General features: G+C 40.7%; 1 protein-coding gene and 1 long non-coding RNA gene across 6 annotated transcripts; one reads left to right on the top strand and one right to left on the bottom strand.

The window, feature by feature from the left end:
* Window positions 1-24,187: 24,187 nt before the first annotated feature.
* Window positions 24,188-58,945, bottom strand: IL7R (interleukin 7 receptor). 5 transcript variants are annotated; one of them, XM_081520879.1, is made up of 9 exons: window positions 58,790-58,945; window positions 53,850-53,988; window positions 40,357-40,514; window positions 33,273-33,430; window positions 31,046-31,214; window positions 30,863-30,867; window positions 29,260-29,351; window positions 28,265-28,340; window positions 24,188-27,851 (listed from the first exon to the last, which is right to left on the bottom strand). In XM_081520879.1, the coding sequence occupies exons 1-9, from the start codon at window positions 58,869-58,871 to the stop codon at window positions 27,348-27,350; spliced, it is 1,383 nt and encodes a 460-aa protein (XP_081377005.1). In that variant the 5' UTR covers window positions 58,872-58,945; the 3' UTR covers window positions 24,188-27,347. The 5 variants fall into 5 exon arrangements, with proteins under 5 accessions (XP_081377005.1, XP_081377006.1, XP_081377004.1 ...); XM_081520880.1 differs by lacking the exon at window positions 30,863-30,867 and having other exon boundaries at window positions 29,260-29,353; window positions 53,850-54,004; XM_081520878.1 differs by lacking the exon at window positions 30,863-30,867 and having other exon boundaries at window positions 29,260-29,353.
* A 2,724-nt stretch (window positions 58,946-61,669) lies between these two features.
* On the top strand, window positions 61,670-70,120 carry LOC145517749 (uncharacterized). Its single transcript, XR_014062305.1, has 3 exons — window positions 61,670-61,710; window positions 65,916-66,029; window positions 69,247-70,120. It is a non-coding gene; the product is annotated as an uncharacterized LOC145517749 (long non-coding RNA).
* The last annotated feature ends 1,969 nt before the right edge of the window (window positions 70,121-72,089 follow it).

Raw genomic sequence — 72,089 nt, 5'->3', positions numbered from 1 at the left:
TGAAGTTCCCACCAGCACGAAGAGACAGAACGAGGCATAGACGAGGACCATAGGCACATCCCAAAGCAAAGTTTCCATCCTGACACTTCGTGGCTCAAAGTCTCCTCCTCTCAGGTCTAAGCTCTGGCTTCATGTTGCTGATGTGTGAGCATCTCCCCAGGAGAGGCATCTAAGCAAAAGCAGCGCCTGCTGCTGGAGAGTAGATCTTGAAACTACAGCTCTCTCCGTGTATTGTCTCTTCCTGGGCCAGAGTTCAAAACACAGAGACTAGTCCTCTGGCTATGGTGCTGGAGATGATGACCTTGTGACTCAAAGACAGTCCTTTTTGTCACTCTGACCCTGGCTGCACTCCTCCCCTGGTTTGGGGACATACAGTGGGGTATTGGTCCCCTTTAAGATCTTATGTATTCAAGCGGCTCTGGATTTAGGATCAGAACACACTTGCCATTTTTCTTATCAGTTCACTTGTTTACTTGGTGAATTTGGAATTTGAAATTAGGATACACATTGATTTAAAAACTGTGAAAACAAAAGTTTCTGGATGAGAATTATAGCAATTGTTAAAGAGGACACGTTGCTTTGTTTGTTGTTGAGTTATCCTGATGACAGGCTGGAAAAAGGACCTTTTTCTTGAGGGTGAGAGCAACTCCATGTCATGGGAAGCTAGCTTTTTTGCAAATTAATTGCACAAGTCTGGTTTTCTACTGGACTTATTATCGATACTTATGTAGACAGTGGTGGTTGTCCAAAAGGCACCAAATATTATAAAGAAATATGTAGATATGATGTAGAAAACCAGAGGAAGTTATGAAGAAATGGACAGAAAAATATTCATGTTTTCTGAAGCCTGTGCCTTGCATATCGTGACTAAGGAAGGGGTCCCCGGTTACCTGGGCACACCGGTTTCGAGCCTGCTACTCTAGATAATTTGTGTCTTTGATTCTGGGAATGACTCATGCCTCTGCTTAACCGGGGCCATAGAATAAGCATGCGATTCTAGAAGAACTATGTTGCAGCTATCAGCTTTGTCTTCCCCAGTAGTACTTTGCTTCCTGTCTAACTGGGGTGCAGGGCACCACTATCAGATTTCTGATAATCCATGCCTCACAGTGCAGCTGGTCACATTCAGTTACCTGCCTTCTAACAGGTTCAGTTCTGGCCGGCAGTGAGGATTCTACCCACGCTCTCATCTACCCCGCCACCCTCCAGAAACCAGATCTAATAGCCTGTTGGTCAGGGTCATTCCTGTTCTCAGCCTTAACCTGTGATTTCTGGCCTAGTCAGAAATCACTCATTATTTAAAGCTATTCCCTCAGGTAGCAGTGGGAAGAGCAGAGAAGAGTCATTAAAAAATCATTTGCTAATATTTTTCTGTATCTATTTTCTTTTCAGTTAACTTATACTGTTAAAACGTTACTCCCTTTGCAATGGAAAGCAAAGATAAACTGACCACTTGGGTCAGAAGATAAAAGACAAAAAGTGTCTCCAAAAGAACCCTTCAGAGCACTTCACCTGGACCTGGACAGGTTGGGTCTAGACCCTAGATATGAAATTAGACAAGCAAGCCTAAGAGAAGAGGATGAAATTGGCAGCTTTTCATGAAACAGGAACAATGTATGAAAACATTCTGAGAATCAAGAGTGCTGAGAACAGGCCGCCAGTATCTGCACTGAATCTGGGCCTCTAATTCCTCCCAAGGCAAACAAACCCAGGCCAGGCTGGAGGAGACCCTGTCTCAGCCGCTGTCAAGAGCTACAGTGCATCCTGACTGAATTCCAGTTAGAGGGCAAATGACAAACCCACGTTGCATGAGTAGAATTATGGACTGAGGCAGATCTCCTCCACCCAGTCAATGGGGCTGATTTTCAAAGTCATGTCAACCTTGATAGGATTTCTTCCCAGGCCCAGATGGTGCTCTGGGGGACAATGTATGGTTCTTTGTGGTTTGGTGGCCAAGCACAGAGTCACATTTCATACTATAATAGCAGCTTTTAAGGCAGAGCTGGGCCCCCTCCAAGTAGGCTGCATGCATCATGGTTTTAGGGTGAAGAGATATCACATCAAAAAATATTTTTTGAGCCACTGCCATGTGCCATGTTCTTTTCTAGGCTGTGGGGATAAGCAATTTTGTTGTTGCTATTCAGTCACTAGGTTGTGTCTGACTCTTTGTGATCCCATGGACTGCAGCATGCCAGGCTTCCTTGTTCTTCACTGTCTCCCAGAGTTTGCTCAGAGTCATGTCCACTGAGTCAGTGATACCATCCAACCATCTCATCCTCTGCCACCCTCTTCTCCTTTTGCTTTCAGTCTTTCCCAGCATCAGGGTCTTTTCCAATGAGTCTGCTGTTTGCATCAGGTGGCCAAAGTATTGCAGCTTTTTTAAGGGGTGGAATAAGATCAGTTCTGGGTGTTCATTGGAAGGACTGATGCTAAAGCTGAAACTCCAATACTTTGGCCACCTGATGCGAAGAGCTGACTCATTGGAAAAGATCCTGATGCTGGGAAAGATTGCGGGCAGGAGGAGAAGGGGACGACAGAGGATGAGATGGTTGGATGTCATCATCGACTCAATGGACATGGGTTTGGGTAGACTCCAGCAGTTGGTGATGCACAGGGAGGCCTGGCATGCTGCGGTTCATGGGGTTGCAAAGAGTCAGACACGAGTGAGTGACTGGACTAGAACTGGAAGCAATGTGCCAGAATAAATGCAAATAAAACTACTGGCTCTCAGATCAGTCTAACTGCACACAGTCTTTAAGAAATCAGAGAGGAAGGAAAAGGTGGGCACTGAAATTCTCCTCTCTGTCTTGTCTAGCTTCTGAAGCAGGGCAGCTGGGACCCTTCACACAGTGGTATATGGGCGATTTCTTTGTAAATCTGATGGATGTAGACAATCAAGGAAAATACCCCTCTTTTCTTGGAAGCAGGTCACTGGCCTTTCACTTCTCTTAGTGGGTGTGGATTGCCTCATTGAACCAGGAGAGTACCAGCAGGTGATGGATGCTTCCACCCACATCAGGCTTCTTACAGATACAATTTTTTCAGCTGATGTTTAATCAAGTTGCGATTAAATTAACCAAATGTGTTCTTGGATGGTGTGTGGGTGTCTTTCTGCTCTTTCTTCATGTAATTCTACTAACATGCTCTAAGGACTATTCCTTGTTGGATTTATGGGTATCTCTTTGGGGCTTAGAATAAACTTCACAGCTTCCAGTTTTTCAGATTAGTCAGCAAACTTGCTTCCCTGGAAATTATAGCCTGTTCTCTTAAATGAAGAGCTTGGTTGAAAGACATAGCCAAGTTTTAAATTTTAGAAATGCTTATGACTGAAGGGAAAACAAACATGCCGAGGGGTTGATAGACTGTCATGTAATGTTATTTTCATGTAACTGATCCTTTGAAAGCTGTGTTTCTAAGCATAGTTTACTTCTCCAAGTTGCTTATATGAGAACGACATAAACCTTGATAGAGATAGCTAGTTATTTGTTATAATAAAAACACAATAGATGAATCTCCTAAAATTATGTGTTCCAAAGCGGATGATGGGTGAAATCTGTTGACAGACACATAAACACATGATTGCCGGGGGTTTTGAGAACAGAGCTGTGTGAGAAGGGACCTTTTTGTCATCTCAGTTGGTGCGGTGAGAGGTTGTGGTGAAACAGCTCTTCCTCTCTGAGAATAGCACCATCTTCTTGTTTCATTCTCACACCTGCTTCGCCAGAGCCAGTATTTTCCCTCATAAAACAGAGTGGAAGGTGCTCCTCAGGAGAGAGCCCCTCCCTGAAAAATATGAACAATCAACCAGCAGCTGAGGTTGGACCTCGCCTCCACCAGAAAAGTATACAGAACCAGGGAGAAGAGATCCCCAAACATAATGGCCTGTCTTCTTTTGTTCTGGATTCTTCTTATTCTTCATGCATGGAATTCATTCATTATTGCTCTAGAGTATCATAAAGGTCCTAGTAGCCATTGAACTCTGTCGATGAATTTTCTGTTTCACCCAAGGTCCCATGAGCACCATGGGTCTCCGGCTCTGTCTTGGTTCCTGACAGTGGACCGGAGGTAAGCAGCTCAGGCGCAGAAAGGGTCGCACCCAGCTTTATGTTATGCTGGCGAGGCAACCACCATTCATCTCCAGTTTCACTCTGCTCATAGTAAATTTACAAATGCCGAAGATTTGATGCTTTTGAACTGTGGTGTTGGAGAAGACTCTTGAGAGTCCCTTGGACTGCAAGGAGATCCAACCAGTCCATCCTAAAGGAAATCAGTCCTGAATATTCATTGGAAGGACTGATGCTAAAGCTGAAACTCCAATACTTTGGCCACCTGATGTGAAGAAGTGACTCATTGGAAAAGATCCTGATGCTGGGAAAAGTTGAAGGCAGGAGGAGAAGGGGATGACAGAGGATGAGATGGTTGGATGGCATCACCGACTCAATGGACATGAGTTTGGATAAACTCTGGGAGTTGGTGATGGACAGGGAGGCCTGGTGTGCTGCAGTCCATGAGTTCGCAAAGAGTCAGACACGACTGAACTGAACTGTGACTCAGAGCTCAAGCACTTGAAATTTGAATCAAAATCTGAGCCTGTAGTTTGTAATCTTGTTATCAAAGACTTGGGTACCTATTTCTTGATTATTATTGTTTTATTTAAAAAAAATTTTCAGCTATGCAGGGCGGCACGTGGGATCTTAGCTCCCTGACCAGGGATGGAACCCCTGCTCCCCGCAGTGGAAGAGCAGAGTCTTAACCCCTGGACCACCAGGGATATCCAGGGTACCTATTTCTTTGCTTGTCTTAACACTTGCACTCAGGGACTGGTATTGATTCTGGGAACATCTTGATCTTAAACGTGGGAGGTCTGAGTTGCTGATGTCCTAGAAACACTCAGGCCCCATGCAAAGATGAAGGCCATCAGTCCTCTGAGGGCAACTTAGAGCAGGACAACGACCTGCAGTTGAGGCAAAATGACAGATGCCAAGTGGCCTGCTCTGCCGGAGTGCTTCCACTTTGATGGGATAAAGTGCTTTATGAATGCAGGGTATTATCAAATGTCAGGCATTACATAAGGAAACCCAGATTGGTCCTTTAGTTTCCCAGGATACTGGGAAATAAAATACCATTCTACAAATTTCATACTTAGTCATACCTAAAATCTCATTTAGCGATATCACTCACTATCCATTTGCTTCAGGTTATCTCTGAAACTACAAAGTGAATATAGTAAATCACCGTTAATTTGGGCTCCAATAATTGAGCTCGTTTAGATAGCGTTTGAGTGACAGTTTACTTTTGTTTCATCTATACTAAAACAAGTGGGACAAGTCAGTAATCTAAAGAAGATGGTGAAGGCTGGGCCCACATATATTCATATGTTCTTTGCAGGTGCTTGGAGATATCTATTAATATTTGCATGCAAACGTAATTATTTATGCTAGTCATAAAAAGTTCCTACATATGAAACAACTCCAGGCCAACAGTAAGCTGACGATGCTTTCATTGCATAACTGGAAAACAAATTATTTTGTTTTTAGATATTTCGAGATAGTGAGGTGTTCCTATATGTGAATCCTCTCCTGATAGGATTTTTAAATAGAAAATGAATGGGATTATGCTCCAAAACGATGTTTTATAAAGCAGATTTCCCAAGATATTTATGATATAAAATTTTAAAATATTCTGTTTCAAAAACTGTGCATGCTTCTAGAGGTAGGCTAGGTAGGCACTGAATGCAAGAACTTGTCTTTCATAACAATAGTTAGGATTTCATTTCTAGGAACGAGAGATTGAGACTTTTTGAGCTGCAAAGTTAGACATGCCTAAATTTACAATACCAACCTTGTCATTTTGTTACATTATCTGACTGTGCTTTGCTGTTAACTTGATTCTGATCTAGTAGGATTTCTGCAGTTTTAAGGCTTGAAACATTAACTGTTTTTGTTGTTTAGTTGCTAAGTTGTGTCTGCCTCGTTTGTGACCCCATGGACTGTAGCTCACCATGTTCCTCTGTCCATGGGATTTCTCAGGCAAGAATACTGGAGTGGGTTGCTGTTTCCTCCTCTAGGGGATCTTCACGACCCAGGGATGGAACCCACCTCTCCTTCATTGACAGGTGGCTTCTCTACCAGTGAGCCACCAGGGAAGTCTGAAGCATTAACTCATCTTAAAATAAAAGAATTCATCTAGCTTTTCTATTTCCATTTTAAAGCATTTCCAAAATATGTTTCTTTTTACTAACGAACATGTTACATACCATGCTTCTTTAGGTTTACTTCCCTGATGATGCTTCTCAAGTATTTAAAAATTTGCCTGAGTGATGTTTCAGTTACAGTGATGAAATTTCTTTGAAAATGATGAGGCCCTGTTCAGACTGTACTCTCTTGTGCTTTTAAAAGAACAAAACTCAATAACCCATAAACGCCATTTTTTTGACAGCCAAGAATGAGAGTTTGAAAATGTGATGTTAATATTCCTTTTCCTGCAGGGTTGGATTACTGCCATCTAATGGGCCAAGCAAGTTCCCAGAATGCCCATCCTCTGAGCAATGCTTCCAAGACTATGGGGAATATTATTACTCTCTGGGCTGGTATTAAGGAACAGGGGAGGTTAAGGGTGGGGGAGAGAGATGGAACCTAGAGGTTGGTTACTACTCTGTGTATCTTTGCTCTTAACTCTATTGCCTGTTATAGGAAGCTCAGGGCCAAGCATGAAACAGTAACACATATCCTCGCCAAATTGAGAGGCTGGATGAGTTTGCCTTTACCAGCTCCCCTGTGGCTAGTCTCCTGCACCTGCTACTGAACCCTAGGCATCATATACTCCTGGGTACTCAAGGAGCCTGGGAAGTACCCCACTCTCTAGTTTTATCCCTGCCTAAGTGTTTGGTCTAGCCTCCCCCTCACTAAAAGGTTTTTCACCTATTCTTTTATGCTATAAATTTCTCTTCCTTAAAGTATTAATAACAACCACCAGTAAAGTAAATTCTGGAGTAGCACTGTCCCATAGAACTTTCTGTGATGATGGCAGCGCCCTATATGGTATTCTCTGAGATGTCAGCCACTAGTCACAGATGACTAGTGTGACTGAGAAACTGAATTTTTCATTATGTTTAATTTCAATTGATTTAAAACAGTATATTTGGCTACTGCATTGGACAGCACAGCTCTAGAGATTTTTATCTTAATGCAAGGAATGATGGTCATGGGGGAACTGCGGCTGGCCAGTGGGCAAGCAGGCCCTTGCAGATGCCCCATTTCAGAGTCAGAGGGGAAAGGCAAGCCAGGCTCCCCTGCCTGATATGCCTGTCCTTGGCTGATGGCCAGTTGCAAAGCAAACTCGATAGAAAAGACTTCAGGGAGATGTAAACTGCTCTACAATGACCCACATGTTTTGACACCATTTCCTTCTTTTCCCTTGCCCCTTATCCCTCTCAGGTTTCAAAAGAAGACTTTTTGAACTATTATGCTGGTGTTAGTGCTTCTATTGACACCGATGCCTATTTCATTTTAATGATGAGAGAATCCTGGAGATTATGAATTTTGTCTATTAATTCTTTTGCAAATCAGGGACTTCAGAGAATGGAATGAGTTTGAAAGAAGTCCAATGCTGTAGATTTTGATAAACTGAAGTTCCTGGGAGAACTGGAAATTTAAAAGCAATAGATCTTCAGTCATCTTATTCCTTTACCTGGAACATTTTCATTTCCTTAAATGCCTGAGGATATATTTTCTAATCAGAAATAAAGGAAAGAAAGAAGGAAGAAAGAAAACTGTGAAGTGAGACTGAGAGGTGTTTCTTAGTGAAATAATGCCCTTGTTATAGTTGTGCTTCTTCTAGATGTAAATGTAGTTGTTTGTCTACACCTTCACTTTATCTGCTGTCTTTGGAGTCTGTAGTAGGAGGTGATAATAGAAGAATTGGAGGAATATCCATATGTGTAAAATTTCCTGAGCTTACTCATTTTAATATTTCTCTTGGTGAATACTTTACAAATAAAATTTATTTTATTCTGAAATTCAAGGGCTCTTGGGAGGGGGGCTGTTTTCATACAAATTGCCACACTTGCATGAAGAGGGGACCTAAACACCTCTTGTGACCAAAGGAAGGTAAGTTGAACTGGCCCACCTGACTGAGGTGGGACTTCCTGTAGTGACTCACTTCCTGGATCAGCCGGTTAGGTTGAGAGAGATGCATAGGGAAAGAGAAGTGACATTTAGAAGCCAGGGAGGCTTTCTGGGCCTTTGCGGCAAACTGGGGAGAGGGGACTTGGAAACTGTTTTGGGAATTCACCCTTTTTTGGTTGTTATTGTTAAATATCTATTTATTTATTTGGCTGCGATGGGTTTTAGTTGCTGCATGTGGGATCATCGACCTTCGTTGCAACGTGTGAACTCTTCGTTGTGGTATAGTTCCCTGACCAAGGATTGAACCCGGGCCTCCTGCATTGGGAGTAGGGAGTCTTAGCCACTGGACCACCAAGGAAGTCCCTGGAACTCATCTTTTGAACTCATGCTTCTAAGCTACTCCCCAAGGCACGTGATGTCAGATTTTCTGACTCATTTTTCTGTCTCTAAGGACTGCTTCTCAGGGAACAAAAAAAGCTGGGCATGCCCATAGGTCCTTCCTCTTGGAAAAGAAGAAGTGAGGGTGGGAGAAGAGATAGAAGGCTAAAGCTGGGCTTCTCAAGCCTTAATGAGCCTACACATCACTGGGCTCTTGTTAATATGCAAGTTCAGATTTAGAAGTCTGAGGTGAGAACTGACCTTCAGGCTTTCTAACAAGCTTCCCTGTGATGTTGATGCCTCTGGTCTTTGGGTAAAACTGAGCAATGAGGGTAAAGTGATAGCAGCTTGGTTACTTCCAGTGCATTTGGCTTATTATTTGCCCACTTTGTTGGCCATGCTAATTTATGGTTTTTGACTGCTGGGCCATCCTCTTTCATGACTTTAAAGATGTGAAAATCTGAAGAAAGTGCCAAAGAGAGCATGTGCTTCCCAGTTACGTGTAGGAGAGAAGTAGCACTTGTGCAGTGGCATTTCAACTGGATAATTTCTCATAGTCCAAGACCTAGTCCTGCAGCCTTCCAGCCTCAAAGATCGGAGGGTGCCAGGCCACCAAGGGTAGGTTTATCTCTTAATAGAGACTTCCACTGAGCAAGCCCATAGCAACTGATGCTAAAACTGGAATCCAAATCCTTCATCGACTATGGAAAATGCAATTCTCATGTTTGCTTAGACCAGATCAGAAGACCTCATCTGGGATTGAGGATGAGAGAATAATAGCTTTTCTCTCAGTTCAAGGTTGCCTTTAGCAGTTTATTCTCAGATATGACAAAGCAGTGCAAGAGGATATTTATGTGGTATGTTAGGATAATAGTAGCTGCTATAATAAGTAAACCTACACATTTCCAAAAGCTCAGATGAACTTATTTATAAGATATAAATAGAGTCACAGATGTAGGAAAAAAAACAAAATCAAAACCCTTATGGTTACCAAGGGGGAAGAGAAGAGGGATAAATTAGAAGATTGGGTTTGATATACACACACTACTATATTTAAAACAGATAACTAATAAGGGCCTACTGTATTGCTGTAGGGAACTCTACTCAATACTCTTTAATGACATATACGGGAAAAAATCTAAAAAGGAGAGGATGTATGTATATGTATACCAGATTCACTTTTCTGTACAGCAGAAACTAACACAACATTGCAAAGCAACTATACTCCAATAAGAATTAACTAAAAATATAATAAAACAAAAAACAAAAGCTCAAACATAAAATAATAGTTATTTTTCATTCCTGAAGTAGTAATACGTATCTGCTGTTCACGGTTGGTGATGAGCTCCCCTCTGTGCAGGGATTTTGGGTTTCAGGACTCCTCCGTGTTGTGGTTCTGCTGCTCCCTGGGTTACATCATCTATGATACCCACACTGCTGAAGGGGAAGAGGTATGGAGAAGGCTGAAGAGCTTTCTGAAAAACTTTGGTCTGAAAGTGACACATGTCACTTCTGCTTGCACTCCATTTGATGATAAAGAGTCACACAATTACATCTAAATGCAAAGGAGGCTGAGAAGTGTAGTCCCAGGAAGTCCCACCAGTGAAAATTTATCTAATTTCAGAAAAGTACAAATTTTGGGGTACAACTAGATTTTTGAGCAACTTTTGAAATAGCAGCCTCATTGCCTTCCATTTCCTTAAGGAGACATGCTTCATGGTCTGGGAACCAACACGGAGTAAGATATCTCCCAGGGTGGAGGTAGAATGGAGGTCTCTCTATCCTCAGGCATAATGGCAATGAAGAAAACAACCTCTACAACCATATAAGGTCCAGTTCAGTTCAGTTGCTCAGTCATGTCTAACTCTTTGTGAACCCACAGACTGCAGCACACCAGGCTTCCCTGTCCATCACCAACTCCCAGAGTCTACTCAAACTCATATCCATTGAGTTGATGATGCCAGCCAACCATCTCATCCTCTGTCGTCCCCTTCTCCTCCCACTTTCAATCTTTTCCAGTATCAGGGTCTTTTCAAATGAGTCAGTTCTTCACATCAGGTAACCAAAGGATTGGAGCTTCAGCTTTAGCATCTGTCCTTCCAATGAATATTCAGGATTGATTTCCTTTAGGGTGGACTGGTTTGATCTCCTGGCAGTCCAAGGGACTCTCAAGAGTCTTCTCCAACACCACAGTTCAAAAGCATCAGTTCTTCAGCACTCAGCTTTCTTTATAGTCCAACTCTGACATCCATACATGACTACTGGAAAAACCATAGCTTTGACTAGACAAACCTTTGTTGGCAACGTAATGTGTCTACTTTTTAATACGCTGTCTAGGTTGGTCATAGCTTTTCTTCCAAGGAGCAAGTGTCTTTTAATTTCATGGCTGCAGTCACCATCTACAGTGATTTTGGAGCCCAAGAAAATGAAGTCTGTCTCTGTTTCCATTGTTTCCTCATCTATTTTCCATGAAGTGATGCGACCGGATGCCATGATCTTAGGTTTTTGAATGTTGAGTTTTAAGCTAGCTTTTTCAGTCTCCACTCTCACTTTCATCAAGAGGCTCTTTAGTTCCTCTTCACTTTCTGCCATGAGGATGGTACCCCCATATAAAGTAGTCATTTTCTAATCAGCAAGTCCTGTCATCTGGACCTCGTGGCCCCATTCCAGGCGTCACAACACCGAGGTGACTCATCCTTTATCTGTCCCTGTGATACAAGACCTAGGAATTCTCCATCTCATTTCCCCCTATTACATTCCCCCTTACATTATCTAAGTAAGGGATTTCTGTGGGTAGGTGCAGCTATGTCCCATCACACATACTGGAACCAAGTTATTCATGTTGGAAAATGAGAAAAGTTTTGCCCTAGAGACAGATCTCTAGTTGGAAACCTAATCATGAAGTTATTTAGTCACTGGAATCAGAGCATAGGGCATGAAGATTAAAATATTTAATGAAGTTAAACCAACAATTTATTGCATTTATTTTCTAGTGAGACCCTCCAGAGGCCAGTCTATGAAGGGGTTAACAAAGATGCCCTCTCTGACTTACCTTTTTTCCGACTTGCCATAGCTGACTAACAGCCCATAGGAGAGACATAAACTTCACTTTGGATATGTTAATGAAGCATGTCAATGCAATAACTCAGGGTCTGGCCTGCCTTGCCTGCTTGTGGGTGATGTTTTCTCTTTAGGCTGCTTTTATATACCTCTGTTCTAATTCATTGTGTATAAAATACCACAGTCATTTTATGTTGCTCTCAGGGCTATTCTATTTCTATTATTTGGAGTGTAACTTACTGTAGCCTCAGTGAACCGATAATAGAAATGAGGTACTTTATTGTTTCATCTTAGAGGGAAAAATTAAATCGGAAGATATTGATTTTATCTGGAGATATTTAATCAGAATAACCAAATGACGTGATTTGAATCATCATGGGGAGGAGGTGACAAAGGGTGAGCACCTAGATAGTTTCAGGAGAGGGGCTGGTCACCAGAAAGACTAACCACATAATTAGAGAGTGGAAACTTTGGGGCATCCCAACTTCTGAGGAGAGGAAGTATTCTGGAGATTGAATTTAGTCCGTGGACAAAGATTTGATCAAGCAGGCCCACCAAAGGAGTCACAATATAAACCTTTGAACACTGAGGCTCAGTAGCACTTCCTGGTAGGTGAACAAATTGATGTGCTGGGGAATGATACACTTTGGTTCCAAGAGAAGAGCAAAGAGTCTCTCCCTGAATTTCCCCTCAGACTTCACTCAGTGTATCTTCATTTGGCTGGTTCTCCTGATTTGTATATTTAATAATAAAACTAATTGTAAGTAAAATGCTTTCCTGAGTTCTGTGAGTCATTCTAGGGAATTATTGAATCTGAAGGTGCTGTGGGAACCTTCATTTCTAACCGAATGGCTTTGAATTCAAGACTGTAATGTAGAAACCCTGCCTGAGTTTCCAGGTGACCTGGGCTGCCCTTTAGAATTCAGACTCAAGATGCAATATCAACTCTTATCTGCTGGCAGCCTGCCAGCTTGCCCTACAGGTTTCAGAAGTGCTGATCCTCACAATCATGTAAACCAATATCTTAAAAGAAGTTCTCTCTCTCTTTTTATCTGTATCTGTCTCTCTCCACACAAACACACACACACACACACACACACACACACACACACATACACGTAATTGGTTCTGTTTCTCTGGAGAATCTTGACTAATACAGAAGTAGAAGTAGTCTGGGGATTCCTGAAATAAGAAAATATCTGAAAGAAGAACATTCTTGTTGGAGATTATGCCCTTTAATTTCTGGGACCTGCTTTAACGTCCTGGTGGCCCAGAGGGTAAAGAATCCTCCTGCAATGAGGGAGACCTGGGTTCAGTCTCTGGGTTGGGAAGATCCCCTGGAGAAGGATATGACAACCCATTCCAGTGTTCTTGCCTGGAGAATCCCCATGACAGAGGAGCCTGGTGGGCTACAGTCCATGGTGTCACAAAGAGAAGGACATGACTGAGTGACTAAGCACAGTATAGCTTTAACTCTGGGTAGTTGGTGCCAGAAGTGGATTATACTACATCCTGTGGGGATGCAATCTAAGTGATAAGCTAAGTCATTATTTGCTAAGCTGTCTCATATTTCAAGGTTCAAGTCAAAGGTTTAAAGGTTTTACAAAGCTTTCCTCAATTTTCTAGCAAGATTGACTTGCTCTTTCCTTTTCTATGCCTCTTTTGTAAAGGATATATGTATCTTTATATCATAGTCTACTAGTTGGATGTATAAGAAATATTATTTTCTCTAGTAGAGATTCATTCAGACTTGGTGCACTCCCCCATTCAAGCTGGCTGGAGTTCAGTCCAGTAGCTCAGTCTTGTCTGACTCTTTTTGAACCCATGGACTGCAGCATGCCAGGCCTCCCCGTCCATCAACAACTCTTGGAGTTTACTCAAACTCGTGTTCGTTGAGTTGGTGATGCCATCGAACCATCTCATCCTCTGTCGTCCCTTACTCCTCCCGCCTTCAATCTTTCCCAACATCAGGGTCTTTTCAAATGAGTCATTTCTTCACATCAGGTGACCAAAGTATTGGAGTTTCAGCTTCAGCATCAGTCCTTCCATTGAATAGTCAGGACTGATTTCCTTTAGGATGGACTGGTTGGATCTCCTGGCAGTCCAAAGGGACTCTCAAGAATCTTCTCCAACACCACAATTCAAAGGCATCAATTCTTCGGCGCTCAGCTTTCTTCATGGTCCAACTCTGACATCCATACATGACTACTGGAAAAACCATAGTTTTGACTAGACGGAAATTGTTGGCAAAGTAATGCTTTTTAATATGCTCTCTAGGTTAGTCATAACTTTTCTTCCAAAGAGGAAGCCTCTTTTAATTTCATGGCTGCAGTCACCATCTGCAGTGATTTTGGAGTCCAAGAATATAAAGTCTCTCACTGTTTCCATTGTTTCCCCATCTATTTGCCATGACATGATGGGGCCAGATGCCATGATCTTAGTTTTCCGAATGTTGAGTTTTAAGCCAACTTTTTCACTTTCCTCTTTCACTTTCATCAAAAGGCTCTTTAGTTCTTCTTTGCTTTCTGTCATAAGGGTGGTGTCATCTGTGTATCTGAGGTTATTGATATTTCTCCCAGCAATCTTGATTCCAGCTTATGCTTCATCCAGCCCAGCATTTCTCATGACGTACTCTGCATATAAGTTAAATAAGCAAGGTGACAATATACAGCTTTGACGTACTCCTTTTCCTATTTGGAACCAGTCTGTTGTTCCATGGCCAGTTCTAACTGTTGCTTCCTGACTTGCATACAAGTTTCTCAAGAGACAGGTCAGATGATCTGGTATTCCCATCTCTTTAAGAATTTTCCACAGTTTGTTGTTATCCACACGGTCAAAGGCTTTGGCATAGTCAATAAAGCAGAAGTAAATGTTTTTCTGGAACTCTCTTGCTTTTTTGATGATCCAATGGATGTTGGCAATTTGATCTCTGGTTCCTCTGCCTTTTCTAAATCCAGCTTGAACATCTGGAAATTCACGGTTCACATACTGTTGAAGCCTGGCTTGGAGAATTTTCAGCATCACTTTGCTAGCATTTGATATGAGTGCAATTTTGCGGTAGTGTGAACACTCTTGGGCATTGCCTTTCTTTGGGATTGGAATGAAAACTGAACTTTTCCAGTCCTGTGGCCACTGCTGAGTTTTCAAAATTTGCTGACATATTGAGTGCAGCACTTTTGCAGCATTATCTTTTAGAATTTGAAATAGCTCGACTGGAATTCCATCACCTCCACTAGCTTTGTTCATAGTGATGCTTCCTAAGGCCCACTTGACTTCACATTCCAGAATGTCTGGCTCTAGGTAAGTGATCACACCATCGTGATTATCTGGGTCATGACGATCTTTTTTGTACAGTTCTTCTCTGTATTCTTGCCACCTCTTTTTAATATCTTCTGCTTCTGTTAGGTCCATACCATTTCTGTCCTTTATTTTGCCCATCTTTGCATGAAATTTTCCCCAGGTATCTCTAATTTTCTTGAAGAGACCTCTAGTCTTTCTTGTTCTATTGTTTTCCTCTATTTCTTTGCATTGTTCACTTAGGAAGCCTTTCTTATCTCTCCTTGTTATGCTTTAGAACTCTGCATTCAAATGGATATATCTTTCCTTTTCTCCTTTGCCTTTCACTTCTCTTCTTTTCACAGCTATTTGTGACAACCATTTTGACTTTTTGCATTTCTTTTTCTTGGGGATGGTCTTGATCCCTGCCTCCTGCACAATGTCATGAACCTCTATCCATAGTTCTTCAGGCACTCTGTCTATCAGATCTAATCCCTTGAATCTATTTGTCACTTCCACTGTATAGTCATAAGGGATTTGATTTAGGTCATATCTGAATGGTCTAGTGGTTTTCCCTACTTTCTTCAATTTAAGTCTGAATTTGGCAATGAGAGTTTGTGATCTGAGCCACAGTCAGCTCCTTGTCTTGTTTTTGCTGACTGTATAGAGCTTCTCCAACTTTGGCTGCAAAGAATATATATAATCAATCTGATTTCGGTGTTGACCATCTGGTGATGTCCATGTGTAGAGTCTTCTCTTGTGTTGTTGGAAGAGGATGTTTGCTATGACCTATGCATTCTCTTTGCAAAATTCTGTTAGCCTTTGCCATGCTGCATTCTGTACTCCAAGCCCAAATTTGCCAGTTACTCCAGGTATTTCTTGACTTCTACTTTCGCATTCTAGTCCCCTATAATGAAAAGGATGTCTTTTTTGGGTATTAGTTCTAGAAGGTCTTGTAGGTCTTCATAGAACCGATCAGCTTCTTCAGCGTTACTAGTCGGGGCATAGACTTGGATTACTGTGATATTGAATGGTTTGCCTTGGAAATGAACAGAGATCATTCTGTTGTTTTTGAGATTGCATCCAAGTACTGCGTTTTGGACTCTTTTGTTGACTGTGATGGCTACTTCATTTCTTCTAAGGGATTCTTGCCCACAGTGGTATACATAATGGTCATCTGAGTTAAATTCACCCATTCCAGTCCATTAGTTCTCTGATTCATAAAATGTTGATGTTCACTCTTATCATCTCCTGTTTGACCACTTTCAATTTGCCTTGATTCATGGACCTCACTTTCCAGGTTCCTATGCACTGTTGCTCTTTATAGCATTGGATTTTACTTCCATTACCAGTCACATCCACAACTGGGTGTTGTTTTTGCTTTGGCTCCATCTCTTCATTCTTTCTGTAGTTATTTCTCCACTGATCTCCAGTAGCATATTGGGCACCTATCGACCTGGGGAGTTCATCTTTCAGTGTCCTATCCTTTTGCCTTTTCATACTGTTCACGGGGTTCTCAAGGCAAGAGTACTGAAGTGGTTTGACATTCCCTTCTCCAGTGGACCACATTTTGTCAGAACTCTCCACCATGACCTTTCTGTCTTGGGTGGCCCTACATGGCATGGCTCATAGTTTCATTGAGTTAGACAAGGCTGTGGTCCAGGTGATCAGACTGGTTAGTTTTCTGTGATTGTGGTTTTCAGTCTGACTGCCCTCTGATGGCGAAGGATAAGAGGCTTATGGAAGCTTCCTGATGGGAGAGACTGACTGAGGGGGAAACTGAGTCTTGTTATGATGGGCGGGGCCATACTCAGTAAATCTTTAATTTTCTGTTGATGGGTGGGGCTATGTTCCCTCCCTGTTATTTGACCTGAAGCCAAACTATGGAGGAGGTAATGAAGATAATGGATACCTTCTTCAAAAGGTCCCATGCATGTACTGCTACACTCAGTGCCCCTAACCCTGCAGCAGGCCATCACCAACCCATGCCTCTGCCAGAGACTCCTGGACACTCACAGGCAAGTCTGGGTCAGTCTCTTGTGGGGTCACTGTTCCTTTCTCCTGGGTCCTGGTGCACACAAGGTTCTGTTTGTGCCCTCCAAGAGTCTGTTTCCCCAGTCCTGTGTAAGTTCTGGTGGTTCCATGGTGGGGTTAATGGCGACCTCCTCCAAGAGGTCTTATGCCATACCCAGGTCTGATGCACCCAGAGCCCCTGCCCCTGTAGCAGTCCACTGCTGACTCATACCTCCACAGGAGACACTCTAACACAGTTCTGTCTCAAATACAGTTCTGGCTGGAGGTAACTCAAGTCTTTGGATTCTCACCTTAAGCTATTCTATGGTTCTTCAGTCTGGTATGTGGTGGGGGAGGGTGTAACTCAGATTACATGGGTTATTCCTGAGATGTTTGAAGTTTCTCTTTTCAGGGTCTCTTATACTGAGCGAATCTCAGCAGCTTGTCTATCATACTTGGGAAATGACAACTTTAAAAAAATTAGTATTTATTGGTATATAGTTGTTTTACATGGATAAGGAAATGGCAACCCACTCCAGTATCATTGCCTGGAGAATCCCATGGATAGAGGAGGCTGGAGGGCTACAGTCCATGGGGTCACAGAGTCAGACATGATTTAGCAACTGAACAACAAAAACAAGGGTGAATTTACAATTTTGTGCTAGTTTCTATGATACAGCAAAGTGAAACAGTTATACATATATCAGTACACATAGCTATTTCTTTTTAGATTCTTTTCCCATATAGGCCATTACAGAGTACTGTGTAGAGTTCCCTGTGCTATATAGTAGGTTCTTATTAGTTATCTGTTTTATATATAGTAATAGGTGTAAGTCAGTCCCAATCTCCCAATTTATCTTACTTCCTCTTTTCCTTCTTGGTAATCATAGCTTTGTTTTCTACAGCTGTGACTCTATATCTCTTTTATAAATAAATGCATTTGCACCATTTGTCATACTCCACATACAAGTTGTATCACATGATTTTTTTTTTGTCTTTCTCTGTCTGACTTCACTCAGTATGACAATCTCTAGGTCCATCCGTGTTGCTGCGAATGGCATTATGTGTGTGTTAGTTGCTCAGTTGTGTCTGATTCTTTGTGACCCCATGGACTGTAGCCCTCCAGGCTCCTCTGTCTATGGGATTCTCCAGGCAAGAATGGGTAGCTGTTCCGGGGGAACTTCCCAACCCAGGGATCGAACCCAGGTCTCCTGATTGCAGATTCTTCATAGTCTGAGCCACCAGAGAAGGCCCAAATGGCCTTATTTCATTCTTTTTATGACTGTGTAGTATTCCATTGCATATATATACCACATCTTTATCCATTCCTCTGCTGATGGACATTTAATTTGAGAGGTGACAAAGGGAGTAAGTGAGAAGTTCACTTTTGAGAAAGCTATGGGTATTTAAGGGAGAAATACAACAGGCATTTGGATAGTCATTCATTCATTCAGCCAATAAATACTTATTTAACAAATACTGCTCTAGGTGCTGGGAATTTAGCTTTGAGCAAAAGAAATAAAATATATTTACTTATGAAAGTTCAATACAGAAGACAAAATTCTGAAGTTCGAGGTATAGGTCTGGATGATAGGAAAATCTTGAAGGTGAAAGAGCCAATTAATGTAATAAAAAGGCAAATGTACAGGAGTGATTGGATGAATGAAGGAGCAAGTTTCTGGAGATGAAGGAAGGACTGAGGTAAAGGACATTAATAGTGATATTGTCTTCTACTGAGGGAGGGGCAGCTCGTTTTTGATGAGGGAAAGAGTTGGTAGAGGTTTGTGGGGATTTGGGAGTTTTGTAGATAGAGATAGTAGACAGAGAGGAAACCCAAGTTATGACTTGATTTTCTTAAAGTAATGGCATAATCATCTTCTGAGAATGAGAAGGGCCGAGATTCAGTGGAGGACTTGAAGTGAAGGTTTTTTTAGTGATGGAGTACATTGGCATGGCACCCCACTCCAGTATTCTTGCTTGGAAAATCCCATGGACGGAGGAGCCTGGTAGGCTACAGGCCATGGGGTCGCTAAGAGTTGGACACAACTGAGCGACTTCACTTTCACTTTTCCCTTTCATGCACTGGAGAAGGAAATGGCAACCCACTCCAGTGTTCTTGCCTAGAGAATCTCAGGGAAGGCGGAGCCTGGTGGGCTGCCGTCTATGGGGTCGCACAGAGTCGGACACGACTGAAGCGACTTAGCAGCAGCAGCAGCACATTGGCATAGGGTGCTGCCAAATAAATGAAGAAAAACACAAATTTGTAAGGACTCTGTTTGGCAGCATTGTGAGATTTTTTTCACTAGGACAGACCAGCAGAGTCATGCAGGCTCCTCTTCAACAAGTATTTTTCTATATGATATTTGAAATAACATATATATATATATACACACACACACACACACACATGTTGTGGAAGGGAAAACTTCACATAAGTTATTAAATATGATTATTTCTTAGGAGTGGGATTGGGGAGCAAGGTCTTGTACTTGTTACACAATATATGTCTATGTTTCTTAAATTGTAGGGAAGAAGCAAGTGTTATTTTAGTAATAAAGTATTAATAAATATTTAATGAAGTAACTCAGCATATGAAAATATTGTAATCAAAGACCTTAATGAAGTCTTTGTGCCTTTTACTGTATTTTTAAAATTTGATCCACTTGGGTTTCCAAATATGCAATCATTTCATCTGCCAATACTGATTATTTCATTTCCTACTGTGTAGTATTTACACTTCTTACTTTTTTTCCTTGTCTGCTTGCATTTCCCAGAATTTCTAGGACAATGTTAAATGTGATGACAATGGAATTTCCTTTGTGTTATCTCTAAATTCAATGGAGTACAACTTTTAATATTTCACTATTGAGCATGATCCTAGTTTATGTTCTATTCTTATTTTAGTAAAGCTTTATGTTTAAAAAAATCCTAAGTGCCACTCAAATCTACTTTGGCAGTTTCATACTACAATTCATAAAAGTTGATTGATATGTTAAAAAAGGGATTTTACAGTGTAGCATATTCATCAGTATTTTGCTGAAGCAGCTATTAAACCCCTATCTAATTAAACTATTTCATAGGATATAGAGTAATATTTTACTATTTTCAGTGGGTAACAGTGTTTTTAGCTTCATATCAAAATGTTTTCTGATTATTTTGCATTTTGTCTAATGACTAGTGCAGCAACTTTGCAGCAACTAATTTGTTATTAAAAAAAAGAAAAAGAAAAAGAAAAAGTCTCTGCAAGTTCTTTTCTCCTCCTTGATGAGAAATCTTTACTCAGAGTAGAAAGGCATTGGCCCTCATGATTTACGGTTTAGGAATCCACCAGATTAAAACTCAAGTGTGAAGCATTGAAACTTTATTTTTCAAACCTCTGTGGCTTTGCAAGTTGTTTGCGTCTCATTTCACCAGTGTCTTGAGCAGTGTTAACATGTCTCTTGGACCCACTAGGTTTTATGCATCACACTTTCTCTGTCTGAAAAACTGCCTCATTGCAAGCTGTATACAAATCCCACAAGTTATTAAAATTTAGAAGCTGAATTAGACTTCAAATATGGATCTAAAATATGCTAAATAAATGAGCAAACAAAATTAAATGTAGATATTCATCAAAGAAAGGAAGCTTTGGAAAATGCTTCCCCTCCTTACCCCACCCTCTTGTTTCTCCACTTCTGTGGTTATGGTGGTTAAGAGTGCAGCTGGGGGTAACTGTGGAAGAGAAAACTGACTCCTTGCACACGGCTGCCCAGATGGGCTATTCTCTCAGGGATGCTGTGCCTGCCTCTGCCTAACCTGGCTTTCTTCTGTCTCGAATGGTGATGAGGAATTACCTTGACTAATACAACATCATTCACTAACATTGATTCATTCAATATGTTTATGACTGAGTGTCTTCTAGATTTATGATTGAGTGCCTACTAGATTTTAGACATTGTGTTTAGCAGCACACATAAGCCCCACGTAAGTCAAGTCCTATCAGGGTGCTCAGAAGCACATAGGGGCATCAGACAAATTGTTGTTTAGTTGGTCAGTTGTGTCCAACTCTTCTGTGATCTCATGGACTGTAGCCTGCTAAGCTCCTCTGTCCATGGGATTTCCCAAGCAAGAATACTGGAGTGGATTGCCATTTTCTTCTCCAGGGAATCTTCCTGACCCAGGGATTGGACCTAAACCTCCTGCATCGGCAGAAGGATTCTTACTACTGAGCCACCAGGGAAGCCCATCAGACAAGATAGGCAAAAACAAATCAGTGTGGTGACTATAGGGGTAAATATAAAGTGCTATAAGTTTCCTTCATAAACTCTGACACATATATGATATTTATTGTGTCATATGTCTAAATAAAATCCTCCCAAATACCCTCTTCCCCCATCAGTTCAGTTCAGTTCAGTCACTCAGTTGTGTCCGACTCTTTGTGATTCCATGGACTGCAGCACGCCAGGCCTTCCTGTCCATCACCAACTCCTGGAGCTTGCTCAAACTCATGTCCATCGAGTTGGTGATGCCACCCAACCATCTTATCCTCTGTTGTCCCTCCTCCTGCCTTCAATCTTTCCCAGCATTAGGGTCTTTTCTAATGAGTCAGTTCTTTGCATCAGCTGACCAAAGGATTGGAGCTTCAGCTTCAGCATCAGTCCTTCCAATGAATATTCAGGACTGATTTCCAGTAGAATTGACTGGTTTGATCTCCTTGTAGTCTAAGAGACTCTCAAGAGTCTTCTGCAACACCACAATTCAAAAGCATCAATTCTTTGGTGTTCAGTTTTCTTTATAGTCCAACTCTCACATCCATACATGACTACTGGAAAAACCATATCTTTGACTAGATGGACCTTTGGCAAAGTAATGTCTCTGCTTTTTAATATGCTGTCTAGGTTGGTCATAGCTTTTCTTACAAGGAGGAAGCATCTTTTAATTTCATGGCTATAGTCACCATCTGCAGTGATTTTGGAGTCCAAGAAAATAAAGTCTCTCACTGTTTCTTTTGTTTCCCCATCTATTTGCCATGGCATGATGGGACCAGATGCCATGATCTTAGTTTTCTGAATGTTGAGTTTTAAGCCAACTTTTTCACTCTCCTCTTTCACTTTCATCAAAAGGCTCTTTAGTTCTTCTTTGCTTTCTGCCATAAGGATGGTGTCTTCTGTGTATCTGAGGTTATTGATATTTTTCCCAGCAATCTTGATTCCAGCTTGTGCTTCACCCAGCCTGGCATTTCTCATGATGTAATCTGCATATAAGTTAAATAAACAGGGTGACAATATACAGCCTTGACATACTCCTTTCCTGATTTGGAACCAGTCTGTTGTTCCACGTCCAATTCTAACTGTTGCTTCTTGACCTGCATACAGATTTCTCAGGAGGCAGGTAAGGTGGTCTGATATTCTTGTTTCATGAAGAATTTTCCCCCATACACTACATCAAAATCTCAGACTGGCATGCCAAATACTTATCCACTGGTCCCACCAATACTACCAAGTGAAGTCTCATCCATCATTCAGGAAAATCTCTGGACCAAGGATGCTAAGTTAAAGAGATGCTCAAAGACAGACTCCATTGAACCAAGTGCTGAATGAACTGGCATACTCCACTCTCTCTCTGAGATACTTTGACTCCTATATTGGAACTTGGGTGCTGGCAGGCTTTCTCCTGCTAAGTCACTTCAGTCGTGTCCGACTCTGTGCGACCCCATAGATGGCAGCCCACCAGGCTCCGCTGTCCCTGGGATTCTCCAGGCAAGAATACTGGAGTGGGTTGCCATTTCCTTCTCCAGTGCATGAAAGGGGAAAGTGAAAGTGATGTCGCTCAGTCATGTCCGACTCTTAGCGACCCCATGGACTGCAGCCTACCAGGCTCCTCCGTCCATGGCATTTTCCAGGCAAGAGTACGGGAGTGGGGTGCCATTGCCTTCTCCTAGGGCTCAACAAATAAGATATAAACTCACCCAAGTCAGTTGTGTGTTCCCAAACTCTTTTAGGCCTGTTGGACTTTATACTGTAATTACAGGATGCAAGCCGGGGAAATATAAGTATGCATGGAAAGACTGCTGTTGATCCCAGAGAACTACCTCAAATGGTTTGAAAAGACTCGCTGAAGTCATGTTGAAAGATTATTGCTAGCAAACAGGGTGGGAAAAGCGATGGTGAAAGACTAGAGTGGAGAGATACTTTAAAAGTCTATGCATCTACACTTAGGTATCTTGGAAAGTGTTTGAAAATCTTTTTCCATTTTAAAGAAAGCAAAACTAGAAGGAGTAGATGAGGTGCTACTGGCATATGTCACTTAAGAAAGATAATATGGAACTACAATCAATGACCCAGAAGAATAGCCTTGGCCTTGTAATAAAAAAGGGCTGACTGGGCATACACTCATATGTTTTAAATTTAAATAAGATGTTCAAGATAGCTATGTATTATTTTTCATGAAAGCGTCCTGTGTCTAACTTACAGAAGTAACCGCCAACACCCTGTTCTTCCCAACTGAGACAGATAAGAAGACTTTGTCTCCTGTATTTGTAACTCACCAGGTGGTTCAGGGGCTGCCTCAGCTCCATCACTGTTGAACAAGCTGTCTCCTCTGCTGGGAAATGCCCCCTTTCTGCTCCAGGCTCTGTTAGCTGATACTCTCCGCTACTTCTTCTTGGCTGTTGTTGTGGTTCAGTGGCTCACTCGTGTCTGATTCTTTGTGACCCCATGGACTACAGCACGTCAGGTGTCCCTGTCCTTCGCCATCTCCCAGAGTTTGCTCAGACTCATGTCCACTGAGTTCATGATGCCATCCAACCATCTCAACTTCTGTTGCCCCCTTCTCCTCTTGCCCTCAATCTTTCCTAGCATCAGGGTCTTTTCCGCTGAGTTGGCTCTTAGTATCAGGTGGTCAAAGTATTGGAGCTTCAGCTTCAGCATCAGTACTTCCAATGAATATTCAGGGTTGATTTCCTTTAGGATTGATTCCTTTTCCGCTTAGCCAGAGTTAGCTTCTATTGCTTAAAACTAAGGTTCATGATTCATATTTTGACTCATTGCTCTGGTACAACATTGTTAACTGTTGCTCTGTGTCTTTGTCCCTGTGTGATTATGAGCTGGAAATATCCTATCTTATCTCTGTAACCCCAGAGTTCAGCCTAGGACAAAGTAATGCAGAGCAGATCCTCAACAAATTGCTAATTCATTAATTTACAAATGAATGACTTAACTGATGAAAAAAGTTTCCTATGAAAACCCTAGGCCATAAAATGACAGCAAATGACCCTGATATGTCTCCAGTGGCTGAGGAAAAGTGTGGCCCATTCTAGTGAGACTTCTATTCCTGTTTCAAGAAGACAAGGGCAGTCACAGAGAGTTCTGTAGCATTTAATAAAATATATGATTGTAACACACATCGGATACATGTAATATACTTAGCAGCTCTGCAGAATGTTTGTAATGCATGTGGAAAGTACACAGTCAAATCAGAGACTTTCAGTGTAGTGAACAATGGATATTTTAAAGAATACCTTCAAAGGAAAACCACTGGACTGGCAGAAATGCCATCCGATCTGCATCATTCTAGCTGTCTGATCACATACGCTCACCATCTTCCTGGCCAATTCCAAGTCTTGTAGTCTCTCTCAAAACAGCCCATACCTGACTTTTCTGAAGCCAATTCCCCTGAAAATCAGAATGAAAGTAAAATGTCTGTCGAATAAGCCAAGGTCTTCTAGCTTCAGATATGGTTGTTTAATTAACCAATTTTGGTGCCTAATTATCAATTTTCATTTCATGCTATAAGAACTAACAGTTTACATCTCTGATTTATACACTGTCTCTGACCAGGAGTTTTTCTGTCTTAATGAAATCCCAAAGGGGGTTGGTCAGAACAAATTTGTCATCTTACATTATACATTGTCCCTGAGTACATAATCAAGCATTAGCAGCAGTAATGATTATAAGAGTATGATACATAGATTTTACACACCTCTGGTAACAGACATTCACACACTGAATTCAAATGATAATCTTAATCTGTGTCAAACAACATTAAAACAGGATTTTAAAGGTGGAGGGAACTTGATCTTCCTTGAGATCTATCCCCTTCTTTCTTTGAGAGATGATTTATTTACATGAGGGATACAAAGTTACTCCTTCCAGTCCTGACTTGGCATGTAAGGTTGAGTAGCTTACCTGTCCTGTCTATGTCTCAGTTTTCACATAAGGCAAAGATAATGATAAAAAGTAAATAGGACCTCTGTGACTGAGGTGCAAGAGGGCTAGCTTGTGAGGTTTCCTGTGATAACCTGTTCCTTGAGACTTGGTTCACATTTCTCCAGAAGGTAAAGACCTCATGTCCACCTGTTGGCAAATGTCTGTTGCTCACATGCCAGGCAGATTCCGCTTTTCCTCCACACAGATGGGTACCCCTTCTTGTGGCATTTTCCCTGACTGTTTTCCAACAGGGCACTTGAAACATGCCTCCATTACAGCATTTTGTGTTATTATAATCACTCATTTTTTAAGCTACCTTTTATTAGATATTTAAGGGCAGGGTTCCAATCTTGTTTGTCTTAGACCTCCCAGACTACCACTGTGGCTGAAACAGAGCAAGCTTTCCATAAATACACACCAAGAAAACTAAATGGATAATGCTTATGGAAGTGCTTTGAAAAATCACTAAAGCACTGAGCAAATCTAAGGGATTATGGGACTATAGTCATTACTACTGATTCAGAGAAAAGGCCTTGGAAGGTGCAACTCTGCACTGATCTGATTATCATTAGGCATCTAAGCCAAAAATAATGTCTATTAGTCCACTATTTAAAACTCCCTTCAGAGACATCACAAAATAAAACCAACACGAAAATTAAAAAAAATTAAAAATTGTCTCCTACCAAACAAACTAAAAACAGAACAAAGAAAAAATGCAAAATGTAAACAACAACAAGGACCAACTCCCAAACTACAACATTGATCTCAGACTAGTGTCCTTCTTGGTCTGTGTACACCCAGAGTCAGGGTTGTATTGGGGGTGATCTGGGGATCTGCGGAAAGGGATCAACTGCATTCCCCTGAGCTAAGAGTGCTCTGCTGTCTTGACTTGGCTTGAGACAGTCTCTAATTATTTATCTGGACCAAGAAATTCAAGAGGACACACATCATATATTCTCTAAACCTTCAAGAACATGGCCACAGTTGCCTCATGTGCAGCATGGGCTTGTAATTCCTTCTCCCTGAAGTTTTTGGCAGCATTCATACTGGTAGAAATTGGGGACAGCAGATGTATTTGGGCTGGGGAGTCTCTACAGACAGAGGAGAATTTGCCCTGGCTCATTGCTCGAATACACCAGTGTCCAGAGTCATTAAGAAGTTCTTCCATTATCAAGGGAAGCCATTGGGTGGGAGGAGCAAGAGGGTCCTAACAGTAAGTAACAATAGAAATTCTGGGCTTCTAGTTGGTTCTCCTTTAAGCACTTGTTAAGAAAAATGGAATAAAATGGGCTTTGTAGCTTTTTGTAGACATGGCCAGTTGTGGTGCTTCATACATCATGAGACCATTCCTCCCCACCATCTTCCTTGTAGCTCTTTTAGTTCCAGTGACCAGAGGTCCCCATTTTCCTGGGACATTTCAGTTTACAATTATTGTCCTGGAGTGATAACTTATAGTTTTCCTTTTCACTTGCAAAAGTGACCCAGTTTGGGTCACTTGCATTATACTAGGGGTCCCTGACCTCCATAATCTAATGCCTGATGATCTGAACTGGAGCTGATGTGATCATAACAGAAATAAAGTGCAAAATAAATGCAATGCACTTGAATCATCCTGAAACCATTCCCACCCCCACCACATCATCCTTGGAAAAATTATCTTCCGTGAATCTGGTTTCTGGTGCCAAAAATGTTGGGGACAGCTACATTATAGAGTGACCAGGGTCTAGGTGAAGTTTGACATTGGAGAGGAGGACAGTCCCTGACTGAGGAAGGCGTGTGGCTTGGAAGAGACTCCAGTGAGACTCCTGGGCAGCAAATCTTGATTCTACCTCTTGCTGAGTGGGGAACATGAACAGATTAATTTAAGCCACAGTTTCATCATCTGTGACACAGGGAATAATGCTAATTGAGCCCACCTCCCAGGATTACTGTGAGGATGCAGCGAGACAGGATGTGCAGAGCACGTAGCACAGCACTGTGTCCATAGTGAGTCCTGATCATGGTATCCAACACTCTGTTCTCCTTTCCCTCTTTCTTCCCTTGCTCCCTTTCTGTCCTTGCCAACCTTCTGTCATTTCCTCCATCTTTTCTTTCTCTTTCCCTTTTTTCCTTTCTGAAATAAATGAATCATGGCGTTGCCTGAAACAGAATGCCCCTGTCTCCTGCCTCCTGACACAGAAGTGCTGCTTCAGAATCCTGTGACCATGTAGAGGGGCCGCGTTCAATTTGTTTGTTTGTGCTGTAGGGGAGAGTGGGACTCAGTCATCTTCGTTCTTCATGATGTTTCTGGTCTTGGGTTTCTTACAACTCACTGGTTTTGGTAGAAGCTGGACATGGTGACATAGGCTTCTTCTTGACTTGATCCCAAGGAAGTGAGGATGGGCTGCCCCTGGGCAACAGGGTTCAATGTCAGGATTCCGGGTTGGAATGGAAACGGAGGGGGCAGGGAACTGTTTGTAGTTCCAGGTCTGAGCAGCAGGTCCTGGTACACTAGAGGTCTGCTCTTGCCACCTTCCCTGCCATTAGGAGACCTGGAGGAGGGGAGCCCAGGGGCATCGCACACACTGGCATTCCCAGCCAGGCATCTGAATGGTGACTCTCCTCTGAAAATTTTAGGGGTGATGCCTGCTTGCTCGGAGGGCCAGCTGGGGCCCTGCATCCCACCTCTGAGCCTCTGCTTCTCACTCTCCTCTAGCTGTGGAGGAAGAGGGTCTTGCAGGAAGCCTTCTGCTTCATCTCTAGCTTGAATGCCATCTACCTTATGAATCTGGCAGTCCAGGAAACTTTCAGGATTGAAACTCACATTCAAATTCTGCATCAAAAAAAAGAGAGAAGACATTAAGACTGCACCAGACAGATACATCACCAAACGATATGTTTAGGAAAAGAGCTAAAGAACTTTCTGACAAGGGTTTACAGGGAATGTCTGAGAATTACCCATGTTCTAGCTGACTCTCTGCTTCTGGAGGTGCTGTGACATTTCAGCATTTAAAGTGACCACTTGCCACTCCGTCCTTCCCTGGGGGAGCCCAGGAAATTCTGAGACTTGTATTGCATTTTACTTTCCTACCTCCAGAAACCTGCTGCTGGCATCATCTGAGGGACACTAGTTATGTGATGCACAAAAGACCAGCACTTGAGATTCAGCCTGTCTGCATCCTACAATGTCATTCTTGGCTATTGGGATGCCTTTGACAGAGTGACAGAAGTACCAGAAGCACTCACTTTTTTTGGTTTCTTGCACAGTTGTTCCAGAGTCTTCTTATGATCAGGGAGACTGGGCCATATGATAGGTTTAATTCTGAAATAAGAGGACATTGACGATGAAATGAAGGAGTAGGGAGCAGACACATAGATCTTCCTGCTCATTCTGAGCTAGCAGTCAGAAGAGCAGATTTTTTCCCTTGGCTCTGCCACACTAGGTGGATGACCTTGGACAAGTGACCTGCTTTCTCTGGGCCTCACTGTCCCACTGGTCCCTGGAGAGGCTAGACCAGAGACTGTGATCAGTGATCTACTCTGTGAATAAGACAACAATGATAGACCCCTGTGAAGGAGCTCTGGAGAAAAGGGACAATGAGGTTTGGCAATGGTGTAGCTATGAAAGTAAAATCTGATCTGTTCATCTACTTCCCAGAATAGGCATTGTCATTTTACTCTTCTCTTTACTGGCAGCAACTCCTCTGTGTTGATTTTGGTGGAAGAGAGACATATTTTCTAAGTTGCCTAGGGAAATTGCTTTAGGTTGGTACTTACTTTCCAAACTGGAGTATCTTGGGGATGTATGACACTCTGAGGACATCTTGCTAAAACATTAATAACCTGACAGGTCATGTCTAAATGATGAAACAAGCATGGCCTTCTCATGGGGAAGAAGGCAAAAGGGCCTTGAGTTTGTGTGCTGAAGCCTTCAAAAACGTCTGCATTTCCCAGGGTGCCTTCACTTGCACAAGCATTCTGGAGGGGTGGCTCTTACTCTCTTAGGACACCTTAGTGGAAAGGTTTGAGGGGAGGGCTTGCCTTGTGTTCAGTTTATATATTTTTACCTCTTGTGAAATTAACTATGGAAATTCACCAGTGCCTGAGGATGAGGATGGGCACTGTAATTCCTGAAATACCTTATTCCCCTTTGTACTTTTCTTATTCATAAATAGGATTAGAGCTCTGTTTCAAATCCCAAATAACCGTAACCACTCTCTTGATTAGTAAAAGAAATTCACCTTTTTTTCCATAACACACAGGCCAGAGTGACCATCAGAGCCACAGAGAAGAAGCTCAGAATGCTGATAGTTAGTAACACAGGATCAGTCTCCTCTGGAAGGCAAGGACAGAGCTTGGTTAATAGTCGTTAAGCATGTGATGGGGGAGACTTTCAGGATGCTTTGAGTTTACTGAATAACTTGAGCCCATTTAATATTTCTTGAAAGTTCCTTCTCAGTAAAGAGGATGATGTACTAACTTTTATGGGGGAGTTTTAGCTTCAATAAGTGGCACTGTTGCTGAAACTCAGCCTCTGTTTACTGGTACTGAATAGAAATACAGAGACAGTGTTTTGGGTGAATTAGAAAAGATAGATTTTATTGTTTTGCCAGGCAAAGGGGGTCACAGTGGGCTAATGCCCTCAAGACTATGTGACCTGCCTTGGATGGGGGAATGAGAAGTCTTATAATATTCAAAGAGCAGGGCGTGATCGGCTTGTGGACATTCTTCTGATTGGCTGGTGATGAGGTAATGAGGAGTCAGTATCACCAACCTTCTGGTTCCAATGAGTCTAGGATCTATGTTTTTCAGGTTGGCAGTTTTCATCTGGTGGAGGTCTGTATCCTGTTAAAACAACTTGGGAATGTGTGTCAGGTCTTTATCTGTATCTTTCAGGGAACTGTGAGTTGCTAATTCTGCTGTGTGGTGGATTTGTAACCTAAATTGTTACAAGTTCCCCAGTCCAGTGGCTTCCCAGGTGGCTCAGTGGTAAAGAAGCTGCCTGCCAATGCAGGAGACTTGGGTTTGATCCCTGGGTTGGGAAGATCCCCCAGAGGAGGAAATGGCTACCCACTCTAGTATTCTTGCCTGGAAAATCCTACGGACAGAGGAGCCTGGCATGCTACAGTCTGTAGGTTCACAAAGAATGGGACACAACTGAGCGTTCATGCACATCCCAGCCCAACAGCTATTTTATGCTTCTACATCTTTGCATGTGCCAATTGTTAACTCTTGAGTCAGTCTTTTACTTCAAAAGACAAGGACACAGGGGCTTGTACACAGTTTCAGCACTGACTTAGGTGACCAGGTCCAGAACAGCTGTTACTTGAAATTTAAAAGGGACTCAGCATTAAAGATAGCAGCACCCCCTGCCTGACTCCCACCACCACGAGAAAGAAGCTGCAAGCAAGGGATAATGGGGGGATACTCTTCCCTACAGTGGCCTCGGCAATTCCCAGGGTGATGAGAGGAGGCTGGTATGGCAGAGTGGTTCTGCTCATCCCCCAAATGGAAGGTATATGGGGGGTGCTTTGGGTTCCCAGTGGTCTGCCTGAGCTGTGATCTTTGGTTCTTGTGGCTGTTCTCAATTCTTAGACCCCTGGGATATCTTCATTCTTCTAGAAAAGGAGGCATGGGAAAGCCACATCAGCCTACCCATCTGCCATCTGCAAAGGTATTCCCTAGAAGGGCCTTAGAGATATGGGGCATTGGGATCCCAGTCTGAACTGGTAAAACTAGAAGCAGTGGTGGTGTTTTTGTTCAGAACAAGAGGCTCCCAGGAGCTCCTAGGGACAGTAGAGTCCTGACAGCCTTTATCAGCTGAGCAGCTACTAACAGTCCTACTCCCACTCTGTCTACATTCCTCACAAAGGGGCAAAGATGGGCAGGTCATTTTTCAAAGAAAGTGTAAGAATGCCCTCTGGGAGTCCTAACTTGCGGGTTCGTTTCATGTTTCTGGCTCTCACTGTCACTCACACACTTTGACAGATAAAGTACCAGGGGGAACAAGTTCTAGTCACTTCTCACCTGTGCCATTGGTCTCCGGAGTTCTGAAGTAGAAACTTGGACTCCATTCACTCCAGAAGCCTTCAAAATAGTTGGCGTAAGGGATGGACCGAACTTTAATCTCATACATGGCATTGGGTTGTAGTTTTCTCTGTAGGAGCGTCAGCTTGGTACTGGTTAAATTCACATGCTGAGGAGCAAAAAAGGCACTACATTTTTAAGGTGGAAAAAGAGGCACTGGCTATGTATGTCTCCCAAATCGTTTTGAGCTGAGTAGTCTTTTGTCATGTGGGCACTCTCTTGAGGCTGTCTCAAATTAGTTAGACAAAGGGGCTCTGATGTGGTGGGGTCAGCAGCAGAACTCGGGCAGAGTGAGTGCGTGAGCTCACAAACGATGCTGCAGGTGGCCAAGGAGGGCAGTGAGGCAATGGGTCTCTATCTTTATTGAGGTGAGTTGGGCTCTCCCACTCGGGTGTCAGTCACTCCCAGGCTCCCACCTTCCTTTCTACTCTCCAGTATCTTCTTTTTCTTTCTCTCCCTTTTCACATCCCAAGGAGAGATGAAAGGGAATGGTAAGATTAGTGAGCAAGGATCATTTTCCTCTGCAGAGATGTCATTTTTCATTGTGAACAAACAATACAGAGACACAGTCTTTCCAACACCGCCTATCATCCTTAAGAGTAAAAAGTGCTCTATCAGTCTGATGGGGACAAAGTAATACCCATTGTTATTTACATTTGTATTTATTGGATTGTTAGTTTTTTTATACTGATTTAAATTATGTATTTCCTATTCCATGAGACATTTCCAACTTCCTTACTAATTTTTCTATCATCCTTATTTGTCCTTTTCTTAATATTTTATAAGACATCTTTATATTTTAAGAATACTAACCATCTGTCAGTTGTATGTGTGGTAATTTAAGCCTAGTTTCTAATTTGCTTTACGATTTTGATTATTGTATGTGCTGATATTTATAAACATTTATTTTTATGTAGTTACATGTTTCCACATTGTGCTTTCTTTTACTGCTTTTATGCTTAGAATGTTCTTCTTCATCTTAAGATTATATAAACATTTATCTGTAAATTTTTTAGCCTGTTTGGAGTTTCACTTTTACATAATTCTTTAAATCGTCTTCTATTTTAATTTTTTTGTTATATGGGGCAAGTTAAGCATTAAACTTAATTTTTCCCAGTTAACTGATTGTCCTGGTACCATTTATTCAAAATTTTTCCTTTCTCCGCTTTCCCACTGATGCAATTTTCGGATAAACACCAGAAGAGGACAGGCTCAAGGACACCTACCAGTTTGTGTGTGTATGTGTTGGTGGAAATAGAATGAGGACTGGGGTGGGCATTACACTTATGTAAGTAGTTTATGGCAGCGAATTGCAAACACAAAAGACTGATCGTGGCCTGAGAAAAGAAAATAGTATGGATAAGTAGGATCTCTTTCCCCCTGAGAAAGCAACTGTTATCTGTCTTCTGTTAGTGTGGTACAAAAAGTATGAAAGTTAGGCCAGTGACTTCAGAGGAACCTGAAGCTCCGAGACCTTCTAATTCTCTTCCCTTTTCTCCTCAATACAGGTTTTACAGTCAGACCATTCCAACTGCAGCGACTCATGGAGTCTAAATAACCCTCCAGCTTATAAGGATGAAAATTAAGCTGTTACTTCAAGGATTTAAGAACTCAGACTTGAAAAATATTGAAGGAAATATTGCATCTCCTCTCCTATTTACTTCAGGCTGTTTCTACAACTCCACCAACCAGATCGTGGCTACAACTTGGTGACTTTTCTTTCTTTCTTTTTTTTTGCCTGGTTTGCCTGCGAGAGTTGTGCTAAATGTGATTCTTTTTCAGGCTTCCATATGGAGAGGATGAATTTGGTCTCAATCTATAATGGTTAATATATGTCATTAAGAAACATTATAAAGACAAAAGATAGGCCAAGGAAAAAAATGAGAGCTAGGACAAGAATGCGCTAGAGAAGATCCAGGTTTTGTGAAGCCTAAACCTTTTACACTTTGGGGAGATTTTTTAAATAAAAGGTTCATTTCAAGCATAAAATTTCTAGGGACCTTTCTCAGGTAAAAGTACTTCTGAGATTATAAGATACATAGCTTTAAGAAGTTTCTATTTTATAGTTTTAATAGACTTTGATCTATACATATAACTTACTTATTGAGATACTTTTATACACATCTGCATAAATTTTACAATGCATAAATGTAGTTGACCTACATACCATCCAATTATTTTCATTTTTTTCCTGATGGTAGGCTACTTCATGTATTAATACTTTCACATACTTCTTTTGCAAGTGTGATGTATTAAATGTCACCACAAAGTCATTTGCTCCCTCACGATAGATGACTCTGATGTCAAAAGGAGCCTCGGGTTTAACTGGAAAGGAAAAAGAAATGAGGTCATTCTATAGAGTAATCAAGGAAACAATTATAATTTTTAAAGTTCACCTACTCTGAATATCACATTCTTTTCTTGGGTCAGTAAGAAACATTTCTTATTCTTCCTGGTTCAAAGCATGACTCCCTTGCAGTTGGGTGTGGTCTTGTGAAGGATGTGGGTGGAAATGGTGTGTACCATCTCCCATCCTGATCCAGAAACCCCACATGCATGACTACCTGCTGGAGCCCCTTCCGCTACTTGGCATCATAGGTGGAAGAGAGTGGAGCCACAGGATGAAGGAATCCTGAATGTAGCTTGAAGGAGCACCTCCCACAGGTTAGAAACACCCATTTTGGCTCTTATATCAGCAAGAAACAAACTCAGGGTACTGGAGAAATCTGTTTTAGGGCTTATTGGTTACAGTTGCTGGTACTGATTTTACACAAAAACACATTCTCTTCCCCTTTTGTGTACTAGAGAATTTGTTACCAACTACCTCAAAGCACGAGTATCTGAACTTTGAGTATTCATTATTCCAATAAAACTGTGGGCCTTATACACCTAATCTCAGCTACATGGAAGCTGGGTATTTGCATCCCAGCCCTGGCTCATAACTTTCAGTGTGACTGCAGGCTGCCCACTCCTTCAGCCTTGTTTGCATTAGCTCTAAGCTCCTCTCTGGCTTCTTCCTCCTGCATACCTGCCTAAGATCACAGGCATTAGATACGAAATGTTGTTGGGGGAAGAAGTATTATTTCAGGTTGAACAAATTCCGAGAAAGGTACTTAAATCCTAGGAGTGCATGTGTGTCAGGCCACCTCCCACCCTTGACTTGGGGCTTCCCTCTCTTGACCTCTTTGCTCGTCTTTCACTAATGCCTGGGAAGTCAGTTGTCTAGGGATGGGACAGCTACCTGTTTGCATGGCTGATTTCAGACAGAGCTTGGGGATTGCATAGGTTAAAATCTAACTTAAACCTATTGTTCATGAGAGAGTGTGTGTTCATCACAATTTCACTCAGTAGATTTAGCTGGATTTCAGGCTATGTGAGCTGGGCTTTAAGACTGACTTACTGACCCGTTAAATGAGCTCACATGTTGAAGGTTAGCCCCCGTGTCATAATCACTTGCTTGTAGTTGCCTACAACTACAAGATTGTGGTTGCCTAAGTGTTTCCAGCCTTGATTCCCCTCAGTTCAGTTCAGTTGCCCAGTCGTGTCCAACTATTTGCGACCCCATGAACTGCAGCACGCCAGGCCTCCCTGTCCATCACCAACTCCTGGAGTCTACCCAAACCCATGTCCATCGAGTCAGTGATGCCATCCAGACATCTCATCCTCTGTCATCCCCTTCTCCTCCTGCCCCAAATCCTTCCCAGCATTAGGGTCTTTTCCAATGAGTCAACTCTTCGCATGAGGTGGCCAAAGTATTGGAGTTTCAGCTTCAACATCAGTCCTTCCAATGAACACCCAGGACTGATCTCCTTTAGGATGGACTGGTTGGATCTCCTTGCAGTCCAAGGGACTCTCAAGAGTCTTCTCCAACATCACAGTTCAAAAGCATCAATTCTTCAGTGCTCAGCCTTCTTCACCATTCAACTCTCACATCCATACATGACCACTGGAAAAACTATAGCCTTGACTAGACGGACCTTTGTTGGCAAAATAATGTCTCTGCTTTTCAATATGCTGTCTAGGTTGGTCATAACCTTCCTTCCAAGGAGTAAGTATCTTTTAATTTCATGGCTGCAATTACCGTCAGCAGTGATTTTGGAGCCCAGAAAAATAAAGTCTGACACTGTTTCCACTGCTTCCCCATCTACTAGCCATGAAGTGATGGGACCAGATGCTATGATCTTAGTTTTCTGAATGTTGAGCTTTAAGCCAACTTTTACACTCTCCTCTTTCAATTTCATCAAGAAGCTCTTTAGGTCTTCTTCACTTTCTGCCATAAGGGTGGTGTCATCTGCATATCTGAGGTTATTGATATTTCTCCGGGCAATCTCGATCCCAGCTTGTGTTTCTTCCAGCCCAGTGTTTCTCATGATGTACTCTGCATATAAGTTAAATAAGCAGGGTGACAATATACAGCCTTGACGTACTCCTTTTCCTATTTGGAACCAGTCTGTTGTTCCATGTCCAGTTCTAACTGTTGCTTCCTGACCTGCATACAGGTTTCTCAAGAGACAGGTCAGATGATCTGGTATTCCCATCTCTTTCAGAATTTTCCACAGTTTCTTGTAATCCACACAATCAAAGGCTTTGGCACAGTCAATAAAGCAGAAATAGATGTTTTTCTGGAACTCTCTTGCTTTTTCGATGATCCAGCGGATGTTGGCAATTTGATCTCTGGTTCCTCTGCCTTTTCTAAAACCACTTTGAACATCTGGAAGTTCACGGTGCACGTATTGCTGAAGCCTGTCTTGGAGAATTTTGAGCATTACTTTACTAGCGTGTGAGATGAGTGCAATTGGGCGTTAGTTCAAGCATTCTTTGGCATTGCCTTTCTTTGGGATTGGAATGAAAACTGACTTTTCCAGTCCTGTGGCCACTGCTGAGTTTTTCAGATTTGCTGGCATATTGAGTGCAGCACTTTCACAGCATCGTCTTTCAGGATTTGAAGTATCTCAACTGGGATTCCATCACCTCCTCTAGCTTTGTTTGTAGTGATGCTTTCTAAGGCCCACTTGACTTCACATTCCAGGATGTCTGGTTCTAGGTGAGTGATCACACCATCGTGATAATCTGGGTCATAAAGATCTTTTTTGTACAGTTCTTCTGTGTATTCTTGCCACCTCTTCTTAATATCTTCTGCTTCTGTTAGGTCCATACCATTTCTGTCTTTTATCGAGCCTATCTTTACATGAAATGTTCCCTTGGTATGTCTAATTTTCTTTAAGAGTTCTCTAGTCTTTCCCATTCTGTTGTTTTCCTCTATAAGGTACTGAAAAAGAGAAAGTGGTTTTTTCTTTACCCTTGGATATCTTGTGCAAGGGGAAGTTTACCCTTTTTTACCCTCAGAGGTACTATAAAAAGGCAAGATACCCCAAAGGGAAGCAGGAGGTAAGGTAGTTGGTGTAGAGAAACAGACCAACAGAGAAGACTGTCAACCCTCTGACACCAGCCAAGCCCGTTCCTTCTTGCCATTCAAGGCAGTGATTAAGAGCCACATTCTCAACAAAACCTCTGATACTGAATTCCTTGCCTCATTCCCATCTCCCAAGGCCTCTCAGTAATAGACAAATTGAGGGAAGAACAGACCAGTGTTGATTATACACATATTCAGTGTCTAGTTTACTTACACCATCTTGTGTCAATGATCACTCAAAGCCACTATACTGATGAGGAAACTGAGAGGTTAATTAGCTCCAATAAGAAGTTCCAGGCCCCAGTAAGATGAGTTGAAATAGAGTGTTAGTCATTCAGTCATGTCCGACTTTTTGCAACTCCATGGATTGTAGCCCGCCAAACAGCTTCTTTGTCCATGGAATTCTTCAGGCAAGAATACTGGAGTGGGTAGCCATTCCCTTCTCCAGGTGGTTTTCCTGACCCAGGAATCAAACCCAAGTCTTCTAGGGTGTAAATCTAAATCTCTTTGATTCTGAGTCTCACTCTCCTTCAATTTATTTATTTTTAAAAATTTTATTTATTTATTTATTTTTTACAGTAGTTCCTTATTGGTTATCTATTTAAAATAAAGCAGTGTGTACATGTCAATCCCAACATCCCAATCTATTCTTCCTCCTCACACTTCCTGCCTGGTAACCATAAATCTATTCTCTAAGTTAATTCTATGAGTCTCTTTCTGTTTTGTAAATAAGTTCATTTGTAGGGAGAACAGTATGGAGGTTCCTTCAAAAAACTAAAAATAGAGCTACCATATGAGCTAACAATCCCACTCCTGGGCATATATCCGGAGAAATGCATGGTTTGCAAAGGATACATACACCCCAGTGTTCATTGCAGCACTGTTTATAATAGCCAAGACATGGAAGCAATCTAAATGTCCATTGACAGATGAATGGATAAAGATGTGATACATGTACACAATGGAATATTACTCACCATTAAAAAGAATGAAATAATGCCATTTGAAGCAACACAGATGGACCTGGAGATGATCATACTAAGCGAAGTAAGTCAAACAGAGAAAGACAAATACGTGATAGCACTTATATGTGGAATCTAAAAAAAACTGATGCAAATGAACTTGTTCTCCTTTATTTAGCTTTTGTTTCTGTGCCTCAGTCTCTCCTATTGGCTTGCTCAGACTCTCCCACACAGGTCTGCTTCTAGCCTCAAGGATGCGTTTGAGCAAATTAGAAAAAGGTGTTCATTCCTCAAGCAACATTTAAAAAACTTTATTTATTCTTGACACAACCTGAACTATTATATCAATTTACCTTGACAAGAAAAGGGGAGAAATAGAAAACTGCCCCTCCAGACTTACTGGGGGCTCACACCTAGAGAAGGGAGTGTAAGTGACAGGGCGCATGGCTGCTGGGGAGCTGGGCTCTGGGGAGTAATCAGAAGCATCCAATTTCAGTTTAGTTAAATGACAGTTCTAGTAATGAGATGTCACATTAGGAAACAGAAGAAGATGCTACTGGGAGACATGTCTTTACCACCACTCATCCTTGCCCGGCTCTGCTTTCTTAAGCCCCAAGGTGCTCATACCACCCCTTCACAGACCCATGCTACCAATGGGGTGCACACCCCATCTCTCCCCTGGCCCCTCAGAGGAGGCAACCGATCAGCTTTGCTGTCTTCTGGGTGGTACAGAATGTGGACTTCTAAAAGCGCTGGGTATATGAACTCTGGGTGCTTCCCAGGGGACAGGGTGCCATCAGGAGCCTGGGAGTGTGCCCTGAGCGTTCACAGGCTCTAGCTCTAAGAGGCATGTGAGTCCTGTATGCGGGATGGATTTCTGTAGGAAGGCGCTCTCCTCTGGGGTTCCAGGACTCTGGCACAGGACAGAGTCTCTGACCTCTCTGCCTGCTCTCTGGGACTGAATATGGATTTGCAGTGTAAACGGTGAACTATTAGATATAGTGCCCTGTGTACAAACCGAACGTCCTTCCATAGAGGCCGAGCCACCAAACAAACAAAATGCAGCTTGCTTCTGTCCCATACTCAGAGACACCCAGTCGTGCCACCCACCCTAGGCACTCACACTGGTTGTGTCTACAGCCTCTTCTCTACTCTATCTCTGCTTTTTCACAGGATGCTTGTTCACACATGAAACTTCTGTGTTTACTCTTTACCGTCTTCCATCTTAGTGGTACAAAGCTGAGAACTAGGCTCCAAGTTTCTCTTTGTCGTCTCTAACGAGTATTACTCTCTTACCTTCAATTTTCTTTTAGAAGGGTGAAGGGAGGGGTTGCAAATAGGGAGAGACAGAGCCATAGTGTTTAAAACCAGCAAAAAAAAAAAAAAATGTACCCTTCAATCACTTTGAATAATTTCCCCCCTACACGTGTTGTTTCACTTGTCAATCTCCACAGGCACAATGAATACAAGAAGTTAGGATTCCATTGCGCCAACATATCAAAACTGGCTTAGACGTTTCCCCTCCACCAGGGTATCTCTGAGGTTTTGAAGAAGAACCTTAGTCACCTCAGTGTCATAAATCTGTAAGTAATGGGAAAAAAAACTTTTTGTGTCTATATTCCCAGTCTATCAGATTGATTTATTTGTTTGGTAAGTGAATGGAGAATTGGTAATTAATACTGATGTAACTGGGCTTCCAGGTGTTTTGTGGTAAAGAATCTGCCTGCCAATGAAGTAGGCATGAGTATGATTCCTAGGTCAGGAAGATCCCCTGGAGAAGGAAATGGCACACTGTCCATGGGATTTCCCAGGCAAGAATACTAGAGTGGGTTGCCACTTCCTTCTCTGGGGAATCTTCCCTGACCCAGGAATTGAACCACTGTGTTCTGCTTGGCAGGCGGATTCTTTACCATGCACCACCTTGGAAGCTCCTTTAAAGACATGACTAACATTTTGATCAGTAAACTGAGTAAAACGGATTACTCTCTAACATCTGGCAGCCCTTATTCAATCAGATGAAGGCTTTAAAAGTGAAGACTGAGATTCCCTGAAGAAGAAGAAATTCTGTCCTAAGAATGTAACATAGAATCAATGCTTGAATTTCAAGACTGCCTGGTCTGCCCTCTGGAATTTCGACTCTTTCCTGTCCTCTGGAATATCCACTCTTGCCTGAATTTTTAGCCTTCTTGGTCACCCTATAGGCTTCAGACCTTCCAGCTTCTACAATCATGATGGTTGATTCCTTAAAATAAATTTCTTTTTTCATCTCTCCTCTCTCTCTCTCCCTATCCTATTGTTTCAGCTTCCTCTGGAGAATTCTAATATGAAAGGCATATTTATATGTATGGTTGAATCCTTTCACTGTTCACCTGAAATTATCACAACATTGTTAACCAGCAATAATCCAATGAAAGATAAAAAGTTTTTTTTTTTAAAAAAGGTATATTTACTTTAAAAAAAACTTGATAATTAAGCTAAACACACTCAGAATAGTGTGAAGGGGGAAGATTACAACAAATTCAGGAAAAGGTAAAGTGAGGTAGGAAAGGATGTGAGTAGGTGAAATACTGGAGGCCCAGCTCAGCTAGACACTTTAAACAGATGAACACTTCCTGCAGGCTGTAAGTGTCAGTCACCCTTTTTCATAGCTGAATTTGAAGACCCTCAGAGTTCTCTCACAGTAAGAGTTAATAACATCAGCTTCAAACTTTCATGTCTCTTAAAAAAATTATGCACATTAGAGAATTTGATCTTTTCTATTGTAAACAGTTTTCATGATTTGTCCACTTTTAACATCCCAAAACTTTAGACACAGATATCTCTCTGTCTTCAGATACCAGAAAAATGACAACATATCCCCATATATAACTTCTTACCTATCTTGACTATGCTCATTTTCCTGCAAGTCATGTTCTTTTTTCCAAGCTTCACGCATATTGTACTGTCTCCAATCAGTAAGAATTTCTTTGTCTTGATGAAATACCTCTCTTGCACTTTACTAAAATTCAGGCAATCTACATCCAAAAGCGCCCCACTGTAAAAACAAAAAAAGGAATTTGTCTTAATTCAAGTATTATTGTATAGAATGGAATACCGTCACATCTACATTTCAGTTGTGTGGCTTTAAATTTGTCCCTAGGGTAGATCCACATTTGAGAGTTCAGTTCCGTTTAGTTTAGTTCAGTCGCTCAGTCATGTCTGACTCTTTGTGACCCCATGAGCTGCAGCACGCCAAGCCTCCCTGTCCATCACCAACTCCCGGAGTTTACTCAAACTCATGTCCATTGAGTCGGTGATGCCATCCAACCACCTCATCCTTTGTCATCCCCTTCTCCTCTTGTCTTCAATCTTTCCCAGCATCCGGGTCTTTTCAAATGAGTCAGTTCTTCGCATCAGGTGGCCAAAGTATTGGAGTTTCAGCTTCAACATCAGTCCTTCCAGTGATTTCCTTTAGGATGGACTGGTTGGATCTCCTTGCAGTCCAAGGGACTCGCAAGAGTCTTCTCCAACACCACAGTTCAAAAGCATCAATTCTTCTGTGCTCAGCTTTCTTTATAGTCCAACTCTCACATCCATACATGACTACCAGAAAAACCATAGCCTTGACTAGACGGACCTTTGTTGGCAAAGTAATGTCTCTGCTTTTTAACATGCTGTTTGAGAGAGAGAGAATTAAAATAAAATAGCTTTTTGCTGCCATTCTAATGTGCTGATTTACTCAAGCTGTAGATGTAAGTGAACCTGAAATAGTCAAACGTGCATGAAAATAATGAAATATTCTTAACTTTTAGACTTATTAGAAGATAAATACTTTGTTTAGGTGGGAAGCTAATTTCTTTCTTTTTTTTCTTTTTTTTGGATGTTCTGCAGAAATATACTGAAAAAAATAACGCCTGTAAAGAAATATTGACAAAAAAATTTAAATTAATCTAAAGGATTATATACAAAAAACCATATACACTACAGGGATTTCCCTGATGGTCCAGTGGTTAAGAGTCTGTCTTCCAATGCTGGGGATGCAGATTCAGTCCCTGTTTGAGGGACTATTAACAGGCTCCCACATGCCCTGGGGCAGCTGAACCCGCATGCCAAAACTACTGAGGCTGCATATCACAACTAAGACCCAGTGCAGTCATAAAATAAAATGTGTGTGTGTATAAATCGCTCAGTCATGTCCGACACTTTGTGACCCCATAGACTGTAGCCCGCCAGGCTCCTCTGTCCATGGGATTCTCCAGGCAAGAATACTGGAGTGGGTTGCCATTTCCTCCTCCAGGGAATCTTCCTGACCCAGGGATTGAACCCAGGTCTCCCACATCGCAGGCAGAATATTTACTGTCTGATCCACCAGGGAACCCCCACCCCCACCCCACCTACCCCGCACATAAGTAAATATTATAAAATACACTTAATAGGTAATTTTGGAATTTCCATAGGTAATTTTGGCTGAGTTCCACTTTTAATTGATCAACAGATTGTTAAATCAACCCTTCTCCCCACGGTCCTTAGATTAAATGCTCTAGGAACCGAATTCTGTTACTTCTGTGACCTTCTATTCCCTAAAAGATCAGACTTTCAGGAAATGCAAGAAAAGAGAATGTTGCCTACAATGCAGCTCCATCTAAAGCTTCAAATTGTACTCTTTCAAAAAATTCCTCCAGGGATGGAACCCACATCTCCTGTGTCTCCTACACTGCAGGCAAATTCTTTACTACTGAGCCATCAGGGAAGCCTACATGTATACCCTGCTGTATTAAAAATAGATAACCAACAAGGACTTATAGTATAGCACGTGGAACTCTGCTCAATGTTATGTGGCACCCTGGATGGGAGTGGAGTTTGGGGAAAATGAATATGTATGTATGTAAGACTGAGTCCCTTTGCTGTTCACCTGAAGCTATCACAACACTGTTTATTAATCAGCTAGATCTCAATGCAAAAAGTTTTTTTAAAGTATGTTTCAGTTCCAGAATAGCTCATATCACATTAACCTTCAACAAAAAACTACAATAAACTTTGAACAAGATATTTTTGAAAATACTATTTAAAAGCATTGGAGAATAATCAAAAGTAGGCAGAAACTAAAGGGAATTTAATTCTTTAGAAAAGGGTGGATTAGATCCTTGTTTCTATGTTGCTTGTTTTGTTTTATCTAAGGGCACTTTGTGGTGGGCATTTAGAATCTAATAGAAGGCCACAGTTTAACTGTCTTAAGTTAGAGGACAGAATTTCGTTTGGCCTGAATGGCTGAGTATTTTTAAGGGGGAAAAGCCTAGAAATGAGGAATCTTTAGAGATAGAAGACACCAGATCTACACGTAAACTCTGCTTAAATTATTATATGTCCCCTTAATTATGCTAATGTGGAGGAAGCTCCAAGGAAACTGAAAATAGCTAGATAGTTCCAGAAAGAACTAAACAGATATTTTTGGTGCTGCCTGAAAAGAAAAATTTGGAGATTAATCCAGCTAAGTTAACTGAGTAACAGAGTTAAAATTAATGCTTGCCAGAAGAAGTTATCAGAGCCCAATAAATAAATAAACCACCCTATTTTCAAAATCACCCTTTCTACATTCAAAAGCTACTGCAAAAGAGCAGAAAAAGAAAAACATGACACATAGTCAAGACAAAAAGCAGTCAATGGAAATTGACCCTAAGATGACTCAGATTTCGGAACCAGCAGAAAAGAACTTTTCAGCAGCTTTTGTAAATATGTTTAAGGGCTAAACAAAAAATGCTATTATAATTATTAAACAAATGTATAACTTTAGTGGAGAAGTAGAAACTAGAAAAGAGAACAAAATGAAAATACTATAACTGACAAGTACAAATTTAAAGTTTTAAAGGATGGCCTTAATAGCAGATAGAAGATGGCAGAAGCAAAGGTTGGTGAAGTTGAAGATACATCAACAGAAATTATTCAGTCTGAAACAACAGAAACAAAGTCTTGTTGACCTGTGGGACAATATCAAGGGGACAAATAAATATGCAATTAGAGTTTCAGAACAAAAAGAGAGAAAGAATTTGGCTGAAAAATACTTAAAGAAATAATACTCCCAAATTTCCCAAATGTCGGAAAGCATATCAACTTCTGGGCTTAAAAAACTCAGCCATAATATTGTTCTATTTATCTGTGTCTCTTTTGATGTCTCGCATACAGGGTTATCTTTACCGATTGAGTAAATACCACATATATATGTGTTAGTATACTGTATTGGTGTTTTTCTTTCTGGCTTACTTCACTCTGTATAATAGGCTCCAGTTTCATCCACCTCATTAGAACTGATTCGAATGTATTCTTTTTAATGGCTGAGTAATATTCCATTGTGTATATGTACCACAGCTTCCTTATCCATTTGTCTGCTGATGGGCATCTAGGTTGCTTCCGTGTCCTGGCTATCATAAACAGTAGTGAGGGCGGGATGATATGGGAGAATGGCATGGAAGCATGTAAATTATCATATGTGAAATGAATCGCCAGTCCAGGTTCAATGCATGATACAGGGTGCTCGGGGCTGGTGCACTGAGATGACCCGGAGGGATGGGATGGGGAGGGAGGTGGAAGGGGGGTTCTGGAAGGGGAAAACATGTACAACCATGGTGGATTCATGTCAATGTATGGCAAAACAAATACAATATTGTAAAGTTAAAAAATAGAAAATAAACTAATTTAAATAAATAAAAAAAAAAACTCAGCCAATTCAAGCAGAATAAGTCCAAAGGAAACCATACCTAGGTACATCATGGTCAAATGGCTGAAAAGTAAAGGCAAATAAATCGTGAAAGCATGCAGAGAAGTAGATCACTTCTCATCAGAAACTATGTGATCCAGAAGACATTGGAATAATATATTTAAGACTCTGGAAGGGGAAAAATTGTCTGCTTTGAATCCTTATAGTATAAAATATTCTTCAATAATGAAGGCAAAATAAGGATATTTCTAGCTATATAAAAATTTAGATAATTCATTTTAGGAAGTTCTTTAGACCAAAGGGAAATAATGCTAGGTGTAATTTCAGATCTACAGGAAGCAATTAGGTGTACCATAATAAATATAAAAAACACCACATATTTTCTTTCTGTAAATTCTTTAGAGATAAAGATTGTTCAGGACTTCCTTGGCAGTCCAGTGGTTAAGACTCTGTGCTCCCAATGCCAGAGAGACAGGTTCAATCCCCAGTCAGGGAACTAAGATCCTGCATGCCACACAGTGTGACCAAAAAAAAAGAAAAAGATTTTTTAAAACAAATAATGTAATATTATTGTGGAATTAACAATATATATAGATATAAAATATATGACGGTAGTACAGAGGCTAGAGTGTGCTAAGTACAATTGTATTGTTCCAAGTTCCTTATATTTTTCATGAAATAGTACATTAACTCTAAACTCTGATAGCAAGTGGTTGAATATTGCAACACTTAATCTAAAAAGAAATAGTGCCCAAATATAACAATAAGGGAGACATAGAATGTTTCAATAGTTTCATTTCTTTCAAAGAAGTTAAATTGATTACTAATAAATTTTCCTACAAAGAAAATTTTGTGTCCAGATAAAACTGGTGAATTCTATCATAAGTGCCAATCTTACACAAATTCTCTCAGAAAATTGAGGAGAAATGAACCTTTCCCAACTTGTTTTATGAAGTTGGCTCAAGTCTGGTACCAAAAGCTGGCAAAGATATTACAGAAAAGAAATTTATAAATTAATATTCCTCAATTAAATGTTAATATATTGATGCTAACACATAATGATAAAGTAGGATGCATTGCAGGAAATCAAGGTAGGGGCAACAATCAAAGATCAATCAATATGATTCACCACATGAACAAAATAAATAAACATAAATAATCTGATCATTTCAATTTGTGTAGAAAAAGCATATGACAAAATTCAACATCCATTTACAACTAAACTCTCAGTAGACACTTCTTCAACCTGATAAGGGGTATTTATGAAAAGTCTATGGTTAAGAATACGCTTGGTGGTGAACTAGTTAACAGTTTTCTCCTAAGATAAGGACAAAGCAGGAATATCTATTTTTCCTACTTTTATTCAACAGTATACTGGAGGTTCTAACCAGTGCATAAAGCAAGAGAAACAAATAAAAATCATCAGTTTGGAAAGAAAGAAAATGAAATTTTCTTTATTTTCAGACATGTTGGTTCACATGGAAAACTATAAAGATATTCCAACACAATTACAGGAACTAATATAGTGATTTCATTAAGGTCAGTTTACAAAAGTCAATCTTATTTGTATAGACTAGAAAAAATTGGAAAATAAATTAAAAAAATAACAGCTCCACTTATGATAGAAATAAAACATAAAATGCTTAGAAATAAAATTAATAAAAGATGTTTAAGGCCTTTCCAAAGGAAATTACAAAACATTCCTGAGAGCTATTAAAGGAAATCTAAACAGAGAGCTACATTCATGGATTAGCAAATTGAGTGCTGAAAAGATGAAAGTTTCCCCCAAATTGGTATATATAATTTTAATCAAAATCTCAGCAGGATTTTTAAAAAAATTGGCAAGCTTATTCTAAAATTTATGTGGAAACACAAAGAACTCAGAATAGCCAAATAACACTGAAAAAATGTAGAGCAAAGATGAAGGACTCAGAGACTTGATTTTGAACTTACTATAAGGTTATGACCATCAAGACAGCTTAGCACTGTCACAAGGATAGAAATATTGATCAATAGAAAATATAATGTTCTGAAATAGACTCATACATACAAGGTTAATTGATTTTAAATACATGCCCCCAATAAATTCAGTGGAAACAAATCTCTTCAGCAAATAGTCCTGGAACAATTGAGCAAATATGTGGAAAATATGAACCTCAATTTCACAAAAATTAATTGGGTATGAAGTATAGTTCTAAATATAAAGACTAAAATTATGAACTGTTTAGAAGAAAACATGAGAAAATATCTTCCTAACTTTGAGGGTAGACACAAACATAGTCATAACACAAAAACACTAAATATAAAAAAGAAACATAAAATAAATTGGGCTGCATCAAATGAAAATCTTTTGCTTATTAAAATATGCCATTATTAAAATGTAATGGCAATAGCAGATTCATTGATAGCAATTCATTAATAAAGTGAAATAGCAGAAAATAGTTGCAGTACATATATCTAACATCATAATTGTATGTAGAGCATATGAAGAATTCACACCCAAGGGACAAATAATTCAATGAAAAAAGACAAAAGTCTAACAGATATTTGCCAAAAGAAGACATACAAATGGCCAACAGTACATGAAAAGGTGGTCAACATTATTTGTCATTTGCAAAATGTAAATAAAATCATGAGATACTATTTCAAAGTCAAATATTGGGAATGATGTGCAGTTCTCATACATTGAGAGCAGGAGAGTAGAATAATATAACCACTTTGGAAAACTTGTTGGGCAGTTTCTTATAAAGGTAAATACACACCTACCCAGTGATGCAGTAATTCCACTCTGAGGTTTTTACTTCAAAGAAGTGAAAATTTATATTAAACTGATTTGTGAAAGAATGTTAATGATAACTTTAAAAAAAGAACAATCTCAAACTTGAGAAAACTCAAATGTCCATCAAAAAACAAAAAGATTAAAAATTTGTGATAAATTTGTTGGAGTATAGCTGATTAACGATCTTGTGTTGGTTCCAGGTGTCCAACAAAGTGATTTGGTTATACATACACATGTATCTAGGGCTTTCCAGTGGCTCAGCAGTAAAGAATCCACCTGTCAGTGTAAGAGACATGAGTTCAGTCCCTGGGTCAGGATGATCCTCTGGAGGAAGTCATTGCAACTCACTCTAGTATTCTTGCCTGGGAAATCCCGTGGACAGAAGAGTCTGGGAGTCAGACAGGACTTAGCAACTAAACAACAACAACAAAAACTATAACAACATACATGTATATATTCTTTTTCAAATTCTTTCCCACTTAGGTTGTTACATAATATTGAACAGAGTTCCCTGTGCTATTCAGTAGGTCCTTGTTGGCTATCCATTTAAAATATAGCAGTGTGTACGTGTCAATTCCAAACTTCCTAACTATCCCTCTCCTCAACCCTTCCTCCCTGCTAACAATTTATAGAGAGATATTTGCTTAACTTGTATATTTAGGTAAAGAAATAAAATCTCACAATCTAACTTTGATCAATAATTTGTAAAGATGGATGAGGACAAGAGTAAAAGCTCCCCCCCTCCCCCAAAATCTATGGTATATTTGAGCAGTGGAATTAATACTCAGCAATTGGAAAGATGAGCTATGAGATAAGCATAAACATGGATAAATCTCAAAAACATTTTGTTGTGTGAAAGAAGTCAGACAGAAAAGTGGAAGCAGTGTAGTATTTCATTTATAAGAACAATCAGAAACCAGCAAAACCAAAGGGTGATAGAATTCAAAACTGTGATTTGTCACAGGAGATGAGAGGTTGAAAGGGAACATGATGCACCCTTCTAGGGTGAAAAGATTTTTCTGCCAAAAGGCAATGGCACCCCACTCCAGTACTCTTGCCTGGAAAATCCCATGGACAGAGGAGCCTGGTAGGCTGCAGTCCATGGGGTCGCTAAGACTCGGACACGACTGAGCGACTTCACTTTCACTTTTCACTTTCATGCACTGGAGAAGGAAATGGCAACCCACTCCAGTATTCTTGCCTGGAGAATCCCAGGGACGGCGGAGCCTGGTGGGCTGCCGTCTATTGGGTTGCACAGAGTCGGACACGACTGAAGCCACTTAGCAGCAGCAGCAGCATCTCAAGTGAGGTGATAGCAACATTTCATGTATGTTTCTCAAAACTCATTTAGTATTTGTACATTTTACCATAGGTAAACTTTACCCCCCAATTAACTGTAATCAAAAAAGAAAGTAAAATGAAATTGACAAACTACATTAAAATTAAAGAAGTAGAGTACCTATTCTCACTGTAAAAATAAACAATGCAGAGTAAAAGGAAAATTATTCATTTCTCTTCTTTCCTTCAACCCCCAGTTTGATTCACATCTCTTGTGATAACCATGGTTACCAGTTTGTTTTCCCTACATGCCGTTTAAATCCAGCCACAGAGTCCTAAAAAGAAGTAAACTGGGTCAAACTGGAAGTGAGGATTGTGGAAGAAAAAGGTTGGCTTCTGTGAAGAGAATTCTTCTCATTAATCAGATTTTTTTAGAAAAAAAATATGTAGAGTATATTCTCTAAAGGTCATTTGCTACCCACAATGTAGAATGTGTGTTGGTTTTCTGCGGTGAAATTGGATGTGTGTACACTTTTCTCTGCATGTGCACATATAAGCCCTTCCAGGATCATTCCTGAGCTCTCTAGCAGATGTGTGTGGAATGTTCCGTTGTAGATCCTTAGCATGTAGGAATGTTCCAGTACTGTTGGACATTTGAGAAGACTCTAAAATGATATTCTCAATTCATTCTTGCTTTTCAAGAAATGTGAGTAATGAGCAACAACAATAAAGCATCATCATATGGCTGTCTTACAAGGCTGGGCACCCTTTAAGGGCTCTGAGCTCTAGGACCTGCTCTGTGTGGAGGGGAAGCCATGATAGGAGACTAAGAGACAACTGTGGTCTAGAACAGACAGCCTTGTTTCACGCCACTGACCCTGGCTTCAGGTGATCAGAGGAACCGCTGTGGCTCCCATGAGTGGCTCAACTCGAGTCAATCCAATTCATTAATTAAATTAAAACGACTTACTTGGTGCTAAGTGTGTATTGCTAGGATTAGGAATGTTCTGAATTAAAAGACGCTTACTTCTTGGAAGGAAGGTTATGACCAATCTAGATAGCATATTGAAAAGCAGAGACATTACTTTGTCCACAAAGGTCCATCTAGTCAAAGCTATGGTTTTTCCAGTAGTCATGTATGGATGTGAGAGTTGAATGGTGAAGAAGGCTGAGCGCCGAAGAACTGATGCTTTTGAACTGTGGTGTTGGAGAAGACTCTTGAGAGTCCCTTGGACTACAAGGAGATCCAACCAGTCCATCCTAAAGGAGATCAGTCCTGGGTGTTCATTGGAAGGACTGATGTTGAAGCTGAAACTCCAATACTTTGGTCACCTCATGCGAAGAGTTGACTCATTGGAAAAGACCTTAATGCTGGGAAGGATTGGGGGCGGGAGGAGAAGGGGACGACAGAGGATGAGATGGCTGGATGGCATCACCAACTCGATGGACATGGGTTTGGGTAGACTCCGGGAGTTGGTGATGGACAGGGAGGCCTGGCGTGCTGTGATTCATGGGGTCGCAAAGAGTTGGACACGACTAAGCGACTGAACTGAACTGAGCTGAGGACTACACTCTGCAACACAATGGCCACAGCCCCACGTGTGGATATTGAACCTTTGAAATATGGCTTGTCTAAATTGAGATGTGCTCCAAATATGAAATACCGGATTTTGGAGATGTATATATTCAAAGTAGCTCATGAATATTTTTTGTTCATGCTGTTCATATTTTTTGTTAATATAGGTTGAAATGATACCATTTTGGCAATATTACATTAAATAAGATGTTATTAAAATTAATTTTCACCTATTTTTTTAAACGTGGCTCCTAGACGATTTAAATTGCATATATCACCCCCACATTTGTGGGTCATATTATATTTCTGTTGGATAGAGCTGTTTTAGGGTATTTTGGTGGGGAGAAAAGATCACTACAGGTACCCAAATAGACCCATAGGCTAGCAAAATTGGCCCCGTGGAGGACATCAACCCTAAGCTACTTATACAAATTCCTTTTTTCTGAAAATAGAGACTGCTGGGGACCACAGGATTCTTTACATCAATGCCACTTTCCTCAATCTCCTACAAACTTGTGTAGTTTAATGTGATAAACATTTCTCTTGTTGGTGCAAACAGGTATTTACATGGAAATGCTAAAAACAAACCACAGAGGTTATTCCTCATTTGGTCCTAAAAGACAGAATGTTCTCAAAAGTTAGTATGGTTTGGAAAGGACTAGATTAACAACACTTGACAGATATTGCTAGTTAAGTTGGGAACATGAGGTAGCCTGGGTTGGATGCAGCCTGTGATGTTGGTGGTAACTGATGAAAAAAAAAATGACATATTTGAAGTGGTGTCTGTAGGTGGCACATGGGAGTGACTGTGGTGCCTCTATGAATGTGGAAATAAAGGAAATACGATTACCTTCTGAGAGCTGCCTGTGAAAATTATGCAAAGAGCTAAAAAGCAGGGGCCCAAATTTACATGCCTATGATGTCCACGTGGGTAATAAAAATGAGAACAGCGGGCTAACTTCAGGAAGTTGGATTTGCTCAGTTGTGTCCAACTCTTTGCTATCCCATGGACTGTAGCCTACCAGGATCCTCCATCCATGGAATTTTCCAGGCAAGAGTACTGGAGTGTGTTGCCATTTCCTTCTCCAGGGGATCTTCCTGACTCAGGGATCGAACCCAGGTCTCCCGCATTGCAGGCAGACGCTTTACCGTCTGAACTACCAGGGAAGCTAACTTCAGGACTGAGATTTAATTCCCCATCTATAGAAGCCATCAGAATTCTGTTCAGTTAATTTTTTCTGTCTGGGCCCAGTATTACCAAATCTGATTTTCAAAGAGATACCTAATTTTTTAAAGGCTAGCAACTAAATTAAAAAAGAAAAGTAACCACTTTGAGATCTGAATCAAGTAACTCTGGTTTTATCAATAAAATCAACAAACAGATTTCCTTTGTTTTGCTTCTATATTTACTGAAGCTTTACATTTTTAAATGAAAATCCCATGACACAAAATTAAATATCATTTACAGGCACCAACCATAAGCCAGACACTAATCCTTCTATCCCAGTGCGAGCGGTTGTTATGATCCGACTTTAAATGTGACTCTTGGGTCTCAGAGCTAGTGTGGCTATTGGGATAACAACTTCCCTGCCTGTTTCCAGAGCTTCAGCTTTGTCATTGCCAGTACCTGGGAGCCTGTCAGGGTGCTGGTGAACAAAAAATTTCTAGGTCGCCCAGTGAGAGTGGATTTATATTGATGTACGATCTACTGCCCTCTCTGTCCTACCTCCCCTCAAAGACTTGAGCGCAGGATGAACATTTAGGTCACTATAAGAGTTGCATTTATCCATGTGAAGTTGTCACTTGGCGTGCTGGTCATTCGCTGCTGTGATTTTGGCTAATGCAAGTCCATCCCTGAGAGATGGATCTGCATGTTGAACACTAAATTATCGGTTTCTAAGCCTGGGAGTCTGGCGGCCAGATCAGGCAGGTGGTAAGTGCTTGTTGGAAAACGACCCTGGTGAGCCCTCTGGGAAACATCTGGTTTCCATCAAAAATCCCACCTGTGTAAAGACTTCAGCAGAACTCAGTTTTCAGTGATTTCCAATTTCTTTCTCTATAAATTTATATTCACAGAAAAAAAGAAAAGCTTGCATAAAGCAATTTTGGGGGAAAGAAGTCCAAACTTAGCAGCAAATTCAACACTATTTAAGGGGCTTTAACTTGAGCTACAGCCCCCCAGGTGGCCCTAAGTGGTAAAGAAGCCCCCTGCCAATGCAGGAGACATAAGAAATGCAGGTTCCATCCCTGGCTCGTGAAGATCCCCTGGAGGAGGGCATGGCAACCCACACCAGTATTCTTGTCTGGAGAATCCCAGGAGGAGCCTGGTGGGCTATAGTCCATAGAGTCACAAAGAGTCAGACACGACTGAAATGACTTAATACACACTTAACTTGAGCTACACCACTGCTCAGAACCCAGGAGTTGCACGAATCTTCCCCTCAAGGTGTAGATAACTTTGTGAAAATGACTGCCCTCCAGTAGCATCTCAGCCTACTAAGGGCTTCATACTTACTTTTTCACATGGAAAACATGTGTTAAAACAATCCTTTCCAATGGAAATATCTGAGTCCAACCTAACAACCCAAACAAAGGCTACAGACAGGTTAAAATACGACAGGAGAAATCAAGAGACTCATGAAAGGAAGTGGGGAAGTTTGCTCAAGTGGCCAAGGAAGTGGTCAGATACTGTTATGAGTGAAAGTGGACAAAAGGTCAACCTCCCCTCCCCAAATAAAACCACTGCCGTTTACCACCCCGCTGGCTGGAGAGGCAAAGTAGATCTCTGTGTCAAAGGAGGTTGTGCCCACGAAAATGATGTGCATCTTTTGAATGAGTTGTTTGGCAGCTTTAGTGGAGTCTACTTGTTGCACAGACTTTGGACATTGTAGGTTCCTCTTCTCTAGATGTATATTATTCCTGGAAAGCATGTGATAGAAGTGAACTGACAGAGGCAGACTGAGAGCACACTATGGCATTCAAGTCCAAGATCATATTTATCCAAAGACCTTAGCAGGAAACATTGTATGCACAGAGGCAGGGAATTAACATAAGACACGGGATTCAGGGCTTGTCAAGACCATATATTGTGGGAGATTGGCTGTCTATGGAATATAAGAAGCCCTCTTTTACTACTGGTAGATTTTGACTCATTTTCCTTACTATGCAACTAACTAAAATTAGGTCATCTGATATGAATTTGGAAATAGCCACAAGTCAGAATTTCATAATAAAGTATTTTTTTTTTTCAAGTCATCAGAGATAGTAACTCTTGGCAACAAGAGATGATTTGTGGAAGAGGGAGAAGATAAGTTCTCTGAGCTCTTTACTAAACTTTCAAATCCGCTAATAGACTTTCTCTTTCTTTTTATCTTTCTTAGTAGCTCCATGAAACCCAGAGTCAATTTCTTCCTGTGGATTTTTAGAAAACTGGTATCGGCAACTGGCTGGATGGCAGTTGGGTCTAGATTCACAGTTTTGACTTAATGCCTCTTTTTCATTACTTATTACATACTGGATGTGTCATCTAATTAAATAATTGAAGTACTAAATTATTTAACCATCACATCTCCCTGTGAGGTGGTATTTAACAGGTGAAGAAACAAAGGAATAGATAAGTTACACAACTTACTCTAGGTTAAAAAGCTAGTTAAGTGCTCATGTTAGGATCAGAAACCAGGCACCCACCCTGGAGTATGGCTTGAAGACACTAGATTGTTCCATGTTGGGCAAAGAGCCTTTAGGGGAGGAGTGAAGCAAGACAATCAGAATTTAAATTATGCCATGAAGTCAGGAGGGATGTGGGATCTCCCACATCCACACCATCATTTGGCTGTAGCAGCGAGGACCTGAAAGATGAGCTCCTGAGTATTTCTTTGCTTGAGTCTCTTGGTGAAGGACAAGGAGTTCAAGGAAGTTTTTGGAATTTATTCAATTTTAATATTTGATAATTAGCCCCCACACTCTCCTTTGCAGCTGTTGCTGTACAGTACACGAAAGAGAGACGGAGGATTTCTAAGCACCCATTGAAGGCACCATTCCTCACCATATTTCAAATTCCAGGTTGGTGCTGTTGATGTCCGAGTCATCAAACGTGCAGGTCAGCAAGTGCTGGAGTCCATCCACTTCCAGCTGACTGTAGCATGAGAATGAGTAGTCATCCAGTTCTGCGTCGTCAAAATCTCCTGGCAAGGAACAAACCTACAGATGTTAATGAAGCCAAAAGTGCCTCCTTGTGCAATCTGGACTGATGTTGCTGAAATGGCAGCCTTTCATGTCAGACATGAAAGAGTGGTGATTGTTTGTCTAAAGAAGGACAGCCCAAGGGCAAAGACAAGAAATAGGACTTCCAAAAAAAAAAAAAAAAACAAAAATAAAAGCAAACAAAATGACAGAACTCAAACAAAACTTAATGAGCACAGATTTTTTTTTCTAATAGAAAAAAGTCATCACAATTAGTAAATAGCCTCTAAAGATTTATAAATATCTCTGCTGTTGGGCAAGAGCATTGGAGATCTAGAATGAGACACTGAACATCCTTTCTTTTATATAAATGAGTATTTGTTTTGTTAGTTTATGGATTTAAATGAGACACTATTATTCATGTGCCATCTAATCTAGCCTTGTACTTTACTACTTATCTTCCTTTATTGCCTCCCTAAAATGTTTTTTGAATGAATGAAAGAATATGATAGCTATCTTGCAGCCAGAAGTTCACTTCTTAAAACAGTAGCTTTCCCTTACCTAAACAGATATCCCACCTAAAAGTCCCATGGATTTTTCCCATTGTGTGAATATTTAAGGCCACTTGTCTTAAGCTACTAACTGAGGCAAACAGGATCAGAAAAAATTACATCACAGGACTCAGACCTGGTGGAGCTTCCCATGAATCTTAAAGATACTACTTCTGTGCTTGTATATCCTCCTTTTAGAGATATTGTGTTTTATGAATATGAGCAAAATTCTAGAAGCATGTGGGAAACCAAAATTTTTATGCCATTGCTTTTGGAAAGTACTGTCTTTTAGAGATAATATTTCATTTCTTAAGATGGGTTGAGGCCCCTAAGATTAAATATATATTTTGTGTGTATATTTAATAGTATTTAATAAAGAAAAATATGTCATCAAAGATACTCCAACTGAGATCTGAGAAAATCCAGAGTAACCAAAGCCATTCTCGGAGAGATTGAGTGTGAGCTATGAGCGCTTCAAGGTCCATTGATAACGAAATTACTTTGGCCACTGATACTAGAAAATTGAAGGTCTAGGGATTGGGAAGATCCCCTGGAGAAGGACATGGCAACCCACTCCAGTATTCTTGCCTGGAGAATCCGCGTGGACAGAGGAGCCTGGAGGACTACAGTCCACGGGGCCACAAAAAGTCAGACACAATTGAGTGACTAAGCACAACACAACACAACAGAGGCTTTAAATAGGATACAGAATATATTGAAAATTAAACCCCAACTGAGTATCCTGAAGGCCGTGGGATTACAGACAGAACCCTCTTTACTTCAACAACCCAGTAGTTCTTTGGGAAAATTAGTAAAGCTAGTTGTGAGTGGACCAAAGAGCTGAGAGAAAGGTCAGCTCAGTCAAAGCAACAAATCTTGAAGAGCCACACCTAGGTAAGAGCTGCAGACACTGCTCTTTCTGACTATACCTAGAATCCATCAAGTTCACAATTCTGCCACCAGCAAAGACTCCTGATGTTGGGAAAGACTGAAGGCAGCAGGAGAAGGGGACGACAGAGGATGAGTTGGTTAGATGGTATCACCGACTTAAAGGACATGAGTTTGAACAAGCTCTGGGACTTGGTGATGGACAGGGGAGTCTGGCTGTGCTGTAGACCATGGGGTCACAAAGAGCCGGACATGACTGAGTGACTGAACTGAACTGTATTTCAGCTGGATATGACCCTCTTTTTAATGGCAGCTTTAAATAATGAGGGGCAGCCCACTATTTGGGGCTCCCGTATCAAAATATATTCACTCCTAATCTTACAGAGTGAGATCCAGTGCCCTAATTGCTGGCACCTTTCTTGATGGAATGGTTCTCGGTGGCTTTAGCCTGCCCTTATATGGCAGTACTCATGCACTCTAAATGTTTTTTCTTCCTTAGAATGCCCACCAATCTGGTAAAACAGAACCTACATTACTATTTGGATTCAGACATTTGTGGATCAACTTTGTCTCCAAAACTCTTTAACATACAACTTAAGCCAGAGAGAGCAGACTTTAGTAGATTCTGGGTATCAACAGAACAAAGCACCCCTGCTATCCTTAGCCATCAAATCTGGCAAAGCAAATTTGCTGTATATTCTTATACATTATATAAAGCTGTGACCACTTACAATAGCCAAGACATGGAAGCAACCTAAAGGTCCACTGACAGTTGAATTGATAAAGAACATGTAGTATATCTATATCTATATATATCTATAATGGAATATTACTCAGCCATGAAAAAGAATGAAATAATACCATTTGCAGCAACATGGATGGACCTAGAGACTACCATACTAAGATAAATAAGTTAGACAGAGAAAAATAAATATATGATATTGCTTATATGTAGAATCTAAAAAAAATGATACAAACGAAATTATTTACAAAATAAAAAGATTCACAGACATAGAAAACACAGTTACCTAATTTATCAAAGGGAACAGTGGAAGATAGAGGGGAGGCAGATATATTAGGAGTTTGGGATTAACGTATACATGCTACTATATATAACATAGGTAAATAATAAAACCCTACTGTAAAGCACAGGGAACTATACTCAGTATCTTATAATAATCTATAATGTAAGATAATGTGAAAAAGATATACATATGTGTGTGTGTGTCTCTATATATGCATAACTGAATCACTTTGCTGTATACTTGAAACTAACACAACATTGTAAATTAATGATACTTCCATGAAAGAGAAAAAAGTAATGGTCATACAGTTAAAATGGCTGAGTTTTGAGAAACAGCTCATTGGTTCATTAGCAGGTTCTGAGCTCATTGATTCTGAGCCAAAGCTGCTTTGTAAACAAAAAAATTCCCCTCAATAACCTGCAAAATTGTGTGGCATTTTACAAAGAGAATGTCATATCTGCTCTCAGCTTAGTTAAGAGTCATATACACAGTGGTTAAGACCTCCAGCACCAGAGCTAGACAGATGTGGATTTAAATCCTGGCTGTTCCACTGTGTAACTGTGATCCTTCATCAAGTCCTCTCTAAGCTTCAGGGTTCTGATATTTAAATTTGTGTTATTATGAGGAAATCACTGAATACAAAGATCTTGCTTAGAACACAGAAAGCACTCAATAAGGGCTATCTAAGACTATTATCACATTTTTTGAGAAATAAAGAAAAGGTAAAAAAAAAAAGAATTCTAATTCGAAGGATATACATGAAACCTTTGGGGGCTCCTTTGAAAAAGAATGTTTTGTCAAAGGCATTATTATGACTACAGCTTTGAAATTACATAGAGCTTATGAACAGTGAGTTTTTTAAAATGCTCACTATAAAAATTAGAATTTTTGAAATATGTATTATAGACAAGACAATGTGGTTTAGAAATTTCCCTACTGGAAGGGCTTAGTTGATTAAAAGTATAAATGGTTTGGGTTTTTAAAAAATATCTTCTTCTCTTGATCATTCTTATGCTAATCAGAGAACTAACTTATCTTTAACAAAGAACAGTTGATTATTTTGAATTCCTGACATCTCAAACTGTGAAGTATTTTGATGTAATCATGTGGATTGGTGGTTACACATCTCTTAAAAAATAACCTGAAATTTAAAAAGTTGAAGTGAAAACTCAGCTTTCAATTAGAATCCTTAATTTGTTATTAAAATAAAATGACCACTGGGGGAGGTGGGGAAGCAGAAGGGATATATTATATTCCAAAGGGTAGGATTTATGTGTTACCTGCCAAGGATCTATCTGTATAGACACAAGACAACATTTACCATGAAATAATTATCATCCCCCACAAAGTGGTTCATTCACAGTCACAGTATGAAAAATGTCAACCCTCTGACAATTGCATTAACTAAAATATGCTAGGGATTTCCATCTTTAGTGATTACATGACTTAAGCTATCTAAGCTGAGTCATTAGGCTGATGTGCTTGATATCTTCACTAGGCAAATACTTTTTAAGTCTTAAAGTGAAAGCATTTAATTTTCAGGAACAATTTGGTGGTCCAAGCTTCCAGGTGGCTCCTCTGGGCCACTTCACCTTTGCGTAATTTCAGCTGTAATTACAATAGATTTACAAAGTAGACAGCATCTGCCTCTAGGTACTAAGTGTTTGAGGATCCAAAAGAGAATTATTATATGATGATAAATTCATTGGCATGGATACAGTTAAATATATTTCAAAGAGAACTCATTCAGATCTTACCCCTATTCAGTTACTCACTAAGAATACCACATGATCACACCAAAACTAAAGTATTTTGAAGAAATTTTCAAATATTTGTTAAATGTCTACTATGTTCTAGATACTGGAGTAGGTGCTGAGAAAACAGCAAAGGTAAGTGCAGACAAAGCAGTTGTTTCTGAATATTATTTTATCTTGAAAGTGATGTTCTTGGAGCCTCCTAAAAAGCTAAAGCAAAACAAAATGAGCTTCTTTTCTTGACAAGGTAAAGTTACCTTGAAGGTTCTCCAACAAGCATAACCATTGTGTCTCTATGGGTGTTCTTTTTGTAAGATCAGAAGCATCAACAAATATTTAAGATTCACATTGGGAGAGTCAAATGCATCCCTTGACAATTCTAAGCCTTTACAGACCACTTGCAGTGTTGGCCCCAGGCCCCCTGTCCTGGTGGTTAGAATAGGCAAAATGGTTAACTACGTGGTAAGCCCTCAAACTCCCTTAAATTTAACCCAATGCCCCACTCCAGTCTATTAGGGATCTGAGCAACTGAAATAGGTGCTAGAGATCATCTGAAATCCTGAAGAAAAATCAGAAATGACTCACCATTCTCTGCATAGCCACTTTCTCCAGAAACAGCTTGAAGTAAATAGAAAAGCATACCCAAAGCAGTACTTAGAAGTGTCATTCTGAGAGAGAAATAGAGGAGACAGCAAGCGCGTGAGCCTATGCGTAGGAATGAATGAGAGAGAGAGAGTGAGCAACTTAAATCTATAGCTTTAGGACTTTATACTTGTTTAACCACAGGGGGGAAGTAGGGGGGAAGTCTAAACAGAAGAAAAGAAGGCAAGTGCCAGAAACAGGAAGTGTGAGTAAAAGGATTGCTGCTGTAAGCAGAAGCAGAGGAAAGGAAGGGACGGAGCCTTTCAGAGACTGCTACCTCTTTGGCATCCCTGGCTGCCCCCAAATGTACTGGCCTTATTTCAGATAGAGCTGGTGGATTCAAATCTAGGTTTGAACTATCTTAGATCCACTTTAAAAGAATCATGAGACAAAAATCTAAACAAAGTTTATTAATTGCTTGTCTGAGTAAGTGTTGCTGTAAAGGAAGATTGTGCACTTAATGAAGTCGTTTACTGCAAATATATTTTAAATTTTCTACCGCCCATCTCTGAACATACATGATAGAGTTCCACAAGCACAGTCACTTTTCTGTTGTGTTTTTTTGTGTATCCCTGGTGGTTACTTATGCCTCATCCATCGTAGTAGACACTTGAGAATTATTCATTTAATGTAGGAGTTGGCAAGCTATGGCCCAGGAGCCAAATTTGGCCCACTACTTGTTCTTGTAATGGGCTTCTCTGGTGGTTCAGATTGTAAAGAATCAGCCTGATATGCAGGAGACCTGGGTCCAATCCCTGAGTTGGAAAGATCCCCTGGAGAAGGGAATGGCAATATTCCAGTATTTTTGCCTGGAGAATTCCATGGACAGAGGAGCCTGGTAGGCTACAGTCCATGGGGTCACAAAGAGTTGGACACAACTGAGCGACTAACACATAAACTTTGGTCTTGAAAGTAAAGTTGTGTTGAAATATGGTTGCTTTGTGATTGTATCATCACAGTAAGGTCACTGAGACAGAAACTGTACATCACAGAAAGTGTAAAATCTTCACTATCTGGCTCTTTACAGAAAAAAATCTGCCAACTCTTTGTTTAATGGATTCAATAGTTTTCTCTGTGTATTTAAAATAGGATTCTATTTGTGAAAATCTGATTGCCACACAGCTTTTCAAGAACATAAGGTACACGCATGTCACACTGGTACCGACATCCATAGGACAGAATTCTGAGACAATGATAGAGGTCATCCAGACTCTCCTTAAACTATTTTGTCCATAAAAAATTGTCCTCAACACAGCCTCATGGTTAAAACAGTGATATTTGTCAAGTCTGGCTGAGTGCATGCTAAGTTGCTTCAGTATCCAACTCTTTGCTATGGACTGTAGCCTGCCAGGCTCCTCTGTCCATGGACTTCTCCACGCAAGAATACTAGAAAGGATTACCATGCCCTGCTCCAGGGGATCTTCCTGACCCAGGAATCGAACCCACAACTCCTATGTTGCGGGAAGATTCTTTACCGCTGAGTCACTGGGGAAGCCCAAGCCTGGATGACTTCTTAGTAATTGTTGGCTGCTCTTCCACATCATTTGTGTTCAAAGTCATAGGTAGATAGCAGTTCTGTCATCAGCGCACTTTTGCTTACGTTTTTTTGTGTGTGTGTGCTTACGTCTTGTCATGGATAATCTAATCTGGATTCTGGCCATGAAACACCACTGTCTTGATTCACCATTTTTTTTTTTTTTTTTAATCCACAAGACTGTGAATGTAGGGTGACAATTACAGAGATGCTGAGTGGACAGTGACTTATAAACTTCTGTTCAATTCACTGTTATAGGATAGCATCGGTCCTATGGACCTGTAAGAATGCTATGGGAAAGTGGAAAGGTGTTAGTCACTCAGTCGTATCGGACTCTTTGAGACCCCATGGACTGTAGCCTGCCAGGCTCCTCTGTCAATGGGACTTCCCAGGCAAGAATACTGGAGTGGCCATTTCCTCCTCCAGCGGCTCTTCTCAACCCAGAAATTGAACCCAGGCCTCTCGCATTGCAGGTAGATTCTTTACTTTCTGAGCCATCAGGGAAGCCCCAAGAATGGCTATAGTAACCAAGATGAATAACATCCCCTGCCCCAGTGTAAAACAGTCTTTGAAAGCCACATGAGTTAGCTTGTCTTATTGTTACAGGTGGGCTTCCCTGGTGGCTCATTTGGTAAAGAATCTGCCTGCAATGCAGAAGACCTGGGTTTGATCCCTGAGTTGGAAAGATCCCTGGAGAAGGGCATTGCAACCCACTCCAGTATTCTTGCCTGGAGAATCCCCATGGACAGAGGAGCCTGGAGGGCTATAGTCCATGGGGTCACAAAGAGTCGGACAAGACTGAGCAACTAAGCACATTGTTACAGGTACTGTGACAATCTCGTAAGAGGTGAAAAGAAGAGGTGGGGCATTTGTGCTAGTCCCTGGAAGCCCCTCTTCAGAGTTGAGGCAGATCCAGTGTCAGACATGGAGTGCCCTGTTTATAACGTCATACACTGGACTACAAATTCAAGGACTATTTCAAAGCAAAAAGCCAACAGAATGGGACACAATCTACCTCCTCCATCTGCTGAGGCCTTCTTTTGGCATTTTCCACACATCTTCCATGAAGAGTGATATAAATAAACGGTGACAATTTTGTGCATCAAATGATAATTTGTGTTCTCACTTCTGATTTTTCTTTGAATGCTCAGTTAGACAATCAAAAACCTGATTTACAAAAATTGGTGTGTTTTGCGTGTTGAGCTGAACATCCTTTCAAGAAAGCTGCAATTATAAATTTCCATGAACTAAGTGCTCAAAGATAAATCACAAATCATAGCCATCCACCAACACAGACCTCGTGAACTACTCACAGACTGTCACTCCACGGGTGAGTAATTGGGTCATGTCTCTTTAAATTCTCTTGTTTATCATTCAAGTGGACTATCATTTTGATTGTATCTCTTTCCTTTAGTTGTGAAGATGTAAAAGAACAAAGTCAAGACACAATATTTTGGTACAGCCTGTGCTAGTTGGCTCAGGGGATTTCCACGGGTATACTTGCTCTCTTCGGGTGGGGCAGGAGATGCTGAAGGACCTCAGAGAGAAACCTATATTAAATGTGGGGAGCTCAAAGAAATGAGAAGCTTCACTTGCCCCTCTAGAGATTCTGGGGGAACAATGGTGCCTTCTCTATTTTCTTTACCCAGATCTTGCTGCTCCTTTGGAAACTTAGAAAAGCTAAGTTTCTAAGAAACTTAGAAAACCCTTTGCTCTACCTACCGCCTAAACAGAGACGTTTACTGTATTTCTTGTCATTACTGGCTATGGGAGAAGTGGAGAGATGAGAACAACAAAAGCAGAAAGATGCTCAGGGCACTGGAGCCTCTGACCATGGAATCAGGATCTGAGCAAGCAGTCCTTTGATGGGGCAGCTTGATTGGAGCTGATATTTTCTCCTTCTCGTCTCTCATCATTTCTTCTCATCACTTCCTTTCTCTTCCTTCTTATGTTGTCTTCCTCTAGCTTCTTGAGTTCCCTATGATGTGGTGAATCATAACAAAGGTGTTTTATTTTTTTCTCAAATACAAGCAGAATAGAGTGATTCCGTAAGACTCGCAGGATCAGGTGATCCTGTCTCTCCTTTCTTCCTTTTTTTTGTGATCGTTCAGACCATTTGTGAAATTGACAGAGCACACGGATAAGGTTTTCTTATATTTTCACATTGTAGTAAGTTACATGCCCTTTGTGTATAACTGGTTAGAGTCCTAAAGTGCTCAGAGAACTGACCTTCTAACAAGATTAAAAATTTGTATTCCAGCTGGAGGGGTGTGCTCTCTCGGGTTGTTTGTTGTTTGTTCACTTGGTACACGTTCCTTTAGGAAATCCCATGTTCCCTCTTTTTCCCTGAGTAATAAGGACAAAGATGCTCCTGGGAAAATTCAGGCTGAGATCTTAACTTCTTGTTAATCTTCACTATCTCAACCCTTCTTTTAGGAACAGAAATTTTATTTCCATCCTTGACAGAAGTTATAGAGTTAGTGGGACAGACATCAGTGTATTGCCTCTTTCAATACCCTTGGGAAACAACTGTTTCAAGACCAAAAGTATTTCTCTGAGTCAGTTTTTGAATGAAGCCTATAAAATAGCCCTTTAAACACTTAGTAATTTGTCCCAAATGAGAAAAATGTAAAAGTCATTCATCTTGAGATTGAATATTAAAGGACAATAAAGGGCAATGACAGCAACAAGAGTAATAATAGCTAGTACGTTGCTATAGAGATATACTGGCTAAAATCTGTTGTTGAAAAAATACTCAAAAAGTCCCAAAAGACATTCTCTGAGATCTGTATTAACCTTCCCCTCTCACTGTCACTTACCTTCTTTGATTAATGATTAGATTTTATCCGTAAGGTGGAAAGCAACCATGGGCCCTGCCTTCTGCTCGAAGAGACATCCAGGCCAGCTCAGTGGAGGGACTGGGGAGCCCAGTCACTATGGGAAAACAGAAAGGAAAACACCCAAGTGTATCAAGTAGGCGAAGATGGCAGTGGGGAAGTCTCACTTTGCTCTCATCCTGAGCAAATCCTCTTTAGCATTTATCAGCATGTGCTGAGTCAGGCCCCAGGCTTCTCAGGGGGAGTCCCAGCGCCGTGAAGTTTCATTTCCAGGAGCACGATATTTTCCTTGTTGTGGCTCTTCTTTCATTTCCCTTTCCTCCTTACCCCATGTCTTCAGCCTCATGCCTTGCTGTCGCTTGTGTTCTTTCTGGTCAGAGATGACATGCCAGAGCTGTTGTGTCTTTACAGGATTTCAGTCTGTCTTTGGAAGCAACAAAAAGGAAATAGTGGAGTGCCAGTTGGTCACCCTTTGCTAAAGACGTTTCTGTCAGAAATAGTGTTTGATAGCAGGAGGTGCCCAAATTTCAATAAAAGTGTGAACAAGAGTGTTGAGCCTTCAGGAAAGTGGGATGCTGTCTGGCTATGGCTATAGGCTCCAGAGCTTCCATAGGCAGCTGCCAAGGTGTGGGTCTACTTGCAGCCTGTGGTCTCTCCCAGTCCCTTCCTGAGATGGTCCATGGCATGTTCCTACTCACAACTGTCAGGGACAGCACCTCCACTGTGTTTTGGAGAAAACTCTGGATTGACACCATCCTAGGCTGTGACTCGTGACCTTGCACAGATTTCTTTGCCTTGGGGTTAGCTCCCACCACCGCACGGAACACTTTTGGAAGGACTACTGTTCTGATGGTCATACCTGTCTCTAAACTCAGGCAACTGGGAGAATTAGTAAGAGCCCTCAATTCTACATCCCCATGCTTCACCTATTCTTTTAGATCCCAGCACCTCCAAGAACAGCTAGCAGAATAGGCAAAGTCCTCATGAAAAGTGACCCTGACTGATACTGTTCGTGGGATTGCCACAGAGAGGCAGCACAGTTCCCAGATGATTTGACTCTTGGCCAAGTTTTTAAGAGGTGTCCCTGGTGGCTTAGTGGTAAAGAATCTGCCTGCAATACAAGAGCTGCAGGAGACCTGGGTTTGATCCCTGGGTTGGGAAGATTTCTAGGAAGAAGGCATGGCAACTCACTCCAGTACTCTTGTATGGAGAATCCCATGGATAAAGGAGCCTGGCGGGCTATAGTCCATGGGGTCGCAAAGTGTCAGACACAACTGAGTGGCTAACACACTTTTATCTTTAGCTTCAAGAGAAAAGGGAAAATGTAGTCTGCAAAGGGGTAACTATGTCCTCGAGTAAAACTGGAGATTATATTAGTAAAATGAAGAGGAAGAGAATGACTGTTGGGGAGAATAAGTAGCCTGTGCAAGAGCTGTACACTTAGTGGTTTTGCAAAATTGTGCTCGAGGAAGAACACAGGTAGTAGTAGCTTCCCCACTTGTGGGACGTGGGGTAGGCATCCCGTCTTGGGACGAAAGGATTCTAAATGACCTATCAGACAAGTGGACTTAGATCTGGGCAAGGCAGAGCTTGCACTCGGTCCCTAGGGAAATAAAACTTTTAAGGCTTATATCAGCGCCATTTTCTCTAATTTCCAATTTCTGATCCCAAGAGACTTCAAAGAGAATCAGAAGTCTAAAGCCAGGGTTCCAAATCTGCGTACTCCATGAATCTCCTAAAACTTGAAGTGGTAAAAAGGTCTTTTCTTTTGTTAGAATCTCAAAGGTGTGAGTGATTCAAAACTTTAAATTCCCCCACACTGACTCAGAGGGGAACTCCATACTGAAGCAGTTGACCTGTCATCACAGGGACCCTGGACTATGAGAGACTGGGCAGCCATGTCTGAGACTCTTGATTTGGGTTTCTGTGTACTGAGATCCTGCAGGATCTTGGCTGGCTCTTTCCCCTCCATCTTGGGAGGTGAGGGGAGGTAGGGACAAGAGTGCAACTCACGCATTGAGTGCGTGTGCTGGTCCTACCTTCCCTCCTCAGGAGAAGATGGCAGAAGACAGCCCTTTCTTATTCCAGCCCCATGACTGGAGGGAGGTTGGCCTTGCTCCTGGGGAAGCTTCTCACCATTTTTTCCTTTGTAAATGCTGCCTGTGCCTTTTCCAAAGCAACTGTCTTCCTCTTTACAAGCAGCATAAACTGTTCCCCAACTCTGCTCAAGTCCTGTGCTTTCTTAGCCAAACTCTCTTCCCTGCAGGAAGAAGAGAGGGGATTCCTTTCTGCTAAACATAGAATAATAAAGGAGCAGGGGCAGGCAGGGAACTAGTTTATATCAATGCACATCTTATACTTGTTTTTTCACTCAAAGGACTCTTAGCTTTGCCAGTTCCTTATGGGAATCTGAATTTTGCCTACACTGATCATTTTAGAATGCCTCCCCCAAAAGAAAAGAATCTATTTTAAGTAACATGCCAGGTCATTGTGAGTAGTGTTTTGTGTCCACATTTGCAGCATGTCCTTCATAAGAACTTAGGAACCACCAGAGTTTGCGGGGGGGAAGGGGAGGAGGCTGAGCCAGTATGCTGTGGGTCTAGCTCCAGTCTGCTGGTGTTTTGGAACAATTAATCACTGTCCCTCCCTACCCCTGCCCATGGGTTTTACTTCCTTTTTTTCTCATCTCATCTTCCAGGCAACAGCCAGGCATTCTGAACACTTGACTTGAGGAATGAAGATGCCAGTTGAAAGCACTGATAAGACAAATCTCTTCCAGGCATTTGAATCTCAAAAATCTGGAGACTTGGAGGTAATTAAAGAGAAGAGTGGCATAAGTAGGTGACAAAAGAAAGGATTATTAATTCCCCTGCCCTCTAAAATACCATTCCATCCATCTCTCAGACTAGTAAAGGATTCTGTTGGAGAGAAATGAATGGAGAGAGGATGGGAAAAGAGGGCAGATTCCTGGGTCAAGGGGGAGAATCTAGAGATCAGACAGCAAGTGATGGAACCCAGGGCTTCAAAGTGTTCACCTTTGTCTAGGGCCTCCTTACCAGGAGTGCCAGACCTCCATCTCTACACTCTGGGGTCTCTGCACACCGCATAACTCAGAGCTCCACCATCTGTTGTTCTGTTGGGTCCAATGAAGAGTTTAACTTCAACACAGCAGGTGGTCTGATTTTTCTCCCCAAAAAGTTTCAGGTAATCGCAAAGTCCCAAGAAGAAGAAAAGTACAGCCTTGGAAATTGAAAAGAGATCGGAAATAGGGAAAAGAGAATCTCCCTCTAGAAAAGGGAACCCTCTTACACTGTTGGTGGGAATGTAAATGGATACAGCCACTAAGGAGAACAGTATGGAGGTTCCAATAAAAAACTAAAAATAGAGCAACCATATGATCCAGCAATTCTACTTCTGAGCATATAGCAGAGAAAACCATAATTCAAAAAAAATACTTGCACCCCAGTGTTCATTGCAGCACCATTTACAATAGATAGGACATGGAAGCAACCTAAATGTCCTTCAACAGAGGAATGGATAAACAAGATAATGTACATGTACAGTGGAGTATTAATCAGCCACAAAAAGGAATGAAATTGTGTCATTTGCAGAGACGTGGATGGACCTTGAGACTCTCATACAGAGTGAGGTAAGTTAGAAAGAGAAATATTAACACATTTATGTGAAATCTAGAAAAATAGTATAGATGAACTTACTTGCAAAGCGAAAACAGAGACACAGAAATAGAAAACAAACATATGGATACCAAGGAGGGAAGAGGGGTGGGATGAATTGGGAGACTGGGATTGACATATATACATTACTATGTATAAAATAGGTAACTAATGAGAACCTACTGTATAGCACAGGAAACTCTACTCAATGCTCTGTGGTGACCTAAATGGGAAAGAAGTAAAGAAAAGAGGGAGTATATGTATACATACAGCTGTTTCTCTTTGCTGTAAGCAGAAATGATCACAGCATGGTAATGTAACTATTCTACAATACAAGAAAAAAAGAAAGTCTCCCTCTTTGATCCTCACCATGAACCTATACTTGAAGAGCCGACAAAAATAATGTCAGGGTGCTCCGAGACAGAATGGTAACCTTCCTCCTGCACAAAAGACTGTTTTATAGTATAGTTCTCTGTGTAGGATCTTGTTTGAAAAATAAAGGAGTTCTACTGCTTAAAATTTTAAAAATCTCTGAGTTCTAGTAAATAGTGCATGGGCTTTGAATCACACTTGGGTTCTGATTCTGTCCCTGGCAGTCTTGTTCACCTGTACTTGCCTAATCTGCAAAATGGGCCAATAGTATCTGATTCTGAGGGTTGCTCTGTTGTTGAAGTACATGGTTCCCTGCCTGTCACACAAGTATTCCATGTATATAAGTTTTTTCCACCATCTGCTTTAGTCAAGAAGGTAGCAAATGTGGCAAATGATACTGTAAAATGTTAAACCATGTGTCTCTTACCCATTAACTTAAAAAAAAAAAGCTTTTTAGTTTATATTTGAGTATAACTGATTAACAATGTTGTGATAGTTTCAGGTGGACAGCAAAGGGACTCAGTCGTACATATACATGTATACATTCTCCCCAATCCAGGCTGCCACATGACCTTGAGCAGAGTTCTCTGTGCCATACAGTAGGACCTTTTTGGTTATCCATTTTAAATATATCAATGTGTACATGTTGATCCTCAACTCCCTAACTGTCTCAACCCCCCATTCTTCCCCTGACAACCATAAGTTTGTTCCCTAAGTCTGTGAGTCTGTTTCTGTTTTGCAGATAATTTCGTTTGTATCATTTCTTTTTAGATTCTGCATATAAGGGATGTCATACAATATTTCTTCCTCTCTGTTTGACTTTACTCAGTATGACAATCTCTAGGTCCACTCATGTTGCAGCAAATGGCATCATTTCATTCTTTTTAATGGCTGATTAATATTCCATGGTATATATGTACCACACGTTCTTTATCCATTCATCTGTTGATGGACATTTAGGTTGCTTTCATGTCTTGGTTATTGTAAATAGTGCTGCAGTGAACATTTTCCCAATTAACTTTTAGCCCTTCCTCCCGCAGTTGTCTATCACCCCAAGTGAAAATTGCGATACTAGAAAACAGAGACTTTAAATTCCTGGTTTTTCATTTCATAAGCCACGTTCCATAAGATAGGAAAGATTTGCAACAATTTGTTTGTCAGATAAGACACTTCTCCCTTCCCTCCCTCATCCTAAGCCAATCCACTCCTCTCTCTCTCTTAACTAAATAAAGAGAATCTAACTGGAAAGGGGGAGGAAAGAAGACTGGAAAATAGAGAGTTGTGTGCTGATGAACACTTATGAGGAAAAGCCTAGAATCCCAACACCTCCCTGCTCTGGGCTATAAGTCCAAGGAGAAGGAGAAGCAGGCTTGGGGGATGTAAGAGTAGAGGGAACCCATGCTCCAATTCTCACTTGCATGCTGGAATTTGGACCACCCCGTAGGTTTCCCTAAACCATCAGGGTGTTGGGGAAGAGAGTAGAGATGAGTGCCAAGGGTGCCGATGCAGAGAGGCTTGAGCTTGTCTCAGAGTCTCTGTGTGTCCCAAAGTCCCAGGAAGAGCCTGAGATTTTTCTCAACGTTTCTGACAGCTATGTGGATATGACACAGAGACGCTCTGGGGTGAGGGACTACTGTCAACAGATTTCATAAGCATGGAAATGTTGGGAGACAGGTAGCATCTCAGACACCTCTGCAGATGCCACTGGGAGAGATAAACTACATGATGTCTGGGTAAAATAACACATTCTAGAAGATGCCAGAAAGGGGAAAGACACTTTTGGAGGACCACGGGCTCAAGGGCTACTCCTCTGATGACATGACAATCCAAAATTATCAATGTCAAACCCCAGACAAAACTAAAAGTCAGCCATAGAAGAGCAGGGAAAAGAGAAAATCCCAAACAAATCATTGTAGAATTTCAAAACTGGAAGTGGGACACGATGTGTTTAAGAGACTGTTTACATGGATCCTTTCTTACTAGAGAGAAGTAAAGGAAAGGAAGTCTAAGTTTAAATGCTTGTCTAAAGAACTGGCTTCAGCAAATCAAGGTGGAACTCTTTGAACTGCTGCAAGAAGACGCTTTTGTTTGGTTCAGTGAGACCTTCTGGCAAGCAAGAGATTCCTGATGAGTTCCACTGAGCATTGTATGCTGTGCCGATTCTACTGCAACTTGTCTTTGTTTCTATCCATGTGGAGTCACAAAGAATGCTTTGATATTCAAGAGATGTTTATTTTTGTAATTCAATTTTGTTTTTTTTCTTACTTTTCTTTGTAGGTTTCAGTTTAAAAGTCTTACACTCTTTTTTTTGTTGTTCTTATTTTTATTCCAAAGTATTTTAATGTCTTTAATGGTCTTGTACATCAAAGACTTGTCTTCTTAATTTCCTTTTCATATTTGAATTGCTTAGTTGTAAAAATACAACTGCTTTCAGAATATTGATTGAATATCCTGCAATCTCTTTGAACTCATTAACTATTATAGTTAATTTTTTTCTTGTGGATTTCTAAAGATTTGATACATATAAAATCATGTCATTGATATATATATGATTTTACTTTTCTCTTTCTAGTCTGAAATACTTTTATTTCTTTTATTTTACTAATTGCCTCAGTTAAAATCTCCAGTACAATGCTGAATAGAACTGAAGAGAGCGGACATCCTTGTTTTGTTCCCGACTATAGATAGAAAGCATTCAGTCTTACATCATTAAACATGACCTTAATTATGGCTCTTTCATAAATAACCTTTTTCAGGTTGAGTAATTTTCTTCTGATTGCTACTTTGTTGAGTATTTTAATCATGAAAGCAAGTTGTGCTTTGTCAAATGCTTTTTTAAAAAAATTATTGAGGTGATTATGTGTGTTTTGTCTTTTATTTTACTAATATGATATATTATTTTTATTAATTTTTAGATGTTAAACCAAACTTGCATTCCTTGATCATGGCCTAATTATGGGGCTGGATTCAAGTTTGCTAGTATTTTGCTAAGGAATTTTTCATATATATTCATACAAAACATTGTCTGTAGTTTTCTTGCAATGTATTTGTTTGGTTTTGGTATGGGGTAATACTGGCATCAGAATAAACCGAAAAATCTTCCATCCTCTTCTGTTTTGGGGAAATAGTTTGTGAAGAGTTAGCATTAAATCTTTAAATGTTTGGTGGAATTTATCAGTGAAAACTTAAATATACTATTTAAGACTGGGCTTTTTATTGTGGGAAGTTTTAAAATTGCTAATTCAATCTCTTGTTTAGGGTTATTCAGATTTTCTATTTCTTCTTGAGTCAGTTTTGGTATTTTGCATCTTTCTAGGAATTTGTCCACCATATACATTATCTAATTTATTGACATACAGTTGTTTATAGCATTCCCCTTATAATTCTTTTCATTGTTATAAGATCAGTAGTGATGTCTCTGATTTCATTCCTGATTTTAGTAATTTGAATTTTTCCTGGTCTATTTAAAAGTCTGTGAAAGTTTTGTTGATCTTGTCAAATGTTTTTCTAATTTACCATATGTATATATTTTAAGAGAATAGTTGAGAGGAGAAAAGAGGAAAGGATATTCCGTAAAGTTCCATTGTCATATTGACTAGGTAAAGTATTACTAACAAGAGAGTCATAGTTTAATGTTCTAGTCTGATTAGCTAGAATCACAGCACAAATACAGGAAGAGATGAATCATAGTTAAGATGATGTGATTTGAAGAATTATATATTGTTCATGGGACTCCAGTGAGACTGACTGAAAATCTATTTACACTAAGTGATAAAGCTCACAGATGTTCATGGAGAACTGCGGTCTCTCTTCTTTGAAACTGCACTTTATTTCATGGTGGCCACAAGCGTGCTGGAAAGCATACTGGACTGATAGGTCCCTGCTGTGTTCTCTTTGGGCCAGAGAAATTGGACAGGATTAGTGTGTGGTTGAGAGAATGGTGGCTGGCTCTCCAAGGGCTTGGTCACAGGCATGATGATCCCATGCGGCTGAGAACGAGGTATTAGTATTGGTGGACAGATGACTTGCTCTGTTTTCCTTTAAAAGGTAAATGGCTGCTGTGTGTATAGGAGAAAACATGGGCACGGATGTGGAGAACTTAAGTAGCTAGAGAAGAGAAGGGGATGAGTGATGAGGGACAGGCAGAGACACACTGAACTGATGTGATAACCACCACATATGGCAGAGACCTTTAGATTAATTGAGAGTCTTAGGCTATGCTATGGCATTTTGTAGCATATAATAGCTCTGCTCCGAATTCCTAATAAATCTGCAGCAAAATTTATTTTTTCTATGCTTTTTCAAATTCTTTTGCTATTTAGATTATTACAGAATATTGAGCAGAGTTCCTGGTGCTATACAGTGGATCCTTGTTGGTTATCTATTTTAAATATAGCAAGTGTACATGTCAATCTCAAATTTCCAGTCTATCCCTCCCACTGCCTTCCCCCACGGATAACCATAAGTTCGTTCTTGAAGTCTGTGAGTCTTTTTCTCTTTTGTAGATAAATTCATTTGCATCACCTTTTTAAAAAAAGATTCTGCATATAAATGATACCATAGGATATCTTTCATATGATTTGTCTTTCTCTGTCTGACTTACTTCACTTTTACTGTGGTGCGTGAGTGTGTGTGTATGTAATGTGACTAGGTTTAGACTGGCTGGCAGGAACAAAGTTATGAAAGTATTTGATGGCTTTCACAGAGCTCTACGCCTCTGTGGAGGTCCTCAGCAGACCTGGGAAGAGTGTAGCACCAGCACCATCTGCTTCCTCTATAATTAGTACAGGTCCCCTGTTAGTTTTTTTTGATACACTGGAACTCCT

Source organism: Giraffa tippelskirchi, chromosome 8 (assembly GCF_054371585.1).
Source record: "Giraffa tippelskirchi isolate mGirTip1 chromosome 8, T2T-mGirTip1v1.2.pri, whole genome shotgun sequence".
Classification (NCBI taxonomy): Eukaryota; Metazoa; Chordata; class Mammalia; order Artiodactyla; family Giraffidae; genus Giraffa; species Giraffa tippelskirchi.
Note: the sequence above shows the minus strand (reverse complement) of the source record. Positions and strands in the feature narration are given on the sequence as shown.

What these genes read in the sequence shown, in the direction of transcription:
- IL7R (XM_081520879.1), bottom strand. Translation starts at nt 58,871, where the DNA reads ATGACACTTCTAAGTACTGCTTTGGGTATGCTTTTCTATTTACTTCAA. An exon ending in AACCTGGAATTTGAAATATG is followed by an intron (nt 40,515 to 53,849) that starts GTGAGGAATGGT and finishes TTGTTTTTACAG; the next exon opens with TGGGGCGCTTTTGGATGTAG. An exon ending in TGTGTGTTATGGAAAAAAAG is followed by an intron (nt 28,341 to 29,259) that starts GTGAATTTCTTT and finishes CTCTTATTTCAG; the next exon opens with AATTAAACCTATCATATGGC.